Consider the following 72,089-nt stretch of genomic DNA (forward strand, 5'->3'; position numbering starts at 1 on the left):
TCTTATGTGAGAGACACCACTAGTGAACTGTGGACCCCGGTCCATTCTTTACATCTGAAATACAATCTACTGCAATTGTTCTACTGTTCTCTGCAAACAATCATCATCCACACTATACATCTAATCCTTTCTTACAGCAAGCCGGTGAGATTGACAACCTCACTGTTTCGTTGGGGCAAAGTACTTTGGTTGTGTTGTGCAGGTTCCACGTTGGCGCCGGAATCCGTGGTGTTGCGCCGCACTACATCTCGCCGCCATCAACCTTCAACGTGCTTCTTGGCTCCTACTGGTTCGATAAACCTTGGTTTCTTACTGAGGGAAAACTTGCCGCTGTACGCATCACACCTTCCTCTTGGGGTTCCCAACGGACGCGTGCTGTACGCGTATCAGCGGCCAAGCTTGAAATCAGCGAGACGGCTCGTAAGAAAGCCGAGAAGGATGCCGCAGCTGTCGAGGTTCTTTTTCAGAGGCTCAAGACCGCCGAGGATACTTTAAGCGACAAGGTGGCCCAGAAAATCGAGCGCGAAAACGCCATAGTGACGCGCTTCGATACGCAGAACCGTAGATTCACAAGTAAGCCGTTATTTTTGCTCGCCCTTTGCTTCTATCTTTGTTTGTTCCTTGACGTTTACGAACTCGTGGTTTTCTCCAGCAGGGCGTATGGGTGAGGAGTATACCCTATAGGAGGAATCCGACGATCACCTCATCAATACGCTCGATATTCTCGAGTTGAACTGCGACTTGGCGCGCACCAGCATCTCCTCTGCGCGGGCCGTGCTGAACCTCTTCTTCCCCCACTTCTTCCCCCAAGAAGGTGCAGCCAGAAATATTCTCCGAGCTCGTCCAACATTTTCAGACGAAGTATGATCTTGTCTTGGCCGATCGTTAGACTAGCCTGAAGATCGGAATCGAAGGAACAACCGCCTTGGTCGCTGCCAGCAGCCAGTAAGTTGATTGGGTGAAGGCTGGCACTCCTACGGGCATAAACATGGAGAAGTGGAATACTTTAGTGAGGGATGCCAAGCCTCAGTCTAAGAAGATCATTGCTTTCCTTGACCCGAAGTTCACTGCACCTGCTAGCACTGCACGGATGGAGGTTAAGTAGACCAACCCGTGTTTTCTTTATCATTCTCTTTTGTAGCTAGCGCCATCTTCTGTTACTCCCGACAATTTGTAGGGCTCGCTAGGAGCCGTCCTTTGTACGATCTTGACTTGTGTAAATATACTGAAATATGAAGGAAAGAGCGTCTTTTGCCGAGTAATTGATGTCGATCTTTCTTTTCTTCCAGTTTATATGTGATAACTATACCAAAGCTACTGGTCCGTCCAATACTTCACCCGCCGTTTCTTACTCCGCGAGAGCTGTTGGCGATGTTTTCTTGGATGATTCTTGTGTAAACTCAATGCATCAAGAACTAGCCGATCTTCGACAACAACTGCAAGCTATGAAAAAACAAACTATCACCGTTATGGATCAATCTCGCAAATCATCGGATCGTGAACGGGCTGCTCTTCGGCAAGTACAAGAGGCTCTTGAATTGAAAGAATCTGCCGCTGCCGATGCTTCCCGGGTTATTAAGTGCGAGAATTATATGCTTGATCTAATGACTGATGCAAGTCAAGATATGGCGGGTATGTTGTGTTGTAGCCTTCCTCTTCTTTTTATATTATTCGTGTCCCTTCTTAAGTTGTGTTACTTCTCCCGTGTTGTATGTAGGTTCTTTTCTTGACACTGTCGCCGAAGAACAATGGGCTAGTTCGCGAGATGAGGCGCTTCTTCAACTTGCCAAAAAGAATGATATTGACTTCTAGGCGGACGAGAACCACACTTGCCAGATTGTTCAGTTCCAGGATCGAGCCGCTCAAGTCCGGCGATTCCGTAATTTCTTCCGCAACACTTTGGCCATGATGTATAACGCTCTGTTTCCTCGGAACCCTCAGCCTGCAAACCTTACCGAGCTTATGAATAAGTTCAGGGATGTGGAGAGTATCCATGACTTTGTAAAGGCTCAGATGATGGTCGGTGCTAAATTTGCTCTGATCTGGTTGAAGGTCTGCCACTCGAAGTTAGACTTTAGCGGTGTTGTCGATGATTTTTATCGCAAAACATCAAGGAGAAGGATAAACGTTGATAGAGATAATGCAGTTGTATCGCCTGTTGCCGAGAAAATGATCGGCGAACTTCTTCGGTTTGATGCTGCTTTCTTCACGGAATTTCGATATGATGACTCGACGCAGATTGCACGTGCTGCAAAAGAGAACATAACCATAGATAGACTTGTGTAGGAATTTTTTTATTGACACCTTTGATCTGAGCTATAGAATTTCATATATTTGTGAATGATGTATATTGTAACTTATTATTGCGTGACCCATGTGAGGTCAGGGAAAAATTTATGCTATCTTTTTTCTCTTCAAGCCCCCCGAGTGTCCTCGTTGGCGTATCTATGTTTATTGTCCATGAGGTTTTTGTGGAATCAAGGCGTATGATTTTGAGCTGTATTTTTAGAGTCGAGTATATTTTGCGAATTCGTCGGGTACCTTATTCGGGATGCCCACTGGGAATGCCTGATACGTCTCCAACGTATCGATAATTTCTTATGTTCCATGCCACTTTATTGATGATACCTACATGTTTTATGCATACTTTATGTCATATTTATGCATTTTCCGGCACTAACCTATTAACAAGATGCCGAAGAGCCAGTTGCCGTTTTTCTGCTGTTTTTGGTTTCAGAAATCCTAGTAAGGAAATATTCTCGGAATTGGACGAAATCAACGCCCAGGGGCCTATTTTTCCATGAAGCTTCCAGAAGTCCGAAGAGGAGACGAAGTGGGGCCACGGGGCGCCGCCACAGTAGGGCGGCGTGGCCTACAGGGGGCCCGCGCGGCCCTGTTGTGTGGGACCCCCGTGACGCCTCTTGACCTGCCCTTCCGCCTACTTAAAGCCTTCGTCGCGAAACCCCCAATACCGAGAGCCACGATACGAAAAACCTTCCAGAGACGCCGCCGCCGCCAATCCCATCTCGGGGGATTCAGGAGATCGCCTCCGGCACCCTGCCGGAGAGGGGAATCATCTCCCGGAGGACTCTACACCGCCATGGTCGCCTCCGGAGTGATGTGTGAGTAGTTCACCCCTGGACTATGGGTCCATAACAGTAGCTAGATGGTCGTCTTCTCCTAATTATGCTTCATTGTTGGATCTTGTGAGCTGCCTAACATGATCAAGATCATCTATCTGTAATGCTATATGTTGTGTTTGTTGGGATCCGATGAATAGAGAATCCTATGTTATGTTGATTATCAATATCATCTATGTGTTGTTTATGATCTTGCATGCTCTCCGTTACTAGTAGAGGCTCTGGCCAAGTTGATACTTGTAACTCCAAGAGGGAGTATTTATGCTCGATAGTGGGTTCATGTCTCCATTAAATCTGGGGGAGTGACAGCAACCCCTAAGGTTGTGGATGTGCTGTTGCCACTAGGGATAAAACATCGATGCTATGTCTAAGGATGTAGTTGTTGATTACATTACGCACCATACTTAATGCAATTGTCTGTTGTTTGCAACTTAATACTGGAGGGGGTTCGGATGATAACCTGAAGGTGGACTTTTTAGGCATAGATGCATGCTGGATAGTGATCTATGTACTTTGTCGTAATGCCCAATTAAATCTCACACTACTCATCATAACATGTATGTGCATGGTCATGCCTTCTTTATTTGTCAATTGCCCACCTGTAATTTGTTCACCCAACATGCTTATTCTTATCGGAGAGACGCCTCTAGTGAACTGTGGACCCCGGTCCATTCTTTTAATCGAATACAATCTACTGCAATACTAGTTCTACTGTTTTCTGCAAACAATCATCATCCACACTATACATCTAATCCTTTGTTACAACAAGCCGGTGAGATTGACAACCTCACTGTTACGTTGGGGCAAAGTACTTTGGTTGTGTTGTGCAGGTTCCACGTTGGCGCCGGAATCCCTGGTGTTGCGCCGCACTACACTCCGCCGCCATCAACCTTCAACGTGCTTCTTGGCTCCTACTGGTTCGATAAACCTTGGTTTCTTACTGAGGGAAAACTTGCCGCTGTACGCATCACACCTTCCTCTTGGGGTTCCCAATGGACGCGTGCTGTACGCGTATCAAGCTCTTTTTCTGGCGCCGTTGCCGGGGACCTGAAGAAAAGTTACACCACAGAGATCTCTAACTCCCACGTCAACTTTGCGCCAGCAACTCTTTTTCTGGCGCCGTTGCCGGGGAGATCAAGACACGCTACAAGGGGAGTCTCCACCTCCAATCTCTTTACTTTGTTTTTGTCTTGCTTTACTTTATTTAGTACTTTGTTTGCTGCATTATATCAAAACACAAAAAAAAATTAGTTGCTAGTTTTACTTTACTTGCTATCTTGTTTGCTATATTAAAAACACACAAAAATTAGTTACTTGCATTTACTTTATCTAGTTTGCTTTATTTACTGTTGCTAAAATGGGTACTCCTGAAAATACTAAGTTGTGTGACTTCACAACCACAAATAACAATGATTTCTTATGCACACCTATTGCTCCACCTGCTACTACAGCGGAATTCTTTGAAATTAAACCTGCTTTACTGAATCTTGTTATGCGAGAGCAATTTTCTGGTGTTAGTTCTGATGATGCTGCTGCCCATCTCAATAATTTTGTTGAATTATGTGAAATGCAAAAGTATAAGGATATAGATGGTGACATTATAAAATTAAAATTGTTTCCTTTCTCATTAAGAGGAAGAGCTAAAGATTGGTTGCTATCTCTGCCTAAGAATAGTATTGATTCATGGACTAAATGCAAGGATGCTTTTATTGGTAGATATCATCCTCCTGCTAAAATTATATCCTTGAGAAGTAGCATAATGAATTTTAAACAATTGGATAATGAGCATGTTGCCCAAGCATGGGAAAGAATGAAATCTTTGGTTAAAAATTTCCCAACCCATGGACTGACTACTTGGATGATCATCCAAACCTTTTATGCAGGACTGAATTTTTCTTCGCGGAACCTATTGGATTCAGCTGCTGGAGGTACCTTTATGTCCATCACTCTAGGCGACGCAACAAAGCTTCTTGATAATATGATGATTAATTACTCTGAATGGCACACAGAAAGAGCTCCACAAGGTAAGAAGGTAAATTCTGTTGAAGAAACCTCTTCCTTGAGTGATAAGATTGATGCTGTTATGTCTATGCTTGTGAATGGTAGGACAAATGTTGATCCTAATAATGTTCCGTTAGCTTCATTGGTTGCCCAAGAAGAACATGTTGATGTGAACTTCATGAAAAATAACAATTACAATAATTCTAGGCCATACCCCGCTAATGGTAATTCTTATGGTAGATATGTTTCACCTAATGAGGAAAAGATGTTAGAAATTGAAAGATCTACTAAGAACTTTATGCAATCCCAATATGAGCAAAATAAATTGTTTACTAAAACTATGAATGAACAATCTACCTTGTTGAAAAATATAGGAAATCAACTTGAAAATCTGAATATGGAGATCTCTGGGTTGCAAACTAAACTTGCAAATGCTGAAAACCGAATCTCATACATGTCTGCGTCACAATCTTGCTTAATTAATAAAACGGTTGCTAAACCTGAGGATATTGATAATAAAATTGTTACTACAGCAAATGCCATCCAAGTTAGAATTAATGAGAATATAAGATTGATGGCCGAATTGCGTGCTAGGTGGGAAAAAGAAGAAAATGCTAAAGAAGATAATGTAGCTAAAGTTTGGACTATTACCACCACTAGTAATGCTAATGCTCCACATGTTGCTGCACCTCCTACTATTAATTGTAAAATAATTGGTGTTGGCAATGTTTCCACTTCTAATGCAAAGCGTGAAAAACTGCCGGAAACTGCTAAAACTGCTGAAACTGCCTGTGATAAAACTGCTGAAATTTTTTCCAACATTGGGGACAATGATCCCATTGCTTTAGATTATAATGGTTTAGATTTTGATGATTGTCACATCTCTGAAGTTATAAAGTTCTTACAAAAACTTGCTAAGAGTCCTAATGCTAGTGCTATAAATTTGGCTTTCACAAAACATAGTACAAATGCTCTCATAAAAGCTAGAGAAGAGAAATTAAATCGCGAAACTTCTATTCCTAGGAAGTTAGAGGATGGTTGGGAGCCCATCATTAAGATGAAGGTCAATGACTTTGATTGTAATGCTTTATGTGATCTTGGTGCAAGTATTTCCATTATGCCTAGAAAGATCTATAATATGCTTGACTTGCCACCATTGCGAAATCGTTATTTGGATGTTAATCTTGCTGATAATTCTACAAAGAAACCTTTGGGAAGGGTTGATAATGTTCGTATTACCGTTAACAATAACCTTGTCCCCGTTGATTTTGTTGTCTTGGATATTGAATGCAATGCATCTTGTCCCATTATATTGGGAAGACCTTTTCTTCGGACTGTTGGTGCTATCATTGATATGAAGGAAGGTAATATTAAATATCAATTTCCTCTCAAGAAAGGTATGGAACACTTCCCTAGAAAGAGAATGAAGTTACATTTTGATTCTATCATTAGAACAAATTATGATGTTGATGCTTCGTCTCTTGATAATACTTGATACACACTTTCTGCGCCTAGCTGAAAGGCGTTAAAGAAAAGCGCTTATGGGAGACAACCCATGATTTTACTACTGCACTTTTGTTTTATATTTGAGTCTTGGAAGTTGTTACTACTGTAGCAACCTCTCCTTATCTTAGTTTTTTTGCATTGTTGTGCCAAGTAAAGTCTTTGATAGTAAGGTTCATACTAGATTTGGATTACTGCGCAGAAACAGATTTCTTGTTGTCACGAATCTGGGCCTAATTCTCTGTAGGTAACTCAGAAAATTATGCCAATTTACGCGAGTGATCCTCAGATATGTATGCAACTGTCATTCAATTTGAGCATTTTCATTTGAGCAAGTCTGGTGCCTCAACAAAATTCGTCTTTACGAACTGTTCTGGTTTGACAAATTCTGCCTTTTATTTCGCATTGCCTGTTTTGCTATGCTTGATGGATTTTTCTATTCCATTGACTTTCAGTAGCTTTGTGCAATGTCCAGAAGTGTTAAGAATGATTATGTCACCTCTGAACATGTGAATTTTGATTGTGCACTAACCCTCTAATGAGTTGTTTTGAGTTTGGTGTGGAGGAAGTTTTCAAGGATCAAGAGAGGAGTATGATACAATATGATCAAGGAGAGTGAAAGCTCTAAGCTTGGGGATGCCCCGGTGGTTCACCCCTGCATATTTCAAGAAGACTCAAGCGTCTAAGCTTGGGGATGCCCAAGGCATCCCCTTCTTCATCGACAACATTATCAGGTTCCTCTAGTGAAACTATATTTTTATTCCATCACATTTTATGTACTTTGCTTGGAGCGTCCGTTTGTTTTTGTTTTTGTTTTGTTTGAATAAAATGGATCCTAGCATTCATTGTGTGGGAGAGAGACACGCTCCGCTGTTGCATATGGACAAATATGTCCTTAGGCTTTACTCATAATGTTCATGGCGAAGGTTGAATCTTCTTCGTTAAATTGTTATATGGTTGGAAACGGGAAATGCTACATGTAGTAATTGGTAGAATGTCTTGAATAATGTGATACTTGGCAATTGTTGTGCTCATGTTTAAGCTCTTGCATCATATACTTTGCACCTATTAATGAAGAAATACATAGAGCTTGCTAAAATTTGGTTTGCATAATTGGTCTCTCTAAGGTCTAGATAATTTCTAGTAAGGGTCGAACAACAAGGAAGACGGTATAGAGTCTTATAATGCTTACAATATGTCTTTTATGTGAGTTTTGCTGTACCGCTTCATGCTTGTGTTTGTTTCAAATAGCCTTGCTAGCCTAAGCCTTGTATCGAGAGGGAATACTTCTCATGCATCCAAAATCCTTGAACCAACCACTATGCCATTTGTGTCCACCATACCTACCTACTACATGGTATTTCTCCGCCATTCCAAAGTAAATTGCTTGAGTGCTACCTTTAAAATAATTAAAAATTTATCACCTCTGATTTGTGTCAATGTTTTATAGCTCATGAGGAAGTATGTGGTGTTTATCTTTCAATCTTGTTGGGCAACTTTCACCAATGGACTAGTGGCTTCATCCGCTTATCCAATAATTTTGCAAAAAGAGCTGGCAATGGGATTCCCAGTCCCAAATTAATTAACCTTCATAATGTTACAAAAATAGACACTCCTCCATGGTATGTGATTGTTGGACGGCACCCGAGGATTCGGTTAGCCATGGCTTGAGAAAGCAAAGGTGGGGAGGAGTGTCATCTAAATAAAACTAAAATAAAAAGGCACTCCTTCATGGTATGAGATTGTTGGCAGGCACCCGAGGATTCGGTTAGCCATGGTTTGTGAAAGCAAAGGTTGGAAGGAGTGCCACCCAAAAAAATAAAATAAAATGGGAGCCGCTCTTTGAAGGTTTGTCTGGCAAGGGGGTTAGAGTGCCCACTACCATTCGTTGACAACAACAAACACCTCTCAAAATTTACTTTTATACTCTCTTTATGTTTTCAAAATCAAAGCTCTAGCACAAATATAGCAATCAATGCTTCCCTCTGCGAAGGGCCTTTCTTTTACTTTTATGTTGAGTCAGTTCACCTATTTCTCTCCATCTCAAGAAGCGAACACTTGTGTGAACTGTGCATTGATTCCTACATACTTGCATATTGCACTTATTATATTACTTTATGTTGATAATATCCATGAGATATACATGTTACAAGTTGAAAGCAACCGCTGAAACTTAATCTTCCTTTGTGTTGCTTCAATGCCTTTACTTTGAATTTATTGCTTTATGAGTTAACTCTTATGCAAGACTTATTGATGCTTGTCTTGAAAGTACTATTCATGAAAAGTCTTTGCTATATGATTCATTGGTTTACTCATGTCATTTACCATTGTCTTGGATCGCTGCATTCATTACATGTGCTTACAATAGTATGATCAAGATTATGATGGCATGTCACTCAAGAAATTATCTTTGTTATCGTTTACCTACTCGGGACGAGCAGGAACTAAGCTTGGGGATGCTGATACGTCTCCAACGTATCGATAATTTCTTATGTTCCATGCCACTTTATTGATGATACCAACATGTTTTATGCATACTTTATGTAATATTTATGCATTTTCCGGCACTAACCTATTAACAAGATGCCGAAGAGCCAGTTGTTGTTTTCTGCTGTTTTTGGTTTCAGAAATCCTAGTAAGGAAATATTCTCGGAATTGGACGAAATCAACGCCCAGGGGCCTATTTTTCCACGAAGCTTCCAGAAGTCCGAAGAGGAGACGAAGTGGGGCCACGGGGCGCTGATACGTCTCCGACGTATCGATAATTTCTTATGTTCCATGCCACATTATTGATGATATCTACATGTTTTATGCATACTTTATGTCATATTATGCATTTTCCGGCACTAACCTATTAACGAGATGCCAAAGAGCCAGTTGCTGTTTTCTGCTGTTTTTGGTTTCAGAAATCCTAGTAAGGAAATATTCTCGGAATTGGACGAAATCAACGCCCAGGGGCCTATTTTCACACAAAGCATCCAGAAGACCGAAGAGTCAACGAAGTGGGGCCACGAGGCGGCCAGACGATAGGGCGGCGCGGCCCAGGTCTTGGCCGCGCCGACCTGTCTCCTGGGCCCCTCGTGACGCCCCTTGACCTGCCCTTCCGCCTACAAATAGCCTTCGTCGCGAAACCCCCAGTACCGAGAGCCACGATACGGAAAACCTTCCAGAGATGCCGCCGCCGCCAATCCCATCTCGGGGGATTCAGGAGATCGCCTCCGGCACCCTGCCGGAGAGGGGATTCATCTCCCGGAGGACTCTACACCGCCATGGTCGCCTCCGGAGTGATGAGTGAGTAGTCTACCCCTGGACTATGGGTCCATAACAGTAGCTAGATGGTTGTCTTCTCCTCATTATGCTTAATTGTCGGGTCTTGTGAGCTGTCGAACATGATCAAGATCATCTATCTGTAATGCTATATGTTGTGTTTGTTGGGATCCGATGAATAGAGAATACCATGTTATGTTGATTATCAATTTATACCTATGTGTTGTTTATGATCTTGCATGCTCTCCGTTACTAGTAGATGCTCTGGCCAAGTTGATGCTTGTAACTCCAAGAGGGAGTATTTATGCTCGATAGTGGGTTCATGTCTCCGTGAATCTGGGGGAGTGAGAGAAACCTCTAAGGTTATGGATGTGATGTTGCCACTAGGGATAAAACATTGATGCTATGTCCGAGGATGTAGTTATTGATTACATTACGCGCAATACTTAATGCAATTGTCCGTTGTTAGCAACTTAATACTGGAAGGGGTTCGGATGATAACCTGAAGGTGGACTTTTTAGGCATAGATGCATGCTGGATAGCGGTCTATGTACTTTGTCGTAATGCCCAATTAAATCTCACTATACTCATCATAATATGTATGTGCATGGTCATGCCCTCTCTATTTGTCAATTGCCCAACTGTAATTTGTTCACCCAACATGCTATTTATCTTATGGGAGAGACACCTCTAGTGAACTGTGGACCCCGGTCCAATTCTTTACATCTGAAATACAATCTACTGCAATTGTTCTACTGTTCTCTGCAAACAATCATCATCCACACTATACATCTAATCCTTTGTTACAGCAAGCCGGTGAGATTGACAACCTCGCTGTTTCGTTGGGGCAAAGTATCTTGGTTGTGTTGTGCAGGTTCCACGTTGGCGCCGGAATCCCTGGTGTTGCGCCGCACTACATTTCATCGCCATCAACCTTCAACGTGCTTCTTGACTCCTACTGGTTCGATAAACCTTGGTTTCTAACTGAGGGAAACTTACTGCTGTACGCATCACACCTTCCACTTGGGGTTCCCAACGGTCGCGTGCTGTACGCGTGTCAAGCTAAATTTCTGGCGCCGTTGCCGGGGAGATCAAGACACGCTGCAAGGGGAGTCTCCACATCCCAATCTCTTTACTTTGTTTTTGTCTTGCTTTATTTTATTTAGTACTTTCTTTGCTGCACTAAAACAAAACACAAAAAAATTAGTTGCTAGTTTTACTTTATTTGCTATCTTGTTTGCTATATCAAAAACACAAAAAAAATTAGTTACTTGCATTTACTTTATCTAGTTTGCTTTATTTACTGTTGCTAAAATGGGTACTCCTGAAAATACTAAGTTGTGTGACTTCACAACCACAAATAATAATGATTTCTTATGCATACCTATTGCTCCACCTGCTACTACAGCAGAATTCTTTGAAATTAAACCTGCTTTACTAAATCTTGTTATGCGAGAGCAATTTTCTGGTGTTAGTTCTGATGATGCTGCTGCCCATCTCAATAATTTTGTTGAACTGTGTGAAATGCAAAAGTATAAAGATGTAGATGGTGACATTATAAAATTAAAATTGTTCCCTTTCTCATTAAGAGGAAGAGCTAAAGATTGGTTGCTATCTCTGCCTAAGAATAGTATTGATTCATGGACTAAATGCAAGGATGCTTTTATTGGTAGATATTATCCCCCTGCTAAAATTATATCTTGAAGGAGTAGCATAATGAATTTTAAACAATTGGATAATTAGCATGTTGCACAAGCATGGGAAAAATGAAATCTTTGGTTAAAAATTGCCCAACCCATGGACTGACTACTTGGATGATCATCCAAACCTTTTATGCAGGACTGAATTTCTCTTCGCGGAACCTATTGGATTCAGCTGCTGGAGGTACCTTTATGTCCATCACTCTTGGTGAAGCAACAAAGCTTCTTGATAATATGATGATTAATTACTCTGAATGGCACACGGAAAGAGCTCCACAAGGTAAGAAGGTAAATTCTGTCGAAGAAACCTCTTCCTTGAGTGATAAGATTGATGCTATTATATCTATGCTTGTGAATGATAGGACAAATATTGATCCTAATAATGTTCCGTTAGCTTCATTGGTTGCTCAAGAAGAACATGTTGATGTAAACTACATTAAAAATAATAATTTCAACAACAATGCTTACGGGAACAATTCTAGTAACAACTATAGGCCATATCCTTATAATAATGGCAACGGCTATGGTAATTCTTATGGGAATTCTTACAACAATAATAGGAACACACCCCCTGGACTTGAAGCCATGCTTAAAGAATTTATTAGTACACAAACTGCTTTTAACAAATCTGTTGAAGAAAAGCTTGGGAAAATTGATATACTTGCTTCCAAAGTCGATAGTCTTGCTGCTGATGTTGATCTTTTGAAATCGAAAGTTATGCCTCATGAAAATCATAATAATAAAATTGTTACTACAGCAAATGCCATCCAAGTTAGAATTAATGAGAATATAAGATTGATGGCCGAATTGCATGCTAGGTGGGAAAGAGAAGAAAATGAAAAAGAAGATAATATAGCTAAAGTTTGGACTATTACCACCACTAGCAATGCTAATGCTATACAAGTTGCTGCACATCCTACTAATAATGGTAAAAGAATTGGTGTTAGCAATGTTTCCACTTCTAATGCAAAGCGCGAAAAACTACCCGAAACTGCTAAAACTGCTGAAACTGCCTGTGATAAAACTGCTGAAATTTTTTCCAACATTGGGGATGATGATCCCATTGCTTTAGATTATAATGGTTTAAATTTTGATGCTTGCCACATCTCTGAAGTTATAAAGTTCTTACAAAAACTTGCTAAGAGTCCTAATGCTAGTGCTATAAACTTGGCTTTCACGAAACATATTACAAATGCTCTCATAAAAGCTAGAGAAGAGAAACTAGAACGCGAAGCTTCTATTCCTAGGAAGCTAGAGGATGGTTGGGAGCCTATCATTAAGATGAAGGTCAATGACTTTGGTTGTAATGCTTTATGTGATCTTAGTGCAAGTATTTCCGTTATGCCTAAGAAAATTTATAATATGCTTGACTTGCCACCATTGAAAAATTGTTATCTAGATGTTAATCTTGCTGATCATTCTACAAAGAAACCTTTGGGGAAAGTTGATAATGTTCGCATTACCGTTAACAATAACCTTGTCCCCGTTGATTTTGTTGTCTTGGATATTGAATGCAATGCATCTTATCCCATTATATTGGGAAGACCTTTTCTTCGAACTGTCGGTGCTATCATTGATATGAAGGAAGGTAATATTAAATATCAATTTCCTCTCAAGAAAGGTATGGAACACTTCCCTAGAAAGATAATGAAGTTACCTTTTGATTCTATCATTAGAACAAATTATGATGTTGACACTTCGTCTCCTGATAATACTTGATACACACTTTCTGCGCCTAGCTGAAAGGCGTTAAAGAAAAGCGCTTATGGGAGACAACCCATGTTTTTACTACAGTACTTTGTTTTATATTTGAGTCTTGGAAGTTGTTTACTACTGTAGCAACCTCTCCTTATCTTAGTTTTGTGCTTTGTTGTGCCAAGTAAAGTCGTTGATAGTAAGGTTCATACTAGATTTGGATTACTGCGCAGAAACAAATTTCTTTGCTGTCACGAATCTGGGCAAAATTCTCTGTAGGTAACTCAGAAAATTATGCCAATTTACGTGAGTGATCCTCAGATATGTACGCAACTTTCATTCAATTTGAGCATTTTCATTTGAGCAAGTCTGGTGCCTCAATAAAATTCGTCATTACGAACTGTTCTGTTTTGTCAGATTCTGCCTTTTATTTCGCATTGCCTATTTTGCTATGCTCGATGGATATTTCGATTCTATTGACTTTCAGTAGCTTTGTGCAATGTCCAGAAGCGTTAAGAATGATTATGTCACCTCTGAACATGTATATTTTGATTGTGCACTAACTCTCTAATGAGTTATTTTGAGTTTGGTGTGGAGGAAGTTTTCAAGGATCAAGAGAGGGAGATGATACAACATGATCAAGGAGAGTGAAAGCTCTAAGCTTGTGGATGCCCCGGTGGTTCACCCCTGCATATATCAAGAAGACTCAAGCGTCTAAGCTTGGGGATGCCCAAGGCATCCCCTTCTTCATCGACAACATTATCAGGTTCCTCCACTGAAACTATATTTTTATTCCGTCACATCTTATGTGCTTTGCTTAGAGCGTTGGTTTGTTTTTGTTTTTGTTTTGTTTGAATAAAATGGATCCTAGCATTCATTATGTGGGAGAGAGACACGCTCCGCTGTTGCATATGGACAAGTATGTCCTTGGGCTTTACTCATAGTATTCATGGCGAAAGTTTCTTCTTCGTTAAATTGTTGTATGGTTGGAAACGGGAAATGTTGCATGTGGTAGTGTATAATAAAATGCTTGTAGAACATTGAGCTTTGATAACTTGATTCTTTGCAAATGTTTTGAGGTATTTAGATGGTAAGGCTTGCTGGATAAATAAGTTAAAATTAGTAGTGGATTGTTGTCTTTAAGCTTGTGCCGTACTACAAACTCTATTTAAATAGTTGAAGGCGTAGTTGGACTTGATAGCTTTCCATGTCTGAGAGTTCATCGTAATAACTAAGTTGTGCTAAAGGTCGAGGGAGCTAGCGGGGTACTTGTGCCACCGTGAACGGCCCTCCTTGGAGTAAATTTTAATCATGCTCTCAATGATGAACCTGCTAGTTGTTTTGCAATAAGCTTGTGAGTTCTGTTTGACTAATGTTAAGCTACGGTTTTTGGCACTTCCACCATCCAAATTTGCTAGCCTCTTCGGTACTGTGCATTGCCTTTTGCTCACATTGAGAATTGTGCATACTTCGCCGGTACATCCAAATCCGTGGGAGAACTTTCTCTTGTTCTCCTACACATAAGCCCATACATCTCCTCAAAACAGTCACCATACCTACCTACCACAGCATTTCCATAGCTGTTCCGAGATATATTGCCATGCAACATCCATTTTACATTACATGCCATGTTGTCATTTATTATTTATATATTGCTTTGCATGATCATATACAGCTGATGTGTGGTTTACCCATGTTACGCTAGATCATTGCACATCCTGCTACACTGGCAGAGGCATACAGTTTCATACATCATGTTTCATTCATTATGAGTTATTTGTACCAAAAAGTGTGTTGTCATATTAGGATGTTGCCCCTAAAAATGAAAAGAGCCGTGGAGGCCATCAAAAAGAAAAAAAAAGAAAGAAAAAAATTAGAAAAAAGAAAAAAAGAAAAAAAGAAAAAAGGAAAAAAGAGAATAAAGAAAAAGGGGGCAGCATTACTATCTTTTATCCACACTTGTGCTCATGTTTTAGTACCCGCATTATTCATAGTCATCATTTGTGCTCATGTTTAGCACCCACATTCATATGAGAGAGTTTTCATGTTTTACTAGTATAACTATGTGGGGAATTTACACTATAGAACTTAGGTTGTATATTCCAATGATGAGGCTCCTCAAAAGTGCTCTAGGTCTTCGTGAGCAACCAAGTTGGATGCACCCCCACTAGTTCCATTAGAGAGCTTTCATACACATATAGCTCTATGTGCATCCGTTGCATGGCAATCACTACTCCTTGCATAGCTTCGATCATAAGGCTTCCTCTTGTCTAATGGCCATTTACAGCTTTGCAAGCCTTTCTTCCATTTGGCCTTCAAAACCCCCATTAACGTTCTTTATGCCATAACATCCTGGTGCTAATACCAAACGCTTGCGCTCACCGGTTGAGTAGACTTCGAAACAGTTGATTCATGACGTTCATGTTTATGTATACTTGACTGAATCCTTCTTATGTTGTGAAAATTTACTTGATGCTTGGAATGAAGGATAGAACTTCTATGCTGAATACTTAATACATCTTTAATGAACTTTGTACGGTTGCATGTCTTTAAAGCAATAGTTCATGAAAACTTCTAGCTTGTCTAACTCTTGCATTATCATCTCTTATATCAATATAGATACTTGCTTTGAATGATTTGATCTCAGCTCATATGCTTTACAATAGTATGATCAAGGTTATGATGGCATGTCACTCCAGAAATTATCTTTGTTATCGTTTACTCGCCGGGACGAGCAGAAACTAAGCTTGGGGATGCTGATACGTCTCCGACGTATCGATAATTTCTTATGTTCCATGCCACATTATTGATGATATCTACATGTTTTATGCATACTTTATGTCATATTTATGCATTTTCCGGCACTAACCTAATAACGAGATGCCGAAGAGCCAGTTGCTGTTTTCTGCTGTTTTTGGTTTCAGAAATCCTAGTAAGGAAATATTCTCGGAATTGGACGAAATCAACGCCCAGGGGCCTATTTTCACACGAAGCTTCCAGAAGACCTTAGAGTCAACGAAGTGGGGCCACGAGGCGGCCAGACGATAGGGCGGCGCGGCCCAGGTCTTGGCCGCGCCGACCTATCTCCTGGGCCCCTCGTGATGCCCCTTGACCTGCCCTTCCGCCTACAAATAGCCTTCGTCGCGAAACCCCCAGTACCGAGAGCCACAATACGGAAAACCTTCCAGAGACGCCGCCGCCGCCAATCCCATCTCGGGAGATTCAGGAGATCGCCTCCGGCACCCTGCCGGAGAGGGGATTCATCTCCCGGAGGACTCTACACCGCCATGGTCGCCTCCGGAGTGATGAGTGAGTAGTCTACCCCTGGACTATGGGTCCATAGCAGTAGCTAGATGGTTGTCTTCTCCTCATTATGCTTAATTGTCGGGTCTTGTGAGCTGCCGAACATGATCAAGATCATCTATCTGTAATGCTATATGTTGTGTTTGTTGGGATCCGATGAATAGAGAATACCATGTTATGTTGATTATCAATTTATACCTATGTGTTGTTTATGATCTTGCATGCTCTCCGTTACTAGTAGATGCTCTGGCCAAGTTGGTGCTTGTAACTCCAAGAGGGAGTATTTATGCTCGATAGTGGGTTCATGTCTCCGTGAATCTGGGGGAGTGAGAGAAACCTCTAAGGTTATGGATGTGCTGTTGCCACTAGGGATAAAACATTGATGCTATGTCCGAGGATGTAGTTATTGATTACATTACGCGCAATACTTAATGCAATTGTCTGTTGTTAGCAACTTAATACTGGAAGGGGTTCGGATGATAACCTGAAGGTGGACTTTTTAGGCATAGATGCATGCTGGATAGCGGTCTATGTACTTTGTCGTAATGCCCAATTAAATCTCACTATACTCATCATAATATGTATGTGCATGGTTATGCCCTCTCTATTTGTCAATTGCCCAACTGTAATTTGTTCACCCAACATGCTATTTATCTTATGGGAGAGACACCTCTAGTGAACTGTGGACCCCGGTCCCGTTCTTTACATCTGAAATACAATCTACTGCAATTGTTCTACTGTTCTCTGCAAACAATCATCATCCACACTATACATCTAATCCTTTGTTACAGCAAGCCGGTGAGATTGACAACCTCGCTGTTTTGTTGGGGCAAAGTATCTTGGTTGTGTTGTGCAGGTTCCACGTTGGCGCCGGAATCCCTGGTGTTGCGCCGCACTACATTTCATCGCCATCAACCTTCAACATGCTTCTTGACTCCTACTGGTTCGATAAACCTTGGTTTCTAACTGAGGGAAACTTACTGCTGTACGCATCACACCTTCCACTTGGGGTTCCCAACGGTCGCGTGCTGTACGCGTGTCAGGCGCCGCCACAGTAGGGCGGCGCAGCCTACAGGGGGCCCACGCGGCCCTGTTGTGTGGGGCCCCCGTGACGCCTCTTGACCTGCCCTTCCGCCTACTTAAAGCCTTCGTCACGAAACCCCAAGTACCGAGAGTCACGATACGGAAAACCTTCCAGAGACCCCGCCGCCGACAATCCCATCTCGGGGGATTCAGGAGATCGCCTCCGGCACCCTGCCGGAGAGGGGAATCATCTCCCGGAGGACTCTACACCGCCATGGTCGCCTCCGGAGTGATGTGTGAGTAGTTCACCCCTGGACTATGGGTCCATAGCAGTAGCTAGATGGTCGTCTTCTCCTAATTGTGCTTCATTGTTGGATCTTGTGAGCTGCCTAACATGATCAAGATCATCTATCTGTAATGCTATATGTTATGTTTGTTGGGATCCGATGAATAGAGAATACTATGTTATGTTGATTATCAATATCTTCTATGTGTTGTTTATGATCTTGCATGCTCTCCGTTGCTAGTAGAGGCTCTGGCCAAGTTGATACTTGTAACTCCAAGAGGGAGTATTTATGCTAGATAGTGGGTTCATGTCTCCATTAAATCTCGGGGAGTGACAGCAACCCCTAAGGTTGTGGATGTGCTGTTGCCACTAGGGATAAAACATCGATGCTATGTCTAATGATGTAGTTGTTGATTACATTACGCACCATACTTAATGCAATTGTCTGTTGTTTGCAACTTAATACTGGAGGGGGTTCGGATGATAACCTGAAGGTGGACTTTTTAGGCATAGATGCATGTTGGATAGCGGTCTATGTACTTTGTCGTAATGCCCAATTAAATCTCACACTACTCATCATAACATGTATGTGCATGGTCATGCCCTCTTTATTTGTCAATTGCCCAACTGTAATTTATTCACCCAACATGCTTATTCTTATCGGAGAGACGCCTCTAGTGAACTGTGGACCCCGGTCCATTCTTTTAATCGAATACAATCTACTGCAATACTAGTTCTACTGTTTTCTGCAAACAATCATCATCCACACTATACATCTAATCCTTTGTTACAGCAAGCCGGTGAGATTGACAACCTCACTGTTACGTTGGGGCAAAGTACTTTGGTTGTGTTGTGCAGGTTCCACGTTGGCGCCGGAATCCCTTGTGTTGGGCCGCACTACACTCCGCCGCCATCAACCTTCAACGTGCTTCTTGGCTCCTACTGGTTCGATAAACCTTGGTTTCTTACTGAGGGAAAACTTGCCGCTGTACGCATCACACCTTCCTCTTGGGGTTCCCAACGGACGCGTGCTGTACGCGTATCAATGCCTATATCACTAACCGTCGCCTACCTCGCGACGGGAGTTATTTGGACGCAGCGGCGGTGCAGTTTCCGCAGACGCGCATCGAACCGTCCCGTCGCACGCGTCTTGCTCTTCGTGTCGCCGTTAATGAGCGCCACCGCTCCCTCGCCCCCCGCCTCCCTCCGGCCTATAAAAAGGGCCGCCTCCCATCATCCCTCTCACACAGAAACCCTAGCGCCTCTCTCCCCAACCCTAGCCGCTACTATCTGAAAAGACGATGCCATGACTGGTCGAGACCGAGGTCGCGGCCGTGGTCGTGGCCGTGGCCGCAGCAGAGGAGCACGCACGCCGTCGCCTACGACGCCGTCGTCTTCATCGTCGTACATGTACGAGGAGGTGCCCGTGTTGTTTGAGTTCGTCCTCGTCCTCAAGGGCGACTCACGTGGCACCCAGAGGCTGCCGGACACCTTCGCCGACTTCATCGCCGGCGACGAGCGCCCGGGCACGCTGCATCCGCGGGAGGATGTGTGCGGCTACTACCGGTGGATCGTGGACGTGATCTACGACGCGCGCGGCAAGATGTACCTCCACATCGGCTGGGAGAAGTTCGCGCGCCACCACCGCCTCCAAACCGGCTTCGTGCTTGTGTTCTCCTACTTTGGCGACAGGGACATGAGCATCAAGGTGTTCGATGAGACGCGTAGACGCCGCCACTACCACGGCGACAACACTGAGGAGGACGATGACTGAGTGTTGTTTCTTCACAGCAAATATCTGCATGCATGTTTTTGGATGTTCTTCCTCGAAAGAACCAACAGAGCCACCCTCACCAGCTGGATTTTCCAGGTTGGGTAACTGGGTGCGCCCTCGAGTGTTCTTTCTTGGCAGCGAAAACAAGAAACCTGCGATGACCGGCCTGGTTAGGTTTAGTTTTTTTTGTAATATTTTATATTTGTGTCAATTATAGTTCAAACTATGTATTACTTTGTGGAAAACCATGTTCCAAACTATATCTTCATTTAAACCAGGTTCCCAATTATGTATTAGTTTGGGGAATAAAATGTTTCTTATTCAATTTTCTATGCATTTATTTATGATTTTAATTCAAAACATTTATTGGGGCCGCCGTTTTGGGGGTGCCGGTGTGGGAACAGCTCCCCTAAATAGAGGATGCAGTGCCGGCGTCCCCCAAACGGAGATGCCGGTGCCCCTGCCGATGCCTATTTGGGGGCTGCCGGTGGAGATGCTCTTACGCCCTTGTACTCGTCACATCAGGGTTATGGTGACCGAGCTGGTATGCTCACTCCAAGTAATATGTCGATTTAATAGTGAAAATCCGAGCTTTTGTATAATTTCATGCTACAAAATCTTGTATACCATATGGTAAGGTCATCCGTCAGACGTGGCGCCAGCGAAGTGCAAGTTTTGGACCGCGGATCGCATGCGCTGGGGCGGGAGGAGAGGGGGAGATGGTGGGATGAACGCTCACACTTGTAGCCACTGATGCATGTAAAATGCAACTATGTTCTTTGAACTTTATTGTGTTATATTCCATCATATTATGAGTAATTACCCTAATTTACATTGATTTCGGGAATTTTTTCCAGCCGAATTCCTTTATTTTGGTTCTACCTTTGCTTGACACAAAACCTTCTTGTCAGTATTTTGGACTTTCCACGAGCTTCGGGACTCCGAAAAGGGCAAGGTCAACGAAACACGCTTCGGAATTAATAGACGGACCCAACAAGCCTAGGTGGGGCATAAGGAGTTCAATATGACGGCCAAGGGCCCCATGGTGTGGCCTGATACCCTAATCGCGCCATGGAGGGGTTCTCCCCCCTCGGCCATCCGATTGGCCTCAATCTTCCGCGTACGAGTGTGTTTTGACCTAAAACCCTCTTACATACCCCTCTATTGGGCTTCATCGAGATGCATGGAGGCGAAGATCAAAAACCATGAAACAGATAGTCTGCAGTCCGCTGCTGGCGGAAGGATTGAGGGGACAGCTACTAGAATCGCTTTCCGCCGCCTCATCCTCTTTAACAAGTTTAACAAAGAAAAGGTCATAATTCTACAAGTTTTGATCCATAATTTGAAACATATAAAACTAGGCGCTTCCTTTGGGCATCCACAACTGCTCCACTAGATCGTCTTGCTATTGGCGATGAGTACTCACGTGTCGGATTTCCCGATGCATGGCGCGTAAGGCAACAAATGCGACCGTACGTGGTGATCACCATCTGCAAGAGGACCCCATCGGTGATTCGACTCACTATCGATCACTGGATTCTCCCGCTCGCTCTCGATGAACGTGTTATGCATGATCACTCATACATTCATGAACTCCGACATCTGATCTTTCGACCAGGTAAGAGCAGACACCCGGCAATACCAAATTGAGTTTGGATAACATCGAACGCCCGCTCGACATCCTTTGTGCAAATATCATGGCAAACCAAGATATTTTCCCAACAATAGGGTTTGAGATTGTATTCACAAATGTCGATCATCTTGGATAGATGCCACCCGCTAGGTAGTATCCATTGGTGTACTCGGGGCCATTGATCACATAGTTCACCGGCGGAGCACAACCTTCAACAAGCTTGGCGAACACATTTGAATACTGCATCACGTTGATGTCATTGTGAGATCCTGCCATGCTGGAGAAAGCATGCCAAATCCACATATCATGATTTGCCGCTGTCTCAAGTACCACATTACAAGCTGCTTTATGACCTTTGCACATATTTTGCCAATTAAATGAACAGTTTCGATCTCCGCAGTGCATTGGGTATTCTTAAGTAAGTTGGTCCAAATACTGCTACCACCATGTTGCACCATGTACATACATGTACTAAAGGACCGTGGACTCGGCCATGCCTAGATTGTTGTACCGCCTACCAACAAGAGCTCCTTACGCAAACATCGTTTTACGGTGTACTTTGTGCAATGCTCTAATCGTGTATTACGCTTATAGGTTGTTTGGAAGAAACTTAGAAAAGACACAAGGAAAAGTGTCCCCGATGCACCTTGAGTCTGAAAAAGAGGTTGGAGTGGATGTTCACATGCCTACATGATTTATGCATAGGAATTCAATCCGTAGGAATTTAGATAAGATCATATCCGAAGACAATCTAGAGTCGGAGGGAGTCAGGGAAGTATAAATAAAGTTCTTACAAACCAACCTTCGTCCTTCATCGTCAGTCAGCCGTGAGCCGTATGCCTGTGACCGTGAGTAAATTTCACCAGAACCGCACAGCTCCGGTGGGCAGGCACGGACCGGCGATTCACCGGAACAGTAGCAGTACATAATGCTTGTACATGAAGGATAGGGGCATCTCAAACGGGACGACGTATTTAATTGTTCGTGAGCGTCCGTTTACATCGCATTGTGGATGGGAAAATGGTTGTGTTTGTCTGCTCGTCTGTTTGCGTCTGGGTGGCTTCATCGGGCGCATTTTTTTACTTGTTTTTTTCTCTTCTTCATTTAAACATAATTCCAAACATTACATATTGAACATGGTTTTACACAAACTAATACATAATTGGAAACATGGTTTACACAAACTAATACATAGTTTAAACCGCATTGTAAAATAAGGAAAGCCAGTAATGTTGGTTCCGTATGTTCGCTGCCAATAAAGAACACTCTCAGGTACTTCCAGTCATCCAAACTGGAAAATTCAGCTGGTGACGGTAACCTGTTGGTTCTTTCGAGGAAGAACAACCAGAAAGCTTCACTACTGGCTTCAACCCATAGCCATATTCGCTGCAAAAAAGAACGCTCTAACAGTTTTAACTATTCGGTGTCCGAGCCGGATTCGTCTGTGTGGTAGTGCCTGCGGAAGGTTGTATCGTCGAACACCTTGACGATCATCTCGCCGTCTCCCTCGTAGAGGAAGGTGAGCTGGCATCTGGCCTCGAGCGCGAGGTCCCGAGCGAACTTGTCCCACCCCGTGTGCAGGTACATCTTGCTCTGCCCGTCGAACAAGACTTCGACCGGCCACCGGCAGAAGTTGCAACTGGCCTCCCGTAGCTGCAACCGCGCCGGCTCGGCCATCAACGAACTTGGCGAACTTGTCCTGGAGCCGCTTGATGCTGAGTGGGTCGTCGTCGATGCGGAGGAGGAACTCGAAGCAGCGCACCTCCTGCGAAGACGAGGAGGGCGCATGTGACGGTGACCGTGGGGCCGTAGCTCCTCCACCACGGCGGCCCCTTCCCCGGCCCCGGGGGCGCCCAAGCCCGCGGCCTCGACCGCCTCGCCGGCCACCCAGACCCGCCATGGACTTCCTCGCGGGTCTGGCTGCGTCGTAGGAAGAGCTAGACGGCGCTACGGTGGAGCTTGTGGCGGATAGGGTTTGCATGGAGGAGTGGACGAAGAAGAAGAGTGCGCTCTCTTTATATAGGCCGGAGGCAGGTGACGGCCGCGGGACGCGTGGCGACGCCATTACTGTGTTGGCAGAGGGTGGGCGACGGCCGCTCGGCAGGCGAGGCATCACCAATAACAAGGCGCAGACTGCCGAAACGACGCAGCGACGCCAGTCGCTGGCGCGCCTGAGAAGACGCATCGTCGCAGGGTCGCTGCCGGGCAGACCCGACGAAACATCCGCAGATACACATCCGAGGCGCATATCTGGACCAGATTTGCGTCACCGCGGACGCCCAGATTTGCGTCACCGCGGACTGCCCAATCACTTTGCGTCGCTCCACTGGATGATGGACCCAACCTATTTTTCGACCGGGTGGACGCACGGTCGCCCCGTCGGAGATGGCCAGCTCTGTCGCGCATCTTCCTGGGCATTTCTCGGGCCGGGCCGGGCTTCGGGCTGGCCCGAAAAAAGCCCGACGGGAAATCCTTGCCCGAGCCCGGCCCGGCCCGACCAACTTTCAGCAAATTTTGGCCCGAGCCCGGCCCGCGGCCCGAAAAAGCCCGATTTTTTCCGGGCTGGCCTGATGGCCCGGCCCGATCTAATGGTAATTTTCTTTTTTCTGTGGCCCAAGCACGGCCCGATATAATTACGGGCTGAAGAATGATGGCGCGAGCCCGGCCCGATAGAGAGAAAAAGCCTGGCCCGGCCCAGGATTTTCGGGCCGGGTCGGGTCGGGCCGTTCGGGCCGGGCTTCCCATGCCCAGGTATACTCGCGCATGAAGTCGCCCGACTCTGCACCGCCCGCCCTGGCTAGGGCCGTTCTGAATAAATGCAGCAGAGAGCAAGATAGTACTGCACCGTTCAGTGCAGTCATCGCTTTCTGTCATGTCTATAACTGTTTGTTTCTCCCGACCCGGGAGAAAAGAAATGAATGAACGATAAAGTGAGCCAGAAGATTGTTGATACGGTTCGCAAGGCACGTGCATGTGCAAGGGCTGTCTGTTTGTGAAGTGCTTGCGGTATATTCTTGTGTTGTAGGAGAATCTTCGGAGAATCGGCCTTCAGTTGTCGTGATACAGAAACCTGTGATTTGCATTGCAGCGGGAGAGCTACTTGGACATTTGGCCGCTTTTAAAAAAAAACAGGCAAAAGTTTTCAGCCAATCTATTAATTAAGCAAAACGATATAAGAAAGTACTCCCTCCGTTTCGAAAAAAAACTGCTCAACTTTTTCAAAATTCAGATAATCTATAACTAAAATATGTCTATATGCATTCCTATCTAGACAAAGTTGAACAACTTTTTAGGGACGAAGGGAGTAAAAGTTTGTGTCTTATTACAAGAACTACTCTCACAACATCAATTCACCCAAATGTTTTGCACCTACAACCCACGAACACCCATAGTTGTGCGCCTGTGCTTCTTTCTTAATCTAGTAGTACAAGAGAACTTGCGACCGGGATTGCATAGACCTTGATCGCCAGAGTAGTTTTGAAAGGTTTTATTGGGTATTATCCCGGCTAGCCCACCAGAAAAAATACGGACACAACATGAAAGGCCAAGATGTCTCAACCCGCGCTCCAAGTCTTCGCTCCGGGCTTCATTTAGGCCCAGTCGCTCGGTGAGTGGACCCCTTCCTGCGGTTTCTTCATCCGGCGAGTGAGCTGGGTGATGGGCCCCTAGGGCATATCCCCATCACGCACAGAAAAGAAAACTACAGAGGGATATTTCTCTATTTAATTTGCCCCAATAGGTCACTATATATAGGGGCGAAGGGGGGGGGGGGGGGGGGGGGCAAGGTGGGACAAAGGCAGGAGGCACTACAAGAAAAGTTGCCATAGCCGATGAAGTTGAAGTCGCGCCGTGGTTGCTGATGTACCATGACCGATGATTTTTGCTCTCTCCATGGTGCATATCAAAACTTTTTTTTCTCGTTTTTTAGGCCACCTAGCCCGACGAAAATGTCAAAAACATCGCGTATGGTGCACGAGACGTTGTGCATCATGAATTCTCGGGTGCGCCGACCGAGTCAACGCAAATCCGCACCACCCAGGGATGTAGGGTCCAGATGGCAGCCTCTCTAGCATTGTTTTTTTTTTCCGATCGCGCCATCTCGTTCAACGCTCTCCGATCGAGCCGTTTACGAAGCAGGACCATGGGTCCCGCATGTCATCCTCTATGAAAGAATTTTTTTTCTTGGATTTTTTGACCCCCTGATTTTTGGCTACTTCCTTTTTTCTTTTGATCCCGTGACGCCTTGAAAACGTTGAGACCGCTGCTGTAAAATGGGACACGCATGTCATCCTCTATGTGCAATCAAGTTTCTTTTCTTGGAGTTACTTTTGGCATTGGTCACTTGCCTTTTTCTTTCGATCCCGTGCCGCCTTGGAAACGTTGATACCGCTGCTGCTAAATGGGACCCGCATGTCATCCTCTATGTGCAATCAAGTTTCTTTTCTTAGAGTTATTTTTGGTACCTGATATTTGGTTACTTGCCTTTTTCTTTTGATCCTGTGCCACCTCTGAAACGTTGAGACCGCTGCTGCTAAATGAGACCCGCATGTCATCCTCTATGTGCAATCAAGTTTCTTTCTTGGAGTTATTTTTGGCACCAGATATTTGGTCACTTGCCTTTTTCTTTCGATCCCGTGCCGCCTCTGAAACGTTGATACCGCTGCTGCTAAATGAGACCCGCATGTCATCCTCTATGTACAATCAAGTTTCTTTCCTTGGAGTTATTTTGACACCTGATATTTGGTCACTTGCCTTTTTCTTTCGTTCCCGTGCCACCTCTGAAACGTTGAGACCGCTGCTGGCTCATGAGATCCGCATGTCATCCTCTATGTACAATCAAGTTTCTTTTCTTAGATTATTTTTTGGCTCCTGATATTTGATCACTTGTCTTTTTCTTTCAATCTCATGCCGCCATTAAAACGTTGAGACCACTGCTGCAAAATAGGACCCGTATGTCATCCTCTATGTACAATAAAAGTTTCTTTTCTTGGATTATTTTTCACCCTCAGATTTTTGACTATTTCCTTTTTCTTTCGACCCCCCTGCTGCCTTGGAAACATTGAGGATGTTGCTGCCTCATGGGTCCCGCATATCATTATCTATGAACAATAAAAGTTTCTTTTGTTGGATTATTTTTGGCTCCTGATATTTGGTCACTTGCCTTTTTCTTTCGATCTCATGCCACCTTTGAAACGTTGAGGAACCTGCTGGCACATGGGACCCGCATTGTCATCCTCTATGTACTATAAACGTTTCTTTTCTTGGAGTTTTTTCACCCTCTGATTTTTGGCTATTCCTTTTTCTTTTGATCCCCTGCCGTCTTGGAAACGTTGAGTAAGCTAATGACTCTTGGGACTCGCATGTCATCCTCTATGTACAATCATCTTTCTTTTCTTGGAGTTTTTTTTTGACCCCCTAATTTCTGGCTACTTTCTTTTTCTTTTGATCTCAAGCCGCATTTGAAACGTTGAGACCGCTGCTGCAAAATGGGACCCGCATGTCATCCTCTATGTACAATAAATTTTCTTTTCTTGGATTATTTTTGGCTCCTGATATTTGGTCACTTGCCTTTTTCTTTCGATCTCATGCCGCCTTTGAAACGTTGAGGAAGCTACTGACTCATAGGTCCCGCATGTCATCCTCTATGAACAATAAAAATGTCCTTTGTTGGATTTATTTTTTACCCCTAATTTTTGGCTATTTGCCTTTTTTATTTTGATCCCCTACCCCCTTTGAAACGACGAGGACGCTGCTGGCAGGTTGGTCCCACGTGTCATCCTCTATGAACAATCAAAATTTCCTTTGATGGATTTATTTTTGACCCCTAATTAATTTCTGGCTATTTCCTTTTTTCTTTTGATCCCCTGCCGCCTTGGAATCGTTGAGGATGTTGGTGCCTCATAGGTCCCGCATGTCATCCACTCAGAACGGTAAATGTTTCGTTTCTTGGATTTTATTTATCAACTGATTTTTGGATTTTTTTTCGATCTCCTGCTGCCTTTAAAACATTGAGGATGCTGCTGGCTCACGGGTCCCACATGTAAGCCTCTATGAACAATAAACGTTGAGGATGCTGCTGCCTCTTGGGTCCCGCATGTCATCCTCTCAAAACGATAAATGTTTCTTTTCTTGGATCTTTTTACCAACTGATTTTTGGTTTATTTTTTATTTCGATCCCCTGCCGCCTTTAAAAACTTTGACGACGCTGCTGGCTCATGGGTCCCCGATGTTAGCCTCCCCGTACAAGAAACATGTGATATCTTGATTATTTTGCACACAATAAATAGTGTATTTCGCTCTGAGCTATTGCAAACAGATAAATTAAATCTTTATTTTTACATAAACAAATTTATATGTTGAATCTTCTTATTTTTTGTTTTTGCAAAGCATAGGACATTCCTGTTTTGGAGAGGGCTGAAATTGTACGAGTCAAAAGGCGTCCAGCAGGATAATTCGAAGGCCAGATGGCCAGATGCAGCCCCAATTGAAATATTTGTCACTCCCTTTTTTTGGCGGCAATAGTTTTTCCAATCCTCTTTCGAATCAGAGAAGGGCATGATACTTCAAATCAAGAAGGTTGCAATCCTCTTTCTACAAAGGTTGTATTTCTAGATAGCTAAGGTGGATTCGAATCTGCCATGGTTCAGGTAGCTCAGGTAAGCCTTCTTGCACTGATTAATGGAAGTTGTGTATAGCAAGGTCAAGACATGTGGCTTGGTGTCATGAATCTATTTGAATCATGTTGTGGGTTCAATCTGATAGTTCTCTAACACGTCAGCCAAAATACAAATTAAGTTTTTTCTAAAATAGAAATGCAAATTAAGATGAACACAACCATTAGTTATCATAATAGCTGATCATACATACATACTTGCTAAGAGCAAAAGCTTGCCACAGTTTTACCACCCATACAATTAATTAGCTGTTCGGATAAGATAACCTTATATAAGTATAACTACAAATGCATTTGCTAAGGGCTCATGGGACAACAGAACTAGACAACCGTGAACTTCATGACCAGTATGTCACAGCGCGCATCAAAAGATCTTGACCTTCAACTTTGATCCAATGTGAAGTTTGGCACCGTCAATGAACTTTTTCCACCTGAAAGTAACAACAAAGCGGCCATCTGTGGGACTGACGGAGTACCGTCCCTCCACGGTGAGACCATGACTCTTCATGATGAGGGATATCTTGCCCCTTCAGCCGACATTGAGATCCTTGGAGATACTTTTAGGCAATTTCTGATTCAAAGCAAGAGATACCATAAAAAATTAGTCAATAGCACTAATGCACTAAACCATGTGAGACTTTGAGCAGAGAAGACATCAAGAGAAGAAAGCAGTTTTGTTGTCATATACTCATGAACATAGCCTTTAGATGCGTCCTGGTCACCACACGGGTGGCCACATCAATGATCCGAGACCTCGGTGATCTTGCAGGGACAGGTGCAGGAGCCTGGGCTGGTATACAAGCTCGTGCTGATGCAGGAGACTACTGGGCAGGTGCAGTAAACGGTGCCTCTAGAGAAACCGATGCTGATGCAGGAGACTGTTGGGCAGGTGCAGTAAACGGTGCCTCTAGAGAAACCAGTGCTGATGCAGGAGCCTGCTGGGCAGGTGTAGTATACGGGGCCTCTACAGGAACCGATGCTGATGTAGGGGCCTGTTGGGTAGATGCATTAAATGGGGCTGGTACAGGAACCGGTGCTGATGCAGGAGAGTGGGAAGCCGGTGCTGGTGCTGGTGTGGGTGCCCTTAGTGACATCCGTTCCTGTTCCGTCAGAGGATCTGCAGCTTTGATCATATTAAACCCAACAAGCTAGAACAGAGAGAATGCTTTAGAACAACTGCTTGGAATGCAGTAATCAAAAGATATGATTAAAAGAAAAGTTACATATTATATATTTGGAAGTGTCTCCAACTCTGTAAGCAGTTACGTATATCTGCCCTTTTGAGTTTCTGATCCTCAGCTCGTCGCCCTTCTTCAGACCGTAGTCAAAAGCAAACTTTCTCCAGTCATGTCCATACAAATATGTGATGGCCTACGTCTTGTAGACATACACCTCATAGACCGTGTAGGTGTTCATCAATTTTCCATTGCGATGCATAGTGAAAGACCCTTCATGCGGACACATCTAGTTAATTATTGGATGAAGTTCACAAGGTACAATCTGCATGTGAAGATTGATACTAATGTAAGAAGCAGGAAGACTGAAAATAAGACTTTACTATATGCCAATTCATGCTAAACCAGTGAGAATACATACCTGTAACTCTACGAATGAGTTATTACAAATGTAGATAGAGCCATAGGAGGTGTTATATGCGGGGTATGTACATGGGCCCGCCATATTCCCGTAAGCTCGGCATCGGGATGGTGAAGGAAACATGGGAGGTACTACTGGTGCGTAGCGCTGAATGTAAGTGGAAGAATTATCTTATGTAAAGTGCATAGTTTAGAGCAATGAAAATGTTGACAAGTGAGTGCATAACACTATGTTACAAACTGAAGAGTGAAAATTTAGTGTATGATGAATATAAGCATGCTAATTTGGTGTTTCTGAATTCCAAAAAATCATTAGACAGAGCTGGTGATAATATCAGACATAAATCATGGCATGTATATGTGGCTTAAGAAAATATACCGAACCTTTGGATGGTTACGGCCCATCTGGTACTTGGACTTGAGTTTATATACGCATCCAGAAGGTGGGGCTGACAGTAACTTGGTGGCAGCCTCTGCAGATGCCTCATCAGCAGCAGTTGCAATCGTATTGACCAATGAATGCTTAGCAGTTTCAGTATGTATATGAAAATTGAAGAGCGACAGACATCAACAGTGATATTAAATGAATCTATGAGACACTGATGCATATAGTGCTGGATGTAAGTGGAAGAATAGGGTTGTGTGTGTTTATGTACTTTTGGTAAGCATTAGACAAAGCCGGCAATAAACAGTCAAAAATCAAACCATGTATGAGGATTAAGAAAATATACATGTTTCCTGAAAAGGATACCACCCAGCTGGCCCGTGGCCTTGTGCTTGTTGAGGTTTTCATAAGATGGTGGTGGCACCATTGTCTTCACAGCAGCCTCATCAGGATCATTTTTTATCCATTTGAGTAGAGGCACAGAAGTTTCATCATGCATATGAATCGAAAATGAACTCAACATTGTTAAATAAATCTATGAGACATACTGATGCATATAGTGCGGGATGTAAGGGGAAGAATAGGGTTGTGCATAGACAACAGTTCACATCAATGCAAATGATTACAAAAAAAACTAACATAACTCAACAATTTATATACTGGATGAGATAAACTGAAAAGTGAAAAATTAGTGTATGATGATTGTAAGCAAACATCGTGTTTCTGAACTTTTGGTAAGCATTAGAGAAAGCCAACAATAATTAAACAGATAATAATAAAATCATGTATGTGGATTAAGAAAATATACCAGATATCTGTCCATATGAAATATTGCATTTATTAGATATTAATGCATCTCATTATTTTGAACGTCCATGGCATGACTGAATGCACATTTATTGTTTTTAAATGTAGTCCATTATTACCAAACATTCATGGGAAGATTTCTCTACTACTCATTTTAGATCCAGAAGAGATCACCAAATCGATACTCATTAAATGGTGAGTGTATATGCAGGTGTAATAAAAATATTTCACAGAAAAATGTGACCATACACTTTCTATATATTAAATGATGAGTGTAATAAAAATATTTAACATGAGTATATTTTAGATCCATAAGAGATCACCAAATCGATACTCATTAAATGGTGAGTGTATATGCATGTGTAATAAAAATATTTCACATAAAAATGTGGCCATACACTTTCTATATATAAAATGGTGAGTGTAATAAAAATATTTCACATGACTATATTTTAGATCCAGAAAAGATCACCAAATCGATACTCATTAAATGGTGAGTGTATATGCAGGTGTAATAAAAATATTTCACAGAAAAATGTCGCCATACACTTTCTATATATTGTGTTCTCCAAATAAAACAACTAAGTAAGGAATCACACAATGTCAAGTTTCTTACAAAAAATACATGTGCTCCTACCTATAGTTCGTGGTTATGTTGGAATATCAATCTTTGTGTGGTTTTCTCTTGCGTCATGCTGCCTCACTTCGGTCGAATCAATAGATGCAGGTGGCAATACACAAATGGATGAGAAGGTAATATTTTTTAATCTTTTGATGGTAATGTTCCTTTGTTCAATTCCTTTCTGGTTCAGCCCATCACCATATATACCTGAATACTTAGTCATGACAATTAATTATACTTGTAGCTAGTTGCTACCATTCTATCTTAGTCATGTGCCCAATTATAAATTTAAATAAATCACATGCTGAAAGAAGTACTTATATCTAGGAGATTTCGACCACAATTTTGTTACTAGTGAAGAACTTACATTTTCTCTTGCAGAACACAACTCTTGATAGACATGTGCCTTGGTTCGTTAAAACTCAAGATGAAAGAAGCAATATTATTTCCCATGTATGTCTCTATCTCTATTTTTTCATGTGCTTTATGTTGGTATTTTTTTACTAATTATTCCTAGATGAGAATTTTGCCGTAAACATGTATAAAATACACATATTTTCACCATGAATTTTGAACACAAATATGAGCTCAAGAGATTATAGAATCCAAGCAACACATGCATATACTTAACTCTCACATAAATAGCAACAAAAATTTACATGCATGGATAGCTAACCTAAATCATTGTTGATCAAGTTAAATTATTATCATTAGTCAAAGAGAGAAGGTGAATATCACAATGTTTTTGCAATCCTATATAGATTATTGGTACAACTCATTTGTCTCGTGATGAAGGAGTTATTAATACTATTAAGAATGCTACATTTACTAGTTAATTGTGAGGAAATCGGACGGATACCAAATATGAAAGCATACACCTAAATAAACTAAGCATGGGTCTATATACAATCCCAGCTGATTTGAAAAGGGCACGTAGGGCATGGTTTGTTGTTAACTTACCTTGATGTGCCAAGAATTAGTAGACATAGCACTTTGCGCCTCGAGGTCAGATCTCCATATCATCACAAGCCTACAAAAATCACCTGAGCCACACATGGATAGAGCACATTAATTGCCTCCAAAAAAACATACATACTACCACCATGATCCATGTTGCACTAGGGTAGACTTTACACACTGTGAGACCATGCTAGATTAGTGCTAGGAAGGAGGACCTGATAAGTCCTCCAAGAATATGCACTTATATGTGTTATGTTAATATTGTTCGAGCTTTACAATTTTCTCAAAAAATCACTAAGGATCTATAACTATTTATGCTAGTATGCAATGTGGCACACGGTTCCAGGAAAATACTTTGGTCTTCGTGCTGAAATTAGTATATGGGCTTCACCAAATCAAACTGAGTCTCAAGAATCTGGAGCATCCTTACAGATCTATTGTCAAGATGGAGGACACTACAACATGATTGAAGCTGGATTTCACGTATAAGCATATCACCCATCCTCATATACTCAAATACTATTCAAGCCTTTTTATTTATGCTAGTTTGGCTTGCAGGTTTCACCCTCTTTGTACCATAATACAGAGGTTCACTTCTTTACATACTGGACGGTAAGTGTAACCTTTCCATTTGAATAAAAAATAATAATGTGGAGGCATACCGAATTTGGTGTTGCTTTTAAAGTTTGTAGGCTTATCAGTTTAAGTATAGATATTTTCTTTATCCACAAGATTACATGTTTTTTTTATCATTTCTCAGAAGGACTCCAAGTCAGCCGGCTGCTATAACTTGCAGTGCCCAGGTTATGTTCCTACAACGGGAGCTGCACTAGTGCCTGGGCAAGTCGTTACTCCTCCATCAAGCTATGGCGTGCAAGACCGTTACATCAGGCTTAGCCTTAATAAGGTGCATCCCTTTTTCCACTAGGGACACTAATACAAGACTGCATCTAAATATACATGGCTAGTTTAAATTTTTTTAAAATTTATGTAGTAATTATAAATTATTTTGGATTTTATGAGTGTGAAGTTTTAATATGGGTTAGCTACTAATTTATATTCTTTGGTGTTTTAGTATCATATCGTGAAAGCTAGAAATCTATTAATTATACATCACACATTATATTTTTCAACTAAAACTTCCTACTCTTCTTTTGCGTGAAAGTAATCATCACTCGTCAAATACAGGATCCAAACTCTGGAGATTGGGTGGTGTACCGGCATGATTTAGAAACCCCGTCGTTCTTGGGTTATTTCCCTATAGGGCTTTGCTCCAAAATGCCAGTTATAGAAGCATTGACTGGATTCGTGAATTATTTCAATAATACACATGGTCCTCCAATGGGTAGCGGACACCTTCCCAACATGGAGAATAGTGACAAGAAAATTGCTTACTTCAAACATATTAAGAAATACAACTCCGGCGGTCATACTTATGATCCAATCTTACTTGACATGAGGGATTTAGCTGACAGGCCAGACTGTTACAAACAAGATACTCTTAGTCTGGCTCTTGGTAGGGGATACGTGTTTTACTATGGTGGACCAAGTGGATGTATTGGTTGAAATACTAGTGTGCTTGATTTTTGTGATTCAATAAATCTTAAATTTATTTTAGTGACAAAATAATTGTGCCTATTTGTTTCATATTTTCTGCCAAAAAGGACAAAAGTAACAAGGTAAACTGAACCGCAAAAATAAGAATATAAGCAGAAATAAAGGACAAAAGCGAAACAATTAATAAACCATTTATATCTGTTTAGCTCACTAACCATGCAATGGCTCATCATGTACTCTAACCTAGATGGAAAAGCTAGAGCTAGAAAAACCTCCAAGGCCAAAAGCTCCTCACAACGTCTAATTGTTATAGGACAATGAAGTGTCACCGATGGCTGCTCTTAAAGTGGACGAGTCTTCTTTAACTCCGAATCGATGGCCACTTCCAGATAGATTTTCTTCATGGTATCTCTAGGATGTTTCTATAAAGTTGATACACAACCTATGTGGATCTGATTAGCACATCACTGACATCAATATAACAAAAACCAACACCGTTCCAGTCAGAAGGAACCTTATTATTAGACAAACAATGATTTGGTAAACCCTAACTTGATTTTTTGATGTATAATTTGACTTTATCTTCTAACCTTGATGATATATGTTAGAGTGAAGTCCAGTTTTTACCCTGTAATTTTGCATTTGTGACACTAGTTACCCATCGAGTAAAATTCATGTAGATGCCCATTTTAAAAGCTTTGAACGCTTGTTCTTTTGTGTGTACATTGGGGAAGGTGTTAGGTGATACTCAGGGTACAAAAATATCAAGACGATAGTGATGAATAAAACATATGGATTAAAAATTTATAAAAATAATCAGCCATTAGACTCTCTAATATTTACATATTTTGTCGCTCCACACCAAGGTATCATGCCTATCCTATCTGATATTAACAAGCATGATACTAAATTGGGCTAAATCACGTTTAAAGTCTCCTAAATAAGAGTTTTTAGTAGAAATTCCACTAAATAGAGTAATATGTGTCATAAATGCACAACTACAGAGTAAAAAGTGAAATTTATATGTATATGTATATACTTACTTTTAATTTTAAATGCACATTTTCGTTTTTATTTTTAAGTTTTTCTTATTTATTTGGAACCAACCAGCCAATATTAAATTACAGAAGGCAGGTTTTCACCTCTGCTTATGTCGGTTTCAAACCTTTCTGTGGAACGAGAGAAAAAAAGATCAAAGAGCGGTTGAACTTTGAGGGGCTCCCTTGGCAAGGTCGAGCACGCTGGTTACATTTTTGAACCGACGCTGGTTCCATTAGAGCATCTCCAGCCGCGTCCCCCAAAGGGATTTGGGGCGCGCCGGACAAAAAATGCGTTCCAGCCGCGTCCCCCAAAGCCTATTTTTGTCCGGCGCGGCCCGATACGGTGTCCGGCGCCCCGAGCCCGTCCCCGTTCCACAGGGGATGCACCGGGGACGCCGGACACAACGAAAAGCGAGGCGGGCTCCCACATGTCGGCGACTATTTGCATAAACCGTTGGTTCGCGCCTCTTTTCTCGTCGCTCCTTCCTTCCCGCGCCTCCCACCCCACCGCCGCCGCTGGATTTCCCGGCCGTTTGGGCGTCTGATCTCTGCTGAGAGTCGACACCGTTGTCGCGGCTGGGGCTCCCGCCGGTCGTGCCACCGCCGCGTCGCCAGCGCGTCCCAGAACGCGCCGTCAAATCCGCCCCACCTCCGCGCACAGAAGGTGCTCGACGACTTGCCAGGTAGGCGCGATTGGCCGATGTTTGTTGCGTCGTCTGCCTCGGTGCAATTTTAACCATTGATTTTGCTTAGCCATGGACATCGACGATGAGATGGTTGCCTTGCTGCTGGAGGACGAGCAAGCCTTCGATGACGACCTGCGGGAGCATTTGCTGATCATCGCGTCCCTCCAGGACATGTTTGACGCTGAGGCGGAGAAGAGGAAGAGGCCGCGCCGCGGAGGATCAAGGCCGGGAAGAAGGAAGTCAAAGCCCCGGCAGAGGATGGAGGGGCATGTCATGCTGCACAACGACTACTTCGCCGACGAGGCAACACATGCCGACAATTTTCGGCGCCGGTACATGATGAGCAAGGGGCTGTTCATGAATATCCTCCACGGCGTTCGAGAGTTCGACCCCTACTTCAAGCTCAAGCTCGATGCTGTAGGCGTTCTCGGGTTCTCGTCGATTCAGAAGTGCACCGCCGCCATGAGGATGCTTGCATACGGAGCACCTGCCGATACACAGGACGACTACCTTCGCATGAGTGAGTCTACTGCCATTGAGTGCATGTACAAGTTTTGCCGAGCTGTGGTGGGAAAGTTTGGCAAATACTATTTGAGAGGGCCAACTGAGGAAGAGACTGCAAGGATCATGGCACAAAATGCTGCCAGAGGATTTCCTGGAATGCTTGGAAGCATCGATTGCATGCACTGGGCATGGAAGAACTGCCCGTTTGCTTGACAAGGTATATACAAAGGCCGTCATGGATATTGCAGTGTGGTGCTTGAAGCTGTGGCAGATTATGACCTGTGGATTTGGCATTCTTTCTTTGGCATGGCGGGATCACACAATGACATCAATGTGTTGCAGCAGTCTCCGGTGTTTAGCAGACTAGTGGAAGGGTATGCTCCACCATGCAACTATGATCAATGGCCACGAATATACCAAAGGCTATTATCTAGCCGATGGTATATATCCAAAATGGGCCACTTTTGTCAAAACAATCTCGAATCCATCAGGTCTGAAGAATTCTCACTTTGGTACGCGACAGGAGGCTTCCAGGAAGGATGTCGAGCGGGCATTTGGTGTGCTTCAAGCACAATTTTCCATTGTCCGGTACCCTGCTCTAAGCTGGTCTCACGACCAAATGTGGGAGGTGATGCAGGCTTGTGTGATCATGCACAACATGATCATCGAGGATGACCGCAAGAATCATGCTAGGTCACATGTTGGTCCCTATGAGTGTGAATGCCCTCTTGCGGAGGTTGATCATGAGTTGCCTGCAGATTTTGCTGATTTTATCGCCATGCACGCAGAGATCCGTGACAGCAATGTGTATGAGCAACTTCAAGCTGATCTTGTTGAGCATTTGTGGAGGATCAAAGGAAATACTGTGGCACCTTGATGTAGCATCTACCCCTATTTATTATATTTATTTACTTGTTTTATTGTTTGTTGTAATTTAATTTGAAAACAATCCTCGCAAATATTTTTATTCATATGCTATATTTGATAATGGTTCTGTGTTAAAAAGAAGTATTTTAAATGTTTGGGGGCGGCGTTTGGGGGTGCGGCTGGGGAGCGACGTCCCCCAAAGGCGGCACGAACAAAACACGTCCCCCAAACTCTCAATCCGACGCGGTTTGGGGGACGTTTTGGGGGACGCGGCTGGAGATGCTCTTAGTTTGCTCGTCCCGAGAGCAGATTTCACGGGCGAAATATGTATGTCAGCGACTATCTGTCTCTTGAGTACTGCACCGGCCATCCCGGCGTAAGGGCATCTCCAGCGGCGCAACGCATTTGGACGTCCAAACGGACGCGTCGTGTCCGTTTGCGTCGGGCCAAATGGTTGAAATCGTGGGGGTCCGTTTGCGTCGGGGTGGCTCCAGCGGCACGACGCATAATTTTTTTTCATTCATAGGCCATAATTTACATGAAAAAAAAAACATAAAAAAGCCAGAAAGGCGTGCTAATACGTGCTGCCTACTGGTCCTCGTCGCTGACGAGGTCAATCAGCTGCGGCGTCGGCCATGGAAGCTCATACGCCGGCGGTGGAGGAGGTACCGCCACACAGGCAGGAGGCTGTGGCTAGGGATCCCACGCTGGAGCAGCAGGCGGAGCGAACGCGTCGGCGTGGCCGAAGGAGTCGCTGGCCTCCCCTGCGCGAGCGCTGACTCGCGGAGCTGGATTGCGAGCCCGTCCCACAAAGCGAGCTCGTTGAGCTCATCCTGCTCGCTGTTGGCCAGTGCCATGGCAATGGCCTCCTCCTCGAAAATGTCCGGCGGCTGGGTCTCCGGATCCCACGCCGGCCCGTCGTCGTCTTGGTCGTACTGCGCCATGGTCACGTCCTCGTGCGCGTCCTCGTCCTCGTCCGCATCCTCCTGGTCGTTCTCTTCTTCTTCGGCGGCGATCTCGCGCTCGAAGTAGTCTACGTCGGCGAGGTAGGCAGAGCGGCGCCGCGCGTCGAACTCCCACGTCCCGAAGGAAATCCAGCTGTACGAGTTTAGCCCGTACGCCGGATGCTCCCGCAGATCCGGCGGCAAGATCGCTCGGCGGCGGCGCACCTCGTCCCGCCGCTCTCGGCCCTCGCGCGGCACGGGGGGGGGGGGGGGGGGCCCGGCACGCGCCGCGAGGTTAGGTACCAGCCCCCTCCCGGCAAGTTCGCGTCCGGCCATGGTACCGGCCGGTTTTCCTCCCATAGCTGCCGCGCGAGGTCAACGCGGACGTACCGGCCGACCCGTGCCTTCTTGCCGGAACGCGAGCCGCTAGCCTCCTGTTCGTTCTTCGTCTTCCGGAACGGCCAACATTTCTTCCCCATGGCGTCGGTGTGGTGGATACTTTGAGATTTGGCAATGGTTTTGGTCGGGGAAATGGGCGCCGGCAGCGTCCCTTTAAGAGGCTCCGACGCCATCTCGCCTTCAATAGCCTGCCAGTGCAATGCCTACTAGCTGCGCACGCTCGCGGAAGCCGAGACACGCCATTAACGCGGCCCTGCAAAGGCTGCAACGCGCCGCCCGGAAGTAATGCCGCGGAAGACGAAACAGTTGCGCCGCTGCCAGGCGGGCCCGTGCGAGGACCGAGCGGACACTTTGCGCGTCCGCAGAGACGCAAATCTGGCATATTTGGGCCAGGTTTGCGTCTCCGTGGATGGCCCGGCCACTTTGCATCGCTCCGCTGAAGGTGATGCCAGACGCATTTCCGGTCACGGCGGACACAAACGATCGCTCAACGTCCGTTTGCATCGCGCCGGGAGATGCCCTAACAAAAACTCAACAAAACACAACACGGGGGAGAGATACGACCCATCACCGGGACAGAGATGCAAACGTGAATATTTCGGTATAAGAAAAGTTAAAGGCCGTGCATAAGTCACGATGTCGTCGCAATTTCGCTAGGGGTTGTACCACACGCATGACAGTATTTTGGAATGATTTTACAGAACAGGAGGTGTTTGAGGCTATCTCTAGTATGGAACATAATAAAGCTCCAGGTCCAGATGGGTTTCCTGCTGAGTTTTATCAGAGGTTCTGGCCGGTCATTAAATCTGATGTGATGGCTATGTTTGCCCAGTTACAAGAGGGTGATTTACCATTATATAAGCTTAATTTCGGCCTCGTCACTCTCTTGCCTAAGAAAGAGGATGCGAGCAGAATAGAACAATATCGCCCAATTTGTCTACTCAATGTTAGCTTTAAATTTTTCACAAAGGTTGGTACCAATCGTGCAACAGTCATTGCACATAAGGTTGTTCGTCCAACTCAATCTGCCTTTATCCCTGGTAGAAACATCCTAGAAGGGGTTGTTGTTTTACACGAGACCATTCATGAGCTTCATAGGAAGAAGTTGGATGGGGTTCTCTTCAAAATAGATTTTGAAAAGGCTTACGATAAGGTGAAATGGTCCTTTTTACAACAAGCTCTTAGAATGAAAGGGTTCCCACCTGAGTGGTGTAATTGGATAGCACGCTTCATTCAGGGTGGTAGTGTCGGAATTAAAGTCAATGATGATATTGGACATTATTTCCAAACACTAAAGGGTCTTAGACAAGGAGACCCACTTTCACCTATTCTTTTTAATATCGTCGCAGACATGCTTGCTATCCTTATTGCAAGAGCAAAAGAGGATGGACAAGTTGGTAGTTTAGTTCCTCATTTGGTGGATGGGGGTATATCGATTCTACAGTATGCAGATGATACCATTTTGTTCATGGAGCATGATTTGGCAAAAGCTGTAAACATGAAATTAATTCTTTCTCTTTTTGAGCAACTATCTGGTTTGAAAATTAACTTTCATAAGAGTGAACTTTTTTGTTTTGGCAAGGCCAAGGATGAAGAAGACGATTATAGGAGTATTTTTGGATGTGAGATTGGCTCACTTCCTTTCAAATATCTCGGAATTCCTATTCACTTTCGGAAACTTAGAAATAAGGAATGGAAGCCGATAGAAGATCGTTTTGAGCCAAAGCTTGCTGCATGGGTGGGCAAACTGCTATCTTATGGGGATAGGCTCGTTCTAATAAACTCGGTCTTGTCTAGTCTACCAATGTTTCTTCTCTCATTCTTTGAAATACCTAAGGGGGTAAGGAAAAGACTTGATTTCTATAGGTCTAGATTTTTCTGGCAGAGTGATGGCCAGAAGAAGAAATATAGATTAACCAAATGGAACATTGTTTGTAGACCTAAAGACCGAGGGGTCTTGGCATTGAGGTGCTAGATATTAAGAATAGATGTTTACTTAGCAAATGGCTATTTAAAATGCTGACAGAGGAAGGTGTTTGGCAAGAGTTGTTGACAAACAAATATCTTGGGTGCAAATCTTTGTCTCAAGTTCAGTCTAAGCCTACAGATTCTCCCTTTTGGAAAGGGATTATGAAGGCTAAAGACGATTTCTTTAAGCGAGGTTCTTTTACTGTAGGAGACGGTATGAAAACATGATTTTGGGAAGACACCTGGTTAGGTGACACGCCCCTTAACATCCAATATGCTAATCTCTATAATGCGGCCACAACTAAAAATGTATTAGTAGCCGACGTCCTTGGTAATGTACCACTAAATATAAGATTTAATAGGATGTTAACTGGAGATAGATGGGATGCTTGGATCTCTTTAGTGCGCAGGTTGATGGCTGTCCACTTATCAAATGAACCAGATAGTTTTGCATGGAAGCTCTCCTCCACCGGTATTTTCTCAGTTAAATCTTTGTATGCCGATTATTTGAATGGTCATACGGTTTTTTTGAAAAAATACTTGTGGAAGATAAAGGTACCACTCAAGATTAGGATCTTTATGTGGTTCCTTTACAACAAGGTGATCTTAACAAAAGATAACCTGGCAAAACGAAAATGGAATGGATGTAGTGATTGTGTCTTTTGTGGTCAAAGAGAAACAATAGATCATCTTTTCATTTCTTGCCATTTTTCTCGTTTAGTTTGGAGAGTAGTGCATTTTACTTTTAGTATACCTCCACCCATGAACATAACTAATTTGTTTGGTAATTGGTTAAATGGGATTGATAAAAAAACAAAGGAACGAATCCGCATTGGGGTTTGTGCTTTAGTTTGGACAATTTGGAATTGTCGGAATGAGGTCGTTTTTAATAGGTGTGCTAATCCAAATTTCTTACAGGTTATTCACAGGGCGGCTTCGTTGATTCACCTATGGTCATACCTCCTCCCTGTGGAACAGCGGGAACCTTTGGATACCGGATGCAATCGTTTGATGGCGGTCGTTCGGGCTATTTTCAGCCAGGGTGGCTGGTTGCAATCTAGACGCATTGGAGATGGCACTTAGACTTTATTTGGTTTCATCTTTCTTTCTGTGGCTGATTTTTACAGCCACTTTGATTGACCCGTGAGCGGGGTGTAATATCTTTTTGCTGGATGATTTGATACTTTAAACTATGCCATAATAAAACGGCCGTGTGCATCTTCTAGATGCAGAGGCTGGGGCTTTAAGCTCCCATTTCGAAAAAAATAAGCACACCATTGATCGAGGCCTGGAGCAGATTCACCAATCTGCCTGGCCACAGCTGCACGGCACAAGAAGCAAAACGACTAGTCGGGTAACTAAAATAGTCATATCCATTTGATTAGAGCAACTCCAGTAGTATAGCTGGTTGTTGGCTATAAGGAAAATGTCATGTCATCTATAGCTAACTTGTAACCAACAAGTACAATAGTTGGTTATAAGAATGCACTACTTTCTCAATGGATGATCACCTTTCATTGAGATAACTTGCCTAAGAGCATGTGCTAGAGCTAGCTTTTGCATAAGAGCCCACTTAGGGCATGGCCAACACATGGCTCTAACTTGCTTCCCCACGGTACCACGTAGGTTCAGATGGTATGGTGGCAGGCTCTGCACCGCCAGGTGCTGCTTGCAGGAGAGGCAACCTCCTCAGCTCGGAAAGGAGATGGAGAAAGAAGAAGTAGTAGAGAAGGGGGAGGTGGACATCAAGGAGTGGACAAGCCGGAAGAAAGTGACGTGAGGGAAGAAAATAGATGGGTCCCTTGTACTGCTCCTTTGGTTTGGATAATTTTCTCTCAGAGCAAGTATAATAAGTTCTAGTCAGCTGGCTACAAGGATTAAAATAGTATATTTATGTCTAGTTGGAGGAGAGAGAAGAAGAGAGAGAATGTAAGTGAGCTCTTATGCAAGAGCTAGCTCTAGCACGTGCTCCTAGGCAAGTTGTGTGAATGAAAGGTGGGTCGTCCATTGAAAAAGTAGTATATCTTTATAGCCAACTATTGTACTTGTTGGCAATGTGTTGGCTATAGATGACATGGCATATAGCCAACAACCGGCTATACTATTGGAGTTGCTCTCAGAGCTACGAGCCTACATGGAGGAGATGGAGCGACCGCATGTGACTGCCTCCTTTACATTCTCTCTCCTCCAACTAGATAAAAATATATTATTTTAATCTTTGTAGCAGTTTTGTTAAAGGATCAATGGTTGGGTATCAAACATTAGCTGGATCTATTTTATGGAAGATAAGCATGCATGCCCGGCCACCTACTTGCTAGGACATTGGAACATCTGATGGCTTGTATGACGTGTGATGACTAATTATGAGAAAATATGGACTACGACATCAACAACGTCGAATGGAATGCTAGATCAATGGAGGAAGGTACACACTTTTAGATGGATGGCTCAAGAATAGTTTGGTTTCATATTAACAAAGCAACTACCAGCATAGTAGAAACAAAGTTTTACAGCGGACACGAACACATCCAAATAAACAAGGAAATAAGCGTATGTAGTTCCCCCTCTGGTCATCTTTAATTGACACTGAGATATGCATGCACATAGGCTAGTGTTCAGCACCTCTCGCGTCAATTTTTCCTGACCGGAGGGAGTAGATATGTGAAGCTAAGGACTCGAAAACCCTAGGCTGACAAGATGAACAGTACAAGGAGTCAAGGAACATAGCAGGAGACTACTCGGGCTTGTCCCTAACAGTAACAACAACATGAAGATAATGAATCTTTCAATCACCGTCTCCGCCATCTCCATGTAGTGCCACTTAGGCGCCGCAAGCTTCTAGACTTGCAGGTAGATAGATATTTTATACAAGTCATCAACAAGTTGTGTTTGAAAGCTGCCCTAAATCGTAAATTTATTTCTAGTGTTTTAAAGAATCTAATACATGGCCGTAGAACAAATCCACGAGATCATTTTTGTTTGGCCCTGGGACCTTTTGGATAATGTGGTAAACATCGGCAAAACATGATGGATTCGATGCATAGGAGAGATGTTCCCTAGCTGCACAACACATAAATTTGGCCATCATGGACCCAAATAATATTTATTTTGTGTCTTCTGGCATACCATACAAGGCACACTTGCCGTTGGAAGGGCCATGCCATCGATGATTGTTCTCATTCGAGGGAAGATGCTCCGGATAAGTTGCCAGAGAAAGACCTAATTTTTAGAGAAATGGAAATCTCTCAAATCTCATGCAAATTTTAATGGGTTCCTTGGCATACCTTGCGGTAGTTAGCAAACCGAAAACTTGCCCATGGCTTTGAGGGTCCAAGATATTGATTCCATGGTAGCAGATAGTTGCAGGTTCTAAATGACATATATGATATTGGCCTTCTCAATCCCTTCCCTGATTTAAAGCTCACGATGAAAGACCAAGTGCCATTCCCCGCCATGCACGGCCTAGGAGATCGAGACATCATCATCGGCAATAATCGCAAGTATAGATGATAATTTTTTTATTTCACCTTGGATCCAATAATATATGGCATTCACGCATTGTCTATGAAAAATTCTTTAAATATAACTTAATAAAAACATTAGTCCATTCATCATTGGCATGAAGAAGAGGTAAAAAGAGACCCTGGGCGCGTTTGGTTGCCTAGGCCGGATTTGGGGATGACTGCGCCAGTGAGAAGAATGTCACTGCGTGTTCCATACCAGAATTGGTGTGTCGTTTGGTTGCTCGCGAATAGTTTTTTCGGCCCCATGGAGATTTGAACATTGGCTGATTGGTTGGATAGTTTTAAGGCCAGGTAGCGGCCCAAAACGAGAATGATGTTGTTTGGTTGCAACCCAAAATCAGACTTTGGTTATCTCTTCCCTTGAGTGGTGAGATTACCAGTGATCTCTCAATAGAGCACAAACAATCACAGAAGGCAAGATCACATTACGAAGTTAATAGACAGACGATACGAATTAGGGTCAGTCGACTTGACACGGCAATTGTTTAGCACTACCGCCACATTCCAGAGTTCAGTCACAACACACTAGGACAATTCAATCGATTCACATACCAGCAGAGCTTCAGATTGCTTCTTCCATGACGATACCCTGGTGGCATCGCCATGGTCTAGGCACCTAGTCATCACCTCAGTGCAGGTGTGGTCGAAGATGACTGATGAGTGCATTTTTAGCATGTTTTTGTACCGTTATTTAATTATCATTAAGTAGTGGTAGTGATTTTGTATTTCACCGCGCTACCGCGTCCTTTTATGCTTGTCTACACAGGATCCTCGAATAATAAGTCAATAATGAAATATGAACGAAAACTGTCATTTCCTGGCATTTTAACGTGATAAAAATCATTTTTGTACTTAATAATGCGCCTGAGCGAAAGGACAATGCGAGGACAACCTTCTGTATGTTTAACGGACATCGCTACGGGCGGGCCTTGCCCATACCATCAGCCCGTACCACCCGTCAGATGCACCACCTTGTCAAATACTTTTACCTCACGCAGACGGATCTAAGATCCAAGCACGTACATGACCAGAAACACTAGAACACCGCCCATAAGAGATCTGAAGGGAGATCAAGAAGGGGACTCATCCACGCTGCTACACGGATCATTGGAGGACAAGGCATCATCACCTTCATCATCATCAACAACGAATCACCATCTCCATTATCTCCATCCCATTAGATTGTAATCTCTATTACCATTGTGGGTTTGTACTTGGATTCATATCGTTATCCCTTTTCCATACGCAAGTTTATGATGGTGCTCTTGGATTGTCTCCATGTGTGAGTAGTTCAGCCCGTTCTTGGGGGAGATGGAGAAACCCTAGTATTATTATTATATGAATTAAGATAATTTATACCTTTTCACTATAATAGTAGGTTAGTTTTCTCTTGTGATGTTGCATGATGTCGACCATATAATATTTGCCTAAGGGTCACAGGAGGGAACTACCGTCGGAAGTTTGGTAGTGTATAGGGCGGGAAGTGACATCCCGTGTGCGTTGCACTACTGTATGAGGGGGATAATAAGAGACTCACAAGGTTAACAAATAACCATGGGGGAAATCCCATAATTGTAATGGACCAATAGGTGGCTTGACGAAGGAAGTTACGGTGGTTATTCAGGGATATGTTATGACATACATATTCCAACTCGAGCCTTTCCCACATACAATGAGGGCTAAGATATGAGTTATCTAGTTTGTGTCTTTAGTTAATACTAGTGGTGAAACTAACAACCCCCGAGAACATTTTAGTCTTATTGCATTCCAAACACAATCTTTAGTCGCATTTACATTCTTCAGTTTCAATTATTTACTTTACAAAAACACCTTGCAAAACCTTTTTTTATTTTAAATCCTTCGCTTGAAATTTGAGAAAACTTTAAGTAATTTTAGATAAATAGTAACAAGGGGTATTAAGTTGACTACTAGTAGATCCTCGTGGTTTGATACTCTTATTTTGAAACTAGCTACAACTGATCTGTGTTCTTGCAGTTATCAATGTTCACACCGAAGACGTCAGTGAACTCCTTCTTGAAGGTGAGGAACTTGCATATCTTCAGCTGATGGGCGATGGCGAAGGCTGCCTACCCCTGGTCGATGAAAGCATCGTCGCTGACTTTCTTGGTAGTCATCCTCCAGCTGCAAAGAGTGTTTGCTGCGGACAATGATGTTGGAAGGGATGGGACCGAACTATTTGATGAACTTAGATGGGATTGGGAGCCGCCCAAAGGACAACTTGAAGATGATCCTTAGGAAGTGTTCTGGCCCTACGTCGTCGTGGAAGTGGCCAACGGTAGCCTTCCTTCCTCGAGGCTTCTTGGTTGAACACTCGTCGGGAACCTCCGTAGGTTCCCCTAGGTGGATATGCTTACCCGATGCCCATAAGTATATGGGATCGCTTAAATCTTCGATGGGAAGTATTTCCCAAATTTATAGTTCAACTCTAGGGGAACACAAGAATACCAAAAAGAATTTAGCAATTGAGACGTCACTCTCAACCACATCTGTATATCAATAAACTCACAAATCAAGTGGTGATTTATAGCAGTTGATTCAAAGTAGTAAAGACAAGCAGTAAATAATAGGAGGAGATTTCCAGTTTTCACCGTAAGTAGTGATATGCAACTTTCAATTTCTAAAAGCGTAGGCATGAGGTAGTAGTGGGGTGTTGTATGAATGATATTGATCATATAATGTAATCCAACTAACATAGCATCCATCTCTAATTCAATTGTGTGTAGGTGTGTGATCAAAACATAGCTATGCATACTAACATCCAAATATAGAGAATTTGCATAACATCTTTTGTCCTGATTTCCCATTTTACCGGGGCCAACTTGAAACTACAAGCAATTAAGGTATATCATTTCAAATAGCTCGAAAAAAGCATTAAGTTTCATGAACACCAATATCCTCGAACTATCACATATTCCCATTATTTTTTCCTATTTGTCACCTTAGGGATTCACAAGGTCAACATAATAATAAGTAATACACCTTGCAAATAAATACCAACGTCATATATATGATAAATCAATATAGGTTCAGTACTGAAATCATGCCACTCGGCCCCTAGTAACAACCATTAAAGATAGCAAAGGTATATGAACACTCATACATGAATATCCTCAAGACAAACACCTCAAATCCCAATACATATGGATAATTACATGATCAATCTCATCCAAACGTGTCATCGTGGTGAACGAGCAGATGCCATGGGATGGCTTATGTTGGGGCCGAATGGGCGCAAGAGGATTCGGGGGAGGGTTTGTGATTAGATGGGATGAACTTACGGATGCTTTCCTCAAGAACTCAGCCAAAGGCAGTGATACAAGAAGAAACACACAAGGAAGAACTCTGCTCTAGATCACTATCTTCATTGATCTCAACAGAATACAGGTTTTTGGGTACAAGGTTCCTCTAGAGATCGACCATCATCTAACGTAACGTTACCTGCCCGCAAAGGGCTATGCCCCCTCTCCTTATATAGGGGAGAGGGTGGCTTACAGAGCAAGAAACCCTAATGGCATCTTTGACTGAACAAACTACTTTACAAAGTAACTTTAATCATAGATGACGCCGGGGTCTTCTTTAATCAGGGAAGCTGACGTCGTCCGGCTTCTTTCAGCGTCATCTTCCTCTTTGGCACCAGGGCTTCGTTTAAAGCTACTTTGCTTAGCTCATCCTTGTCCTCTAGCTCTGAAGAGAATCTTTGACCAGTCTTGCCGACATGCTCTTCTTACCGGTAGCCCGGTGTCTTCTTCATCCGGTTCTGGTATACCTCTCTTGGGGATACCGGCCTGGCTTTACTTAGCCAAACACTTATCTTTTGTGCTCCGGTATAAACATTAAACCGATATCTTGATGGCTCAAACCATCCGGTTTGGCATGCCTTTGGCATACCGGGGGTCATCCCCCAACAAAACGCCATCCACCACTTAAGCCTATATAGAAATACTCACTCATGGTGATGGAGAGTGAGCCCATGGTCGTTGGTGATGGTGTTGGTGGCGGTGATGATGATGAAGCCCTCAAAATCCCTCTCTCCGGGGTGGAGAGTAGGATCAATCTGACCCCCAAAACAAATATCGTGGTCTCGGCGGCGCTCTATCTCGTGAAACGCTTCGTGCCTTCGGTAGGGTAGGTTTTTAGGGCATATAAGGCATCACGCGAGGGGGGAGGCGAGACGATGTTCGAAGTCCAAAAGGGCCATGGTGGCGCGCCCAGGCCAGGGGCGCCACATGTGCTCTTTTGGGTCCTATGGCCCCTCTCGTCTAGTCCAAAGCTCTAGATCCCTTCTTTTAGTGGAAAACTTCTGTGGTATTTTTCCCTGATTTTATTTCCTATAAAAACAGACAAAAAAGACTTTTGCTAAAACATCGTCAGATTCAGTAGTTTTATCCAAGTATGGTGGGATTCTGGAGGAAATATTTGAGCAAAGTGCTTGGAAAAGTAGATACATTTGAGATGTATCATTACCCTTCACACAAAACACAAGCCATTAGAGGTGGTTGATGTCTACTCACGCTTCTTTTCCTGTAGACAGTGTTGGGCCTCCAAGAGCAGAGGTTTGTAGAACAGCAGCAAGTTTTCCCTTAAGTGGATCACCCAAGGTTTATCGAACTCAGGGAGGAAGAGGTCAAAGATATCCCTCTCAAGCAACCCTGCGATCACAATGCAAGAAGTCTCTTGTGTCCCCAACACACCTAATACACTTGTCAGATGTATAGGTGCACTAGTTCGGCGAAGAGATAGTAAAATGCAAGTAATATGGATGTATATGAGTGGTAACAGCAATCTGAATAAAATATGGCAGCGAGTAAACATGCAGTGGAACAGTAAACAAACGGTGACCTCCCCGGCAACGGCGCCAGAAAATAGCTTGCTGGCGTGCAGTTGACGTGGGAGATAGGAATCTTTGTGGTGTGACTTTTCTATTCGGAAACAAGGCCTAGGGATCATACTTTCACTAGTGGACACTCTCAACATTGATCACTGATACGTCTCCAACGTATCTATAATTTCTGATGTTCCATGCTTGTTTTATGACAATACCTACATGTTTTGTTCACACTTTATATCGTTTTGATGCGTTTTCCGGAACTAACCTATTGACGAGATGCCGAAGTGCCAGTTGTTGTTTTCTGCTGTTTTTGGTTTCAGAAATCCTACAAAGGAAATATTCTCGGAATCAGACGAAATTAATTCCCACGATCTTATAATTCCACGAAGCTTCCAGAAAGTCAAAGGGGGACCAGAGGGGAGCCCTGGGGGCCCCACACGTGTGGGCGGCGCGGCCCAGGGGGGGCGCCCCCTATTGTGTGGCAGCTCCGTAACCCCTCCGACTCCGCCTCTTCGCCTATTTAAGCCTCCGTGACCTAAAACTTCGAGACGAAAAAGGCACGGTACGAGAAACCTTCCAGAGCCGCCGCCATCGCGAAGCCATGATCTGGGGGACAGGAGTCTCTGTTCCGGCACGCCGCCGGGATGGGGAAGTGTCCCCGGAAGGCATCTCCATCGACACCACCGCCATCTTCATCACCGCTGCTGCTCTCCATGATGAGAAGGGTGTAGTTCTCCCTCGAGGCTAAGGGGCTGTACCGGTAGCTATGTGGTTAATCTCTCTCCTATGTACTTCAATACAATGATCTCATGAGCTGCCTTACATGATTGAGATTCATATGAGCTTTGTATCACTATTCATCTATGTGCTACTCTAGTGATGTTATTAAAGTAGTCTATTCCTCCTCCATGATGTAATGTTTACAGTGTATGCATCATGAAGTACTTGTTATATGCTATGATTGTGATCTCTTGTAGATTATAAAGTTAACTATTACTATGATGGTATTGATGCAATCTATTCCCCCTTTCATAGTCTGTCGGTGACGGTGTGCATGCTATGTTAGTACTCGGTATAGTTGTGTTGATCTATCATGCACTCTAAGGTTATTTAAATATGAATATCGAATGTTGTGGAGCTTGTTAACTCCGGCATTGAGGTGCTCTTGTAGCCCTACACAATTAGTGGTGTTCATCATCCAACAAGAGAGTGTAGAGTGGTTTTATTATGTGATCAATGTTGAGAGTGTCCACTAGTGAAAGTAGGATCCCTAGGCCTTGTTTCCAAACATCGAATCTCCATTTGTTTACTATTCTGCTACATGTTCGCTTGCTGCAATTTATATTTCAGATTGCAATTACTTCTCATATACATTCATACAACTTGTATTTCACTATCTCTTCGCCGAACTAGTGCACCTATACATCTGATAAGTGTATTAGGTGTGTTGGGGACACAAGAGACTGTTGCATTGTGATCACAGGGTTGCTTGAGAGGGATATCTTTGACCTCTTCCTCCCTGAGTTCGATAAACCTTGGGTGATCCACTTAAGGGAAAACTTGCTGCTGTTCTACAAACCTCTGCTCTTGGAGGCCCAACACTGTCTACAGGAAAAGGAGTGTGCGTAGACATCAAGCTATTTTCTGGCGCCGTTGCCGGGGAGGAAAGGTAAAAAGGTACTCACACTCCGGATCTCGGCTACTAAGCTATTTTCCGGCGCCGTTGTAAGTACTCGAAGCTATTTCCTTTAGATCCTGCAATTGCATCTTTTTGTTTCTTGTTTTTAAATCACTAGTAAGGCATAATGGAAAGCAACTTGGAGCTTTTTAATCTTTTTCCTGAGTTAAGACATGGATGGTTTGATACGAAAATTAAAAACCCATGGAACATATTAGTATGAACACTTTGAACACCATTGTTGCTAATGATATGGAAAATTCTAAGCTTGGGGAAGCTGGTTTTGATGAGCATGATATTTTTAGTCCCCCAAGCATTGAGGAGAAAATTTTCTTTGATGATACTTTGCCTCCTATTTATGGTGATTATAATGATAGTGGTCTTTTGGTGCCGCCTGTTATGGAGGATAAATTTGATTATGATTACAATATGCCTCCTATATTTGATGATGTAGCTACTTTGTTGAATTCGCTCCCATTATTACTAATAAAATTGATTATGCTTATGTGGGAAGTAATAATTTTATGCATGAGACTCATGATAAGAATGCTTTATGTGATAGTTATATTGTTGAGTTTGCTCATGATGCTACTGGACATTATTATGAGAGAGGAAATTATGGTTGTAGAAATTTTCATGTTACTAAAACACCTCTCTTTTTGCTGAAAATCTTGAAGCTGCACTTGTTTTATCTTTCTATGCTTGTTGCATTATGCTTCATGAATTTATTTATTTACAAGATTCCTTTTCATAGGAAGTGGGTTATACTTAAATGTGTTTTGAATTTTCTTCTTGATGCTCTCTTTTGCTTCAACTCTTATTTCTTGGGAGTGCATCATTAAAATTACTGAGCCCATCTTAATGGCTATAAAGAAAGCACTTCTTTGGAGATAACCCATGTTTTTTGTTTTACTACAGTAACTTTATTTTATATTTGAGTCTTGGAAGTTGTTACTACTGTAGCAACCTCTCCTTATCTTTATTTTATTGCATTGTTGTGCCAAGTGAAGTCCTTGATAGAAAGGTTGATAGTAGATTTGGATTACTGCGCAGAAACAGATTTCTGTCTGTCACGAAATTGGTCAGTGTTCTCTGTAGGTAACTCAGAAAAATCTGCCAATTTTTGTGTGTGATCCTCAGATATGTACGCAACTTTCATTCAATTTGAGCATTTTCATCTGAGCAAGTCTGGTGCCTCTTAAAAATTCGTCTTTACGGATTGTTCTGTTTTGACAGATTCTGCCTTTTATTTCGCATTGCATCTTTTGCTATGTTGGATGGATTTCTTTGTTCCATTAACTTCCAGTAGCTTTGAGCAATGTCCAGAAGTGTTAAGAATGATTGTGTCACCTCTGAACATGTGAATTTTGATTATGCACTAACCCTCTAATGAGTTTGTTTTGAGTTTGTTGTGGAGGAAGTTTTCAAAGATCAAGAGAGGAGGATGATATATGATCAAGAAGAGTGAAAAGTCTAAGCTTGGGGATGCCCCCGTGGTTCATCCCTGCATATTTCAAGAAGACTCAAGCGTCTAAGCTTGGGGATGCCCAAGGCATCCCCTTCTTCATCAACAATTTATCAGGTTTCTTCTCTTGAAACTATATTTTTATTCGGTCACATCTTATGTACTTTACTTGGAGCATCTGTTTGTTTTTATTTTTGTTTTGTTTGAATAAATTCATGCTTGTGTGGGAGAGAGACACGCTCTGCTGGTTCATATGAACACATGTGTTCTTAGCTTTTAATGTTCATGGCGAAGGTTGAAACTGCTTCGTTAATTGTTATATGGTTGGAATCAGAAAATGCTACATGTGGTAGATTGGAATAATGTCTTGAATAATGTGATACTTGGCAATTGTTGTGCTCATGTTTAAGCTCTTGCATCATATACTTTGCACCTATTAGTGAAGAAATACATAGAGCTTGCTAAAATTTGGTTTGCATGATTGGTCTCTCTAGAGTCTAGATATTTTCTGGTAAGGTATTTGAGCAACAAGGAAGACAGTGTAGAGTCTTATAATGCTTGCAATATGTTCTTATGTAAGTTTTGCTGTACCGGTTCATACTTGTGTTTGCTTCAAACAACCTTGCTAGCCTAAGCCTTGTATTGAGAGGGATTACTTCTCATGCATCCAAATCCTTGAGCCAAAAACTATGCCATCTGTGTCCACCATACCTACCTACTACATGGTATTTCTCCGCCATTCCAAAGTAAATTGCTTGAGTGCTATCTTTAAACACTTCAAAAGTTATTACCTCTTATTTGTGTAAATGTTTTATAGCTCATGAGGAAGTATGTGGTGTTTATCTTTCAATCTTGTTGGGCAACTTTCACCAATGGACTAGTGGCTTCATCCGCTTATACAATAATTTTGCAAAAAGAGCTGGCAATGGGGTTCCCAGCCCCAATTAATTAACCTTCATAATTTTACAAAAAATAGACACTCCTCCATGGTATGTGATTGTTGGATGGCACCCGAGGATTCGGTTAGCCTTGGCTTGAGAAAGCAAAGGTGGGGAGGAGTGTCATCTAAATAAAACTAAAATAAAAAGGCACTCCTTTATGGTATGAGATTGTTGGCAGGCACCCGAGGATTCGGTTAGCCATGGTTTGTGAAAGTAAGGTTGGAAGGAGTGCCACCCAAAAATAAAAATCTTTCATGGGAGCCGCTCTTTGAAAGTCTGTCTGGCAAGGGGGTTAGAGTGCCCACTACCATTTGTTGACAACAACAAACACCTCTCAAAATTTTAATTTTACGCTCTCTTTATGTTTTCAAAATAGAAGCTCTAGCACAAATATAGCAATCCATGCTTCCCTCTGCAAAGGGCCATTCTTCTACTTTCATGTTGAGTCAGTTTACCCATTTCCTTCCATCTTAGAAGCAAACACTTGTGTCAACTGTGCATTGATTCTTCCATACTTGCTTATTGCACTTGTTATATTGCTTTATGTTGACAATTATCCATGAGATATACATGTTACAAGTTGAAAGCAACCGCTGAAACTTAATCTTCCTTTGTGTTGCTTCAATGCCTTTACTATGAATTTATTGCTTTATGAGTTAACTCTTATGCAAGACTTATTGATGCTTGTCTTGAAAGTACTATTCATGAAAAGTCTTTGCTATATGATTCAGTTGTTTAATCATTGTCTTTACCATTGCTTAGAATCGCTGCATTCATCTCATATGCTTTACAATAGTATGATTAAGATCATGTTGGTAGCATGTCACTTCAGAAATTATCTTTGTTATCGTTTACCTACTCGGGACGAGTAGGAACTAAGCTTGGGGATGCTGATACGTCTCCAACGTATCTATAATTTCTGATGTTCCATGCTTGATTTATGACAATACCTACATGTTTTGTTCACACTTTATATCGTTTTGATGCGTTTTCCGGAACTAACCTATTGACGAGATGCCGAAGTGCCAGTTGCTGTTTTCTGCTGTTTTTGGTTTCAGAAATCCTACAAAGGAAATATTCTCGGAATCGGATGAAATTAATTCCCACGATCTTATAATTCCACGAATCTTCCAGAAAGTCAAAGGGGGACCAGAGGGGAGCCCTGGGGGCCCCACATGTGTGGGCGGCGCGGCCCAGGGGGGCGCCCCCTATTGTGTGGCGGCTCCGTAACCCCTCCGACTCCGCCTCTTCGCCTATTTAAGCCTCCGTGACCTAAAACTTTGAGACGAAAAAGCCACGGTACGAGAAACCTTCCAGAGCCGCCGCCATCGCGAAGCCAAGATCTGGGGGACAGGAGTCTCTGTTCCGGCACGCCGCCGGGACGGGAAAGTGCCCCCGGAAGGCATCTCCATCGACACCACCGCCATCTTCATCACCGCTGCTGCTCTCCATGATGAGAAGGGAGTAGTTCTCCCTCGAGGCTAAGGGGCTGTACCGGTAGCTATGTGGTTAATCTCTCTCCTATATACTTCAATACAATGATCTCATGAGCTGCCTTACATGATTGAGATTCATATGAGCTTTGTATCACTATTCATCTATGTGCTACTCTAGTGATGCTATTAAAGTAGTCTATTCCTCCTCCATGATGTAATGTTGACAGTGTGTGCATCATGAAGTACTTGGTATATGCTATGATTGTGATCTCTTGTAGATTATAAAGTTAACTATTACTATGATGGTATTGATGCAATCTATTCCCCCTTTCATAGTCTGTCGGTGACGGTGTGCATGCTATGTTAGTACTCGGTATAGTTGTGTTGATCTATCATGCACTCTAAGGTTATTTAAATATGAATATCGAATGTTGTGGAGCTTGTTAACTCCGGCATTGAGGTGCTCTTGTAGCCCTACACAATTAGTGGTGTTCATCATCCAACAAGAGAGTATAGAGTGGTTTTATTATGTGATCAATGTTGAGAGTGTCCACTAGTGAAAGTAGGATCCCTAGGCCTTGTTTCCAAACATCGAATCTCCGTTTGTTTACTATTCTGCTACATGTTCGCTTGCTGCAATTTATATTTCAGATTGCAATTACTTCTCATATACATTCATACAACTTGTATTTCACTATCTCTTCGCCGAACTAGTGCACCTATACATCTGACAAGTGTATTAGGTGTGTTGGGGACACAAGAGACTTCTTGCATTGTGATCGCAGGGTTGCTTGAGAGGGATATCTTTGACCTCTTCCTCCCTGAGTTCGATAAACCTTGGGTGATCCACTTAAGGGAAAACTTGCTGCTGTTCTACAAACCTCTGCTCTTGGAGGCCCAACACTGTCTATAGGAAAAGGAGTGTGCGTAGACATCAATCACATAATAAAACCACTCTACACTCTCTTGTTGGATGATGAACACCACTAATTGTGTAGGGCTACAAGAGCACCTCAATGCCGGAGTTAACAAGCTCCACAACATTCGATGTTCATATTTAAATAACCTTAGAGTGCATGATAGACCAACGCAATTATACCAAGTACTAACATAGCATGCACACTGTCACCATCATACGATGAAAAGAGGAATAGATCACATCAATACCATCATAGTAATAGTTAACTTCATAATCTACAAGAGATCACAATCACAAACTACGCCAAGTACTACATGATGCACACACTGTCACCGTTACATTATGGAGGAGGAATAGAGTACTTTAATAACATCACTAGAGTAGCACATAGATTAATAGTGATACAAAGCTCATATGAATCTCAGTCATGTAAGGCAGCTCATGAGATCATTGTATTGAAGTACATAGGAGAGAGATTAACCACATAGCTACCGGTACAGCCCTTAGCCTCGAGGGAGAACTACTCCCTCCTCATGGGAGACAGCAGCGGTGATGAAGATGGCGGTGGTGATGATGGAGATGCCTTCCGGGGGCACTTCCCCATCCCGGCGGCGTGCCGGAACAGAGACTCCTGTCCCCCAGATCTTGGCTTCGCGATGGCGGCGGCTCTAGAAGGTTTCTCGTACCGTGGCTTATTCGTCTCGAAGATTTAGGTCAGGGGGCTTCTTATAGGCGAAGAGGCGGAGTCGGAAGGCTGACGGGGCCGCCACACAATAGGGGGGCGCGGCCCCCCTCTTGGGCCGCGCCGCCACCCTGTGTGGTGGCCCTGTGGCTCTCCTCTGGTCCCTCTCGGGTGTTCTGGAAGCTTCGTGGAATTATAAGATGTTGGGCGTTGATTTCGTCCAATTCCGAGAATATTTCCTTACTAGGATTTCTGAAACCAAGAACAGCAGAAAACAGGAACTGGCACTTCGTCATCTCGTCAATAGGTTAGTTCCGGAAAACGCATAAAATCATCATAAAGTGTGAACAAAACATGTAGGTATTGTCATAAAACAAGCATGGAACATCAGAAATTATAGATACGTTGGAGACGTATCAGTGGTTCTCACAAGAAGCAAGTGCACAATAGATGAACATGGACATCAAAAATATTAGCGATGCCTCATACATTGGGTCACACGGTAGGCAATGGGACTGTCCGCAAACTAAGTCTCGTGTGCAAATGATGCATGTAAAATGCATACATGAACTTTGTCCATTATTATAATTAATTCCCACATATTTTCAGCATATATGATGATAATACCATGTTTTACATTGATTTATGGGGATTTAGCAATGATCCCCTTTATTTGGTTTATAACTCTGCAGAACAGGAATTCCTTGTTTTGTGTATTTTTCATTTTTAGAAAACTATATAGAGTAAAATTGAGCTAGTATTTTTGGAGCGTCATTTTTTCATTGGGAGAAGCACCCTGGGCCCGTGAAGCACAACTGGCGAGGCCTAAGGCCCAAAAGAGCCCAGTTGGTGCGCCCAGACATGTAGGGCGCACCACCCAACCTCTTTCTGTCATCGATCGTCCAAATCGCTTGATTCTTTCACCCACCGACGTATTTTTACCTAAAAAACACTATATATATGACCCGAAGAGTTCTCGGGAGGAGAGCGCCGCAGAAACACAGAAACACGAAAATAGAGGCAGCAACAACGAAGATTGGAGGGGGAAACTCTGTCGGAGCCGCCGTCGGAGGGACCTGCACCTTCTCCAACATCTTCCTCATCATCACCATGATCAAGGGGGGTAGTCCACCTCTGGACTACAGGTTTGTGGCAGTAGTTTTATCTATTTCACTCATGTTCTTCATACTCCTTAGTCGTACCACATCACCTGCCCAACATGATTGTGGTCATATTTGTAATACCTATGTGGTGGATCTTTATTCCATGATATGATACTATGAGATTCTGCTATACTTTGAGTAAGATGTATTGATAGATGCATATTATGTACCTCGTTCTTAAGTATTGGTTTTGATCTAACATGTATGCAAGAACGTGTGTGTGGTGATGTGTGTGTTAGATGTAATAGCATGGTTTTAGTGATTGAATAGTGACATCAAATTCATGATCTATTATGGCTTTGACTTTCCTTTTGCTATCTCATTAGGGATAAAGTGAATGCATGTGCTATATTTATTACGTCACAAAAGTAATGATCTTGTTTGTTCAAGATAGCATATTTGATATTCGAACATCATGTCAAAGTTCTTATAGCTATGCTCTATTAATTCTTAATACAAGATTTCTTGAAGTTATTCCTATCTTGTAGAGTGTAAGATATATGCTGCATCATCTCTACGTTAGGACGTGATGTCCCTATGTATTCTTATCTTAGACATGATAAAGTTATTATCTTCATATCTCACTAATGAATTGTTATTGTCCACTACAACTTAAAAGAGAGAATAGTCAAGTGAACCCATGAACCCTGGTCCAATTTTAATCATAAGAAATACCTTTTCATCACTTTTATCTTACTTTTTATTTCTAGAAAAATTTAATCCAAAATTCAAAAATAATTTTCTTTCTTATTTGCACTCAAAACACCAAAACAAATAAATATTTACCTCTTTTACTTAGTTTATTTCAGCTGCTTAGTTTACTTTACTTTAGTTACTACTTTATTTACTTTTACTTACATGAAACCTTGTGCTTGACAACCACACGGTGGAGTTGGGGACACAAGGCTTTATTTTATTTTGCAGGATTGCTAGAAGAAGAGAGGGAGAGATAACTCTTTACGCCATTTCCCGAGAGTTCGATATAAACCATCGAGTCACCCTTGTGGGGAAAATACTCTACTGACACAACACTATGCACTTGGAGTCCCAACGTCATCAGCAAGGCACACGACTAGGTTTGAGGGCATCCCCTTGCCTTCCATAGTGCCATATTTGAATCATTGTCCAATGCATAAGAAAAACCAAAACATGTTGCATGCCGTCTGTAGCATAATTGATGTAGACGGTTGGATAGCGCCATTGAAGAAGCAGAAACATGCAAAACACCAAAAGTAAGGTAACATAGGCCTCATAGTATGATAACACATGGAAGAGATGTTTGGTCAAACATATGGCATGGTCATGTTCACTCACGCCATAGATTCTGATCAATCATCTCATCCATAGTATGATCCCTAGATATAATCATCGGCTTAGTTCACTCACAAACAATACAAGTACCAGTTCAAATATTGGGCTACTTAGTTCAAACGTTAGCAGAATTTCCCAATAGTGTACATTACAAATGCTAACTAGTGTACATTACTAATGGTACTTAGTTCAACCATTAGCAGACTCTCTTCATTACATCTCTAACACATTCATCACTCATCATAAATAGCCCTGATCCTCTTGAGCTTTTCATTGTTTTCAAAATTCCATTTGAGCAGATCATATATGTCATACTCCAACTCTCTTTTCATCTTTAATACCCTATTTTTCGGCCAACACCGCCTCTCTTTCTGCCTCCCATTCCTATTTCTTAGACCTCATAACTTGTGCTTGAGTTATGTGCATATTCTTGGTAACCTCCAAGTGTAGGGGATCACAACAGTACATTTCGATAAGTATTTGAGTATTGAACCCATGAGGAGTTGAAGGTAAACTAACTATTCTCTAAAGCCCTATAACCCACTTATATGGCCTTTTATGCAAAGCTAGGATCTATGGTGTGTGTGTGTGAAAAGAGGTTTTTACTGTGCAACTACAAGTGCTGAAATTAAAATGCAAGAAGTGAAACTAATGCAACAAAAGTATAGTGCATTGAGATGAATGGAAGTGAAGTGGAGTAACTCAAGAGAGCAAGTGTTCAGGAAAATTGCTATTTCATTTGTGTGGTTGTCACAATTAATGAAGCTCATTATAGTATTTTTAGTGCTTCTTCTAGGGAGGATACATAGATAGGTGTAGCCATTGATATGAGCAAATACACCCTTAGTGATTGAACCTAAGGCCATCGAAATGTGCAAAAAAAGGAATTATTAAGACATGCATCTAAGAATGTCCAACCACCGCTATAAGTTTAAAGGTCCCCATAATTTGACCCCCCGCTAACATGCATCCAAGAATCAGGACACTGTTTCTGTCGCTCCCGCTATCCCTCATCCTATCAACATGAAATGGTGATAACCTTATGTATCCCTTTGACATATGTGTGCACTCATATATCAATACAAACGATCATCATAGAAGATAACAAATACTTGTATGCAACCAACAACAAACTATATAACAATTTCCATGAACAATTCACTAATCAAACATCAACATAGAGATACAATAGATTATGGGAAAACAATATATTGCATCATACATCACGTTTTCCAAGATATTACAGAGGGGGATGATGAAGAGATGCTACAGATGTTGATGAAGATGATGAAGATGGTGCTTATGCCCTCACCGGAGGGGGGTGGAGTCCATCATAGGTGATTCCGACAGCATTTTCCCCCTCCGATCTCCGCTGGCGGCGTCCTGCTGACTCTCTGTTTATGTGTTTTTGATCTATGCCGCCTTAGCCTTGATGAAACCAGCCGATGTCGTATATATAGTAGCTTTTAGGGCAAAACAAGTCGGTTCTCAAAAAGATGAGGCGAAACGGACGCTCGAGGGCCGAAAGAGGCCAGGTAGCACGCTTCGAGTGGGAGGGCGCGGCACCCCCTCTCGTTACCAGCCTCTTAACCTCCCGGTGGACCACTTTATCTAATTTTTTTCGTCTCAAAAATTACGAAGCGTGGCCCCTGACCTTGCCCTTTTTGGATTCCCGTAGCTCCTGTAATATCAAAACACTAAAAAGTGGCGTTTTCTGCCATACATAATTAGAAGCGGAGGAGGGGGATTGTTTAGAAAATCCCCTAAAACATCATAAAATATGGGAATAACATTATATAAGATGCAAATATGTAGTAATATATTGCAATAAATTGCAAAGTTTATGTATGTATTTTACATGTATCAATATCCCCAAGCTTAGACTATGCTCGTCCTCGAGCATAAAGGTGATAAAACAAACATGGACTTTGGGGTTTATTGAATCTCTTCTATGTAATCATGCAAAGTCTTACAAGGTTCAGTCAATAAAGAATGACAATAAGCAATATGTGTAGGATAACGTTGCATAGAAAACAAAAAATTTCCTACCGCGAACACGCAATCCAAGCCAAGATGCAATCTAGAAGACGGTAGCAACGAGGGGGTATCAAGTCTCACCCTTGAAGAGATTCCAAAGCCTACAAGATGAGGCTCTTGTTGCTGCGGTAGACGTTCACTTGCCGCTTGCAAAAGCGCGTAGAAGATCTTGATCACGATCGCTTCCGGCGCCACGAACGGGCAGCACCTCCGTACTCGGTCACACGTTCGGTTGTTGATGAAGATGACGTCCACCTCCCCGTTCCAGCGGGCAGCGGAAGTAGTAGCTCCTCTTGAATCCGACAGCACGACGGCGTGGTGTCGGTGGCGGTGGAGAAGTCCGGCGGAGCTTCGCTAAGCTACGCGGGAGATATGGAGGAGAGGGGGCGGCTAGCTTGTGGTCTTGGGGTGGCCGGCCCCCTCCCTTGGCCCCTCATTATATAGGTGGATCCCCAAGTGTTGGTGTCCAAGTCTTCGAATAAGACCCGAACCAAAAACCTTCCATAAGAGGGGGAAACCTAGCCAAGCTAGGACTCCCACCAAAGGTGGGAGTTCCACCTCCCATATGGGGGGGTGGCCGGCCCCCTAAGGGGCAGTCCACTTGGGACTCCTCCCCCACTAGGGTTGGCCGGACATGGAGGTGGAGTCCCATGTGGACTCCACCTTCCTTGGTGGTTTCTTCCGGACTTTTCTAGAACCTTCTAGAACCTTCCGCGACATTTTAATTCACATAAAATGACATCCTATATATGAATCTTATTCTCCGGACCATTCCGGAACTCCTCGTGATGTCCGGGATCTCATCCGGGACTCCGAACAAATATTCGAACTCCATTCCATATTCAAGTACTACCATTTCAACATCCAACTTTAAGTGTGTCACCCTACGGTTCGTGAACTATGCAGACATGGTTGAGTACTTACTCCGACCAATAACCAATAGCGGGATCTGGAGATCCATAATGGCTCCCACATATTCAACGATGACTTTAGTGATCGAATGAACCATTCACATACAATACCAATTCCCTTTGTCTCGCGATATTTTACTTGTCCGAGATTTGATCTTCGGTATCACTCTATACCTTGTTCAACCTCGTCTCCTGACAAGTACTCTTTACTCGTACCGTGGTATGTGGTCTCTTATGAACTCATTCATATGCTTGCAAGACATTAGACGACATTCCACCGAGAGGGCCCAGAGTATATCTATCCGTCATCGGGATGGACAAATCCCACTGTTGATCCATATGCCTCAACTCATACTTTCCGGATACTTAATCCCACCTTTATAACCACCCATTTACGCAGTGGTGTTTGGTGTAATCAAAGTACCTTTCCGGTATAAGTGATTTACATGATCTCATGGTCATAAGGACTAGGTAACTATGTATCGAAAGCTTATAGCAAATAACTTAATGACGAGATCTTATGCTACGCTTAATTGGGTGTGTCCATTATATCATTCATACAATGACATAACCTTGTTATTAATAACATCCAATGTTCATGATTATGAAACTAATCATCCATTAATCAACAAGCTAGTTTAAGAGGCATACTAGGGACTTCTTGTTGTCTACATATCACACATGTACTAATGTTTCGGTTAATACAATTATAGCATGATATATAAACATTTATCATAAACATAAAGATATAAATAATAACCACTTTATTATTGCCTCTAGGGCATATCTCCTTCAGTCTCCCACTTGCACTAGAGTCAATAATCTAGTTTACATTTGTAAAGATATAACACCTTGGCCTTCTGGTGCTTTATCATGTTTCGCTCACGAGAGAGGTTTTAGTCAACGGACCTGTCATGCTCAGAACCGTATGTATTTTGTAATTCATTTGCGTCTCAACGCATCACTCATTTCCAAATGAGTTGGCATTAAATATGTTTGGTCTTCTGGTGGAACCTTAATTCCGCGGTCTGAAATATGTCACTAATAATTGTCACACACAATATAGCTTCAAAGTTCTGACTCTGTCGGAAATACACCAAGTTCTCAAAGAACCCCTTGACTTAACATCCTTTGTCATTGTCAAAACAATGACATACTCTGCCTTCTTTTGTAGATTCCGTCACAATATTTAGAACTCTTCTAAATCTAGCATAGACAACTTCTAGCTCATTGTGCTACCTTTTAAACAACACTTAGTCTAATTTGAGATTGAAATTATATTTTATATGTGACAAAACCAATATCGGTGTAACACCTTACAGCGATTTGTTTGTCATTTCTTCATACAAAAATATATATATATCCTTAGTTCTTCTAAAGTACTCAAGGATATTCTTACTGTCGTCCAATGATCATCATATGAATCATTCTGGTATATGCTCATAACACTTTATAGCACATGATATCTGATTGTGTACATATTATTCGTGATCTATAATCACTCATGTGTTTTTACTCATTGAGTGTCAGATACACTCAAGTCTTGTTAAACCTTCATATGACAAGAACATTTTCTTAACATTTCTATATTGAACTACTTCAATATCCATTCTATGTACTTTGACTTAAACTTATTATGTGTTTCAATCTATCTTCATAGATTTTGACACTAAATATGTTTCAGTCCATATCCTTTCATTGAAGTTTAATTTTCAATGAAACCTTTTAATCAAGTATATAATTACATCATTTATAACCAACTATATGTCATCTACATAAGTATTATAAATATGTCTCAGTGCTCCCACTTAATTTCTTGCAAATGCAAACCTCTTCATCGTCTCTGATGAAATCAAAAACTCTTTGACTATTTCATCTTGGTGAAGATTCCAACTCCGTGATACTCACTTCATCCAATTGAAGTTCGTATACCTATCTAGTGTTCTACGGACTAGCAAAACAATTGGTTGTATCTTGTATACATACTTCTGTTAAGTAGTGTATTTTGCCATCCTACTAGCATATCTCATAAAAGAAATATGTAGTGATTACTAGAATAATCCACATAGACTATAAGCATTGCTACGGAAGATCTAATCTTATCGTAGTCAACTCTTTGAACTTTGTCGTAAACAATTTTTCGACAAGTCGAGCTTCTTTAAGGATATTTCATCCAAGTCTATAGATCCATTTACTTTCAAAAAGTATTCATCTATTATGGATTTCATGGCATATGGCCATTTTAACGGAGTCAGGGCCCATCATAACTTCTTTGTTTGTAGTTGGTTTATCATTGTTCAAAATCAATCCTTTGTCCACAAATCATTTATTTGATCACAAAGTAAACCATACCTACAAGGTTCAATATGTACTTCGATCTCCATGACTAAAACACTTTGTAGTCATGGGAGCCATGATCGTTGTGGCCGCTTCCGAAACAAATTCCGATGCTGCGCTACTCTGATCATTATGCTCAGGTTCATAAACCTTATCAAATTATATTGTCCTCCCACTCAAATACTTCACTAGAAACAATTTCTTGGAAATAAGAAACATTGACAAACACTTTTGTCTTTGTCTCGTGGGAAGAATTCCCAATTAAATCTCTGGGATAACCAACAAAGACATTCATCCGATTTTGGTTGAAAACTCTTAGACCAAAATTTAAAGAAAGGACTATTAAGGTTTATACCCATGCCATAACTCGTATGGTGTCATTTCAACGGATCATGATGATGCTCTATTCAGTGTAAAAGCGGTAGTCACTAAAGCATAATCCACAAAAATATAATGGCGTCATAATATTTTATCTCATCATTAATCCAACAAGGTTTGGATACATATCTCGGATACTATATCATCATTATGATACTCCAAGAAATGTGAGTTGTAGAACAATTTCATAACTCTTTTAGATGTTCGCTAAAACTCGTAATTCAAATATTTCCACCATGATCCAATCATAGATACTTGACTTTTCTATTACGATGATTTCCACTTCATGCTGAAATTTATTTGAATCCATTCAAATGTTTCAAACTTCTTCCTTATTGAATATATCCACATATATATACTCAATTCATTGTTGAAAGTTTTCATGAATTAGAAGAATCTCCCGCACACAACTATGCCCAGTGAACCACATACATCATCATGTATTTTTTCACTAAGTTAGTTGCCCGTTCAACTTTTGGCCTATGAACGGTATTTTAATCATTCTCTTTAGAAAAGATTTGCAAGCGCCAAATGATTCAAAAAATCAAATGACTCCAAAAATCCATTTGCATGGAGTTCCTTCATGCGTTCCTTTCTAACATGACCTAAATGGCGGTTCCACAAATAAGTGGAATTCAAATCATTTGCCTTATGGCATTTTAGCGTCAGTGTTATGTATGTGTGTTTCACCATTAAGATTTATAATAACTTATCCATCGTATATGGAGTAATGTCATAATTTGAACAACTCATTGTTTTCATTTGACCAGAGCAAATAACAATTATTAAGTTCTTTATTATAAATTCTAAGGGCTAGATAGAATGCCAACGATGAACATAATAACACTTTATTTTGTTCCAGACGTACATTTCTATCATATTCCTTGTCAGTCACTTAGGCCATTGTATTCTTGTATTGCGTTGTTTTGTATGACACTTCATACCAACCAATATAGTAATAATACCCAAGAATTTCATAGTGTGACCTAACTAGGAATACAACCATAACATGTATATCATTTATATACACCTGAGCTAGACTTTCTAGTCTTTTCTTTCTTTCTGCCAAAATATCTTTTGCAGTTTCTCTTTTAGCTTTCCTCATTGTTCAGAAAAACACTTCAACATTAATAACTTCTAGGTTTGTTGGTCTAATACCAATAACCTTGAGGTTCTTATTTTGAAGTTGATCATCATATGATCAAAGTGTTCTAGATTTCACTATTAGTAACTTTGTAATATGATGAACAATTTCACTCATAATTTTATCCATCAATTCATGACAACTTTCTGAGACCATGTCTGTACATGCTAGGCTCATAAAGTTTAACCTTAGTATTTGTATGTGAAAATCTGGCTTGCATCCGTTGTAAGCACACGTAGAATCTATAACACCCGATCATCACGTGATGCTTCGATACGACGAGTCTTAGCAACGGTGCATACTAAGGATGATAACTTCATGGATATGCGAATATTATTAGTGCCCCAATAGTTGGAGGATTGTGACGCCTGGCGTTTTCAACCTTCATACATTCCCATAAAACTTATGAGTTTATGTAGTCTCACCGAATTTATATTCTATCATCTTGCAACAAGGTCTTAGATATCACATATATCTCATACCTTGATTATTTCTGAAAACTAAATTTTCAGCTCCTTACTTTTCAAACAGATTTGAACTTCAAGTTTCACGGAGACAAGATAACTTTAGGTACTAATTGAAACCATAGCTCTTTGAATTAACAGTGTGAGGTTTACTAAAAGTTTGCAATAGGAGTTAATCAATTCTTGATTCTTTAACAATACGGTACCAATCCGTAAAGTTTCTTGTCAGATTTTAACAGTATTTCTATCTCAATAACAAGACTAGCGCATAGTAGTAAACGGATGCCAATACTACAAAATTAATTCAAAATACTACTCAGACTATGTTTATGATAAATAGTTCATGTTTTAATCTAATTACTAATGAACTCCCACTTAATACAACATCCCTCATAGTTGTTAAGTGGTACACGATCCAAATTCACTACAAAAAAAACCGATCATCACGTGAGATGATGTAGCTTCAATGGTGAACATCAACATGTTGATCATATCATCCATATGACTCGTGTTCAACCTTTCGGTTTCCGTTGTCCCGAGGCCATGTCTGTACATGCTAGGCTCGTCAAGCAAACCCAAGTATTCCGCGTGTGCAACATGGCTTACACCCGTTGTATGTGAATCGTTGAATCTATCACATCCGATCATCACGAGATGCTTTGAAACGACAAACTGTTACAACGGTGCATACGAGGGGAGAACACTTTATTATCTTGATATTAATGTGAGGGATCATCTTATAATGCTACCATCGCGTTCTAAGCAAAATAAGATGCATAAAAGGATTAACATCACATGCAGTTCATATGTGATATGATATGGCCCTTTTGTCTTTGCGCCTTCGATCTTCATCTCTAAAGCACGGACATGATCTCCATCATCAGCGGGCATGATCTCCATCATCGTCGGCGTAGCGTCAAGGTTCATGACGCCGTCTTCATGGTTGTTCACCTCATGTAGCAACTATTACAACTACTTTGAAATACTACTCAACATGAAAATTAAAGACAACCATAAGGCTCCTGCCGGTTGCCACAATACAATAATGATCATCTCATACATATTCATCATCACATTATGGCCATATCACATCACCAAACCCTGCAAAAACAAGTTAGACGTCTCTAATTTGGTTTGCATATTTTACGTGGTTTAGGGTTTTCGAGTAAGATCTAATCTACCTACGAACATGAACCACAACGGTGATACTAGTGTTGTCAATAGAAGAGTAAATTGAATCTTCACTATAGTAGGAGAGACAGACACCCGCAAAGCCTCTTATGCAATACAAGTTGCATGTCGAACGAGGAACAAGTCTCATGAACGCGGTCATGTAAAGTTAGTCCGGGCCGCTTCATCCCACTATGCCACAAAGATGTAAAGTACTCAAACTAAAGATAGCAAGAGCATCAACGCCCACAAACCATTGTGTTCTACTCGTGCAACCATCTATGCATAGACACGGCTCTGATACCACTGTAGGATAACGTTGCATAGAAAACAAAAAATTTCCTACCGCGAACACGCAATCCAAGCCAAGATGCAATCTAGAAGACGGTAGCAACGAGGGGGTATCAAATCTCACCCTTGAAGAGATTCCAAAGCCTACAAGATGAGGCTCTTGTTGCTGCGGTAGACGTTCACTTGCCGCTTGCAAAAGCGCGTAGAAGATCTTGATCACGATCGCTTCCGGCGCCACGAACGGGCAGCACCTCCGTACTCGGTCACACGTTCGGTTGTTGATGAAGACGACGTACACCTCCCCGTTCTAGCGGGCAGCGGAAGTAGTAGCTCCTCTTGAATCCGACAGCACGACGGCGTGGTGTCGGTGGCGGTGGAGAAGTCCGGCGGAGCTTCGCTAAGCTACGCGGGAGATATGGAGGAGAGGGGGCGGCTAGCTTGTGGTCTTGGGGTGGCTGGCCCCCTCCCTTGGCCCCTCATTATATAGGTGGATCCCCAAGTGTTGGTGTCCAAGTCTTCGAATAAGACCCGAACCAAAAACCTTCCATAAGAGGGGGAAACCTAGCCAAGCTAGGACTCCCACCAAAGGTGGGAGTTCCACCTCCCATATGGGGGGGTGGCTGGCCCCCTAAGGGGGAGTCCACTTGGGACTCCTCCCCCACTAGGGTTGGCCGGCCATGGAGGTGGAGTCCCATGTGGACTCCACCTTCCTTGGTGGTTTCTTCCGGACTTTTCTAGAACCTTCTAGAACCTTCCATAGAACCTTCCGCGACATTTTAATTCACATAAAATGACATCCTATATATGAATCTTATTCTCCGGACCATTCCGGAACTCCTCGTGATGTCCGGGATCTCATCCGGGACTCCGAACAAATATTCGAACTCCATTCCATATTCAAGTACTACCATTTCAACATCCAACTTTAAGTGTGTCACCCTACGGTTCGTGAACTATGCAGACATGGTTGAGTACTTACTCCGACCAATAACCAATAGCGGGATCTGGAGATCCATAATGGCTCCCACATATTCAACGATGACTTTAGTGATCAAATGAACCATTCACATACAATACCAATTCCCTTTGTCTCGCGATATTTTACTTGTCCGAGGTTTGATCTTCGGTATCACTCTATACCTTGTTCAACCTCGTCTCCTGACAAGTACTCTTTACTCGTACCGTGGTATGTGGTCTCTTATGAACTCATTCATATGCTTGCAAGACATTAGACGACATTCCACCGAGAGGGCCCAGAGTATATCTATCCGTCATCGGGATGGACAAATCCCACTGTTGATCCATATGCCTCAACTCATACTTTCCGGATACTTAATCCCACCTTTATAACCACCCATTTACGCAGTGGTGTTTGGTGTAATCAAAGTACCTTTCCGGTATAAGTGATTTACATGATCTCATGGTCATAAGGACTAGGTAACTATGTATCGAAAGCTTATAGCAAATAACTTAATGACGAGATCTTATGCTACGCTTAATTGGGTGTGTCCATTATATCATTCATACAATGACATAACCTTGTTATTAATAACATCCAATGTTCATGATTATGAAACTAATCATCCATTAATCAACGAGCTAGTTTAAGAGGCATACTAGGGACTTCTTGTTGTCTACATATCACACATGTACTAATGTTTCGGTTAATACAATTATAGCATGATATATAAACATTTATCATAAACATAAAGATATAAATAATAACCACTTTATTATTGCCTCTAGGGCATATCTCCTTCAATATGAAGTATAAAGCGATATCTCTTACATTCTACAATGCATGCATAACAATAAATAGCATTGTAAGAAACATGAATGATAAGTATCGATGGATCATAAAGCATGCTTAGGAGAATCATTTAGAATTGTTGCAATACTTGTCCTCTATTTTCATGAATATTTCTTTTGAATCTTGAACACAAGAAAGTAAGCAGTGAATGTATGTGCTAAACCTACAATATAATAAAAAGTAAAGAGCATAAAACATGGTTTTGAGCTATGCAATTCATGTCAACAATAATAATAAGGATTAGGCACCAAGTATCTCATGTATGAAGATATATATATGTCATGAGTTTGACCTCTTATGAGTAAGTGTTGCCTCATTTTCTTGAATTCTAAGGACCAATTTACGTGCATATAGAGGATGAAAAGCTACATATACTGTGATTTTATCAAGATTTTAGGAGTTACCAAAAACATCACAAAAATCGTGCACTAAAAAGTGCAGCGCAGAAAACAGCAACTCCCACTTTTGTTTTGCAACTTGTAACATCCAAATGGGTAAAAACTTGGTACTTTATTTAGAAACCAGAGAGTAAACAAAAACAAAAATAACATGCTACAGAAATCATGCATAGGAAAAACCAAAAAACAAACAAAGATAAATAAAAACATGGTCTCCGCAAACATTTAACAGGATCATGGAGATAAAACTAGAACATGAGTTTGAAATGATTTACTTGAGATACTTGAAAGAAGAGGGGGATGCGTGGGCATCCCCAAGTTTATGTTCTTGCTACCTCTAGTCCTCTGCTTCTTCCTCATCATATCATGTTATTCATCCGAATCAAAGAAATATTTTCATCTCCATGATACTCCAATGCCTATAAAATTGTTAGTTCTTCAAACAAATGATATGATAATTTCTACCAAGATGGGAACTATATTAATCATTGAGAAACCATTTTATTCAAAAAGCTAACATATATAAAGAAAGGAAACACTCTTTTTATTTTGTTTTACTGTAGGAAGAGTTTTAATGATATAGACTTTACAATGCTTCCATTGGCATGAACAACACATGCTTAAGGTCGACCCCAATTTCTTCATTGCTCATCCTTCTCATTTACTCTTCCATACATTATTTTTTTATTTTATAATTTTTTTATAAACTCACTAATATGTAATAATAAGTAAATCTATTTAACAAGGATATAAAGGTGTGCTCAAATTAAAAGTTACTTGAAACATATGGAGCACACCACAAGATTTGAAACCATTAACTTTTAAATCTCACCCTCTTTTTATGCATCGGCATTTTATATATGAATAAATAACAAAAACTAAATGGTAGCCAATGCATATAATGGCCAGTAGCTTGCATTTCAAATAACACAGAAATATAGAGAGGGCTCTTATCTCTTCCTCTTTCATAATATTTGCAAGCATCAAGAGTAAACTCAATAACATAGTTGTGAATAGAATCACGACATATAGACAAATAATCTAATGATCGTATGGTATCTATTTATTTTAAATCATCATGATCCCCCCATAAATTAGAAAAGCTTAAATCACATAGAGGATCATCATCAATATCATAAGAAGGGGTGCTCATAGGAATTTGTGTGTTATCATAGTTGGGAGTTGGAGATGGTTAGCTACTCCATTCTTCCTCCTCTTGTTCTTCTTCATGCTCATCTTGGGGTTGCATGGGCATCCCCAAACTTATGTTTTTATCATCCTCCTCCTCCTTCTTTTGTTCTTCTTCGTATTGTTTTTTGGAGGTGCATGAACATCCATACTCTTATGTTTTCCTCTTCTTCTTCCTGCAACATATTAGTGCTCCCTTGGGCAGCCATGCCCCTCTTTTTATAGTCAACCACGTAGATATTTTCATGATAGTTGATTATACAATGATTAAGGATAATAATGAGCGCCTCTTTAGAATCAGAAGATATAAGGCAAGTTTCATGTTCACAAAAGAAGATGTATAATTCAACTGTTGCAATGTAAGAAATTGCTCAACTTGTTCCATCCCTAAATGAGCATAATCACATCTATGTTAAGATGCAATAACATATTCTTTATGGGATCTACATTGAAATTCAAAATGTCTAAAATTTTGTGTAGAGCAACATTTTTTATCATCATATTAGTCAAGCACCTCAACAGAAATAGAATTTAGGATTTCCATGTAATATTCTAATCTCATACCTTCTTTTGATTCTCTATGTTTCTTAGCAATCTCAGCAGCATTCAAGTACATAAAAAAGATGTCATTGATATTCACTTGTGCTCATAACAGGAGTATTTTTTGGTATTTTCCATTTTCTAACATAAATTAACTAAAAGTAAACTAGCAATGCAAGCAAGAATAGAAGCTTAGCGCTACTTTCCCAGGCAACGGCGAAAAGTATTCTCGATAACCCCCAAGTGCAGGGGATCACCGCAGTACAATTCGATAAGTATTTTTGTGTGGAACCCACGAGGAGCTGAACGTAAACTAGCTATTCTCTAAAGCCGTATAACCCACTTATACGGTCTTTTATGTAAAGCTAGGATCTGTGGCGTGTGAGTGAAAAGAGGTTTTCACTATGCAACTACAAGTGCTGAAATTAAAATGCAAGAAGTAAAACTAATGCAACAAAAGTAAAGTGCAGTAAAGTAAAGTAAAGTGAGATGAAGGGAAGTGAAGTGGAGTAACTCAAGAGAGGAAGTGTTCAGGCAAATTGCTATTTCATTAGTGTGTTTTTCAGAATTAGTGAAGCTCATTATAGTCTTTTTATTGCTTCTTCTAGGGAGGAGCCATAGATAGGTGTAGCCATTGATATGAGCAAATACACCCCTATTGATGGATCCTAAGGCCATCGGAATGTGCAAACAAAGGAATTATTAAGACATGCATCTAAGAATGTCCAACCACCGATGTAAGTTTAAATGTCCCCATAATTTGATCCCACTCTAATATGAATCCAAGAATTAGGCCAAGGTTTCTGTCGCTCCCACTATCCCTCATCCTATCAACATGCAACGGTGATAACCTTATGCATCCCCTTGACATATGTGTGCACTCATATATCAATACAAAATATCATCATAGAGGATAACAAATACTTGTATGCAACCAACAACAAACTATATAACAGTTGCCATGAATAATTCACTATTCAAACATCAACATAGAGATACAATAGATTATGGGAAAACAATATATTGCATCATAGCTCCTAGTGGCCCAATTTAGCTCATTTTAATCGTCTCGAAAATACCAAAGCGTGGCCCCTGACACTGCCCTTTTTGGATACCCGTAG

General features: G+C 42.0%; 1 protein-coding gene across 1 annotated transcript; it reads left to right on the forward strand.

The window, feature by feature from the left end:
• The first annotated feature begins 19,224 nt into the window (after positions 1-19,224).
• Positions 19,225-33,933, forward strand: LOC127298260 (protein neprosin-like). Its single transcript, XM_051328167.2, has 5 exons — positions 19,225-19,467; positions 32,689-32,850; positions 32,926-32,979; positions 33,128-33,274; positions 33,556-33,933. The coding sequence occupies exons 1-5, from the start codon at positions 19,225-19,227 to the stop codon at positions 33,931-33,933; spliced, it is 984 nt and encodes a 327-aa protein (XP_051184127.2).
• Positions 33,934-72,089: the final 38,156 nt, after the last annotated feature.

Source organism: Lolium perenne, chromosome 5 (genome assembly GCF_019359855.2).
Source record: "Lolium perenne isolate Kyuss_39 chromosome 5, Kyuss_2.0, whole genome shotgun sequence".
Taxonomy (NCBI): domain Eukaryota; kingdom Viridiplantae; phylum Streptophyta; class Magnoliopsida; order Poales; family Poaceae; genus Lolium; species Lolium perenne.

Coding starts and splice junctions, on each gene's coding strand:
- LOC127298260 (XM_051328167.2), top strand. CDS start 19,225: ATGACTGGTCGAGACCGAGGTCGCGGCCGTGGTCGTGGCCGTGGCCGC. Junction 32,980..33,127: donor ACTTCTTTACATACTGGACG/GTAAGTGTAACC, acceptor ATCATTTCTCAG/AAGGACTCCAAGTCAGCCGG. Junction 33,275..33,555: donor TCAGGCTTAGCCTTAATAAG/GTGCATCCCTTT, acceptor CGTCAAATACAG/GATCCAAACTCTGGAGATTG.